Genomic DNA, 60948 nt, shown 5'->3' with positions numbered 1-60948 from the left:
GCAGCAGATCTCAAGCCAACTGCATCTAACTTTTTCTGGATGAAGTAAACTTAATATGTTTTTTTTTTTTGGCACATTTGGGGATTTTTTTTGTTTTCCAACCTTTCATATGCGCGCAATATTTTGTAATTCTGTCATTTTGACCAAATACTTTTTCCAATGAGTGAAGCAAAGAGCTGGCTGCCGCACCAGAGCAGGCAGCGAGTGAACCTTGCAGTTCCATGTGCGTCGAGTCCAAACAGTCGGGAATGTAGATGAATGCTGGGATTGACGTCAAGAGTGGCAAAAAAGAACTACTCAGAAACTTTGGATGGCCTGCTGGTGTTTCTGCAGCCAGAGCACAGAGTGTGATTTTTCTCTCAAACTTTTTTTTCTCCTCTCTTTTTCAGTTTTTATAATTGAACAATCATACTGTGGCCACATCCTTTGCCTTACTTCATTTGTTTCCTGAGGAGTAACTGTGCCTTCTGCCTAGTTTTTTGATTTATTTATTTTTGATAGATTAGAAGAAAACATGGCATCCCCCCAGCATCATCAACTGTTGCCTCACAACACAGAAGTGAGCTGTGACTCAAGTGGAGATGGAGGCGTCTCGGTGAGAATTGGCAGTAGTGTCAAACACAAGCACGGAGGCGGGCCGCTGGGTTCAATCGGGGGAGGCTTCATTGGCGGAGCCAAGCACTGCAAGTACAGTATTTCCTCTAGCTGTAGCTCTGGGGAGTCCGGAGTGAGGAGGCCGGTGGTCAGAGTTTTCGTGCTCACAAAAGATGCCTCAGCTTTTTGAGAGATCTGCAGGCCATTTCTGGGACCCAAAGTTTGATTCTTCTATCCTGGAGGAGGCCTGTAGAGAACGGTGTTTCCCTCAGACCCAGAGGCGCTTCCGCTATGTGCTTTTTACCTCCTAGCAGCTGGTTTGCTCTGGGGATTTTACTTTGCTGCCAACCCATCTCGCTGTGATAGGGCTGCTTTTCTCCTACCCACCGCTTCCTTCCTTCTTTTCTGCTTCATCCTCTTCCTCTTAACGTTTACCAAACTGTACTCTCGCTGCTACAACCAAGCATCTCTCCTGCTCATCTTTGTAACCTTCATACTGACCCTGGCCCCCCAGATCCAGACATCTGGATTCAAGGATCCTGAAAGTCCTGCACCAACGCTTGATGTGGAAGAATTCAGTGGAATAGGGCCCACCTACAACATGTCATATGAAGCACTAGTGGGAGATAGCAACTGGTCTCCCTGCCTTTCTCCTGTAGGCACCTTCTCCCTTTGTATTGAGGTTCTTCTGTTGCTATACAGCGTTCTCCATGTTCGCCTCTATGCCTCTGTCCTCCTTGGGTTTCTCTACTCTATCTTTTTTGAGAGTTTGGGCTGGCTGCACCTGACTCAGGTAGGCGAAAAGTGGAGCTTAGCTGCCCCATCAGATTGGGATACACTAAGGTGGTTGGGTCCAGCAAAAGCCTTGCTTCATCTTTGCGCTCATGCCATCGGTATCCACCTGTTCATCATGTCTGAGGTGCGGTCACGGAGCACCTTCCTTAAGGTTGGACAAGCGATCATGCATGGCAAAGACCTGGAGGTGGAAAAAGCTTTGAAGGAACGAATGATCCACTCTGTTATGCCCCGAATCGTGGCTGATGAGCTAATGAAGCAGGGCGATGAGGACTTAGGCGATCATTCTGTTAAGCGTTACTCCACCAGTGGTGGCAGCTGCTGCCATCTCCAGCCCTAAAAACAATAAACGCAAGAAAACCTCCATCCCCCGAGGCCAGATCATCTTCAGACCCTTCAACATGAAACGGATTGAGCCTGTCAGCATCCTCTTTGCAGATATCGTGGGCTTCACTAAAATGTCTGCCAACAAGTCTGCTCATGCCCTTGTTGGACTTCTAAACGACCTGTTCGGGGACGATTTGATAGACTCTGTGAGCTCACTGGTTGCGAAAAGATCAGCACTCTAGGAGACTGTTATTATTGTGTGGCTGGTTGTCCTGAGCCCAGACCAGATCATGCTTATTGCTGCGTGGAGATGGGCCTGGGCATGATTCAGGCTATTGAACAGTTCTGCCAGGAGAAGAGGGAGATGGTGAACATGAGGGTGGGTGTCCACACTGGCACCGTACTGTGCGGTATCCTGGGCATGAAACGCTTTAAGTTCGATGTTTGGTCAAACGACGTCAACCTGGCAAACCTAATGGAGCAACTTGGTGTTGCTGGGAAGGTCCACCTATCAGAGGCCACTGCTAACTTCCTGGATGATCGCTACCAGCACGAGGATGGACAAGTCATGGAGAGAATAGGACAGAGTGTGGTGGCTGACCAGCTGAAAGGTAAGTGCCCTGTGAGAACAGATGATCAAGCCGAGGAGAGATGTAGTGTTGCTTTTCCAATCTGTTTTATCGTAGGTTGGCCACAAATGACACTTCCTCCCCGATTAGGCCGCAGACTTTGCCGTGCATTAAAGTTTATGTCCTCTCTTCCATGACCCACACAGGAAATGCGTGCTTATTAGTACTTCACCCTCCAGGTGAATCAAAGCACTAGCCGGGGAGCATTTGTGCCGGTCAAGGTCAAAAAAAGAGTTTAAGCTTCACATATTGTACCTGATGGGATGGGAGGGGTTTGAGTGTGTTATCAGTGCCCTCTGTGGCATTGGTACTATGTGACTATATCACAGACAGACGCCATCTTCTTTCCCATCCTTCTCTCCACCCTGTCTCTGCCCTGCCCTGCTCTTTGTTCTCTTCTTCAATTACCTTGCCTTCCAGACGTCCTCAGTGTGCTGCGTTCCTGTTACCCCTTGCTCTGAACCTCTGGGATTGCTTTACAACTTAATGCAACTGTCACCTTTTCTAAAAGAGATTTGCCTGCAGCTTTGTCCTCACCTCTCTATCTTGTCTTTTTTTTTTTTTTTGGTCGCCTCTTAACTGCCTCTTTATATGATGCATTTATGCAAAACACCTCAGTGTGACTAAATGTTGGCTCTAAAGGCTCTTCTCATCATTTAAGGCTTGCTGATCCATTATCAGCCATTGTAAGTGAAGTGGCAGTGTCTGACTAAGGTATTGCAGATGGTGTTCATCTGCCCTTTTGAATTAGCATTTTGGGTTTATTTTTGCTTCACTGTGCTGCCTTGAAGGCTGCATGTCAGATTTTGTCCAGCGCATTTTAGGCAGGAATTAGTGTGAGCACAAATTAGCAATTCAGATGTACCCATTAATAATTTGGGTGCATAAATTATCAGTAAATTTATATACACATAAATTCGCCCCAAAGATCGGTGCTGGGATCAGTCAAGGAAAAAGAGCGACTGAAAGTGCCTCTTGTTTACCAGCTAGCAGGGCTGATTTATGGGCCTGCATTTTCCTCTCATCTCTTAGATTAATGAGTGACTACAACTCTTGCTCTCATGCCTCTTTTTTTTTTATTTTGAAGATAAATGTTTTACCCAGAGTGTGATCGACCCCGTCACCTCCTTTTTTTCTCCTTATTCATGACTCCTTTCTTGCCTCCATCATGTATTCACTTCCCCTCATAAGATTTATCCTCCTCCTGTAGGTTTGCTATGCCAGTGACAGAGCTGGCTGTCAGGAGAGAGTTGTTCTCCAGTGCTGCAAAATTCCCTCCACTGTCTGTCTCAGTCTGTGTAAATCTCTGGGGTAGCACTGTAGCCAGGCATGGATCCTGGCAGGGTCTGGTCCCCTGTTGTTTGACTCAGAAGTAAATTGCTCCAGCCTAGACGGTGAACGCTGCGGGGCTATCATTAATGTATTTTTGATTTAGTGTAATGTTTTAGTTTCTTGACAAATACTTTTCAGCTCCTGACTGTTTTACAGTTACACTATAACTTCAAGGTAAGTTCAAAGTTAATTTTCCGACCAAAGGTACCCATTTCCAAGTTTATACCCTCTTATTTATATCTAGCTGCTGTTAATATAAGCTATTTATGGTTCATTGTAAACAAAAAAAGAAGGTTCACATGGAGGGCAGCCACATGCAGTCAGTTGAGTTTTCCAGCTGCATCCTGTTGCCTCCTCAGCTCTGAACCATGGAGGTGAGGAGTTTTAGGAAAACACTGGGGCTACATTTGCGTCCTGTTGTGTAATGCGGTTTGATGATATTATTGTTTAATATGAGCCTCCAACTAATTCTTTTCATGACTCTTTAGACACAAGTGAAAAATGCACGTTACTGTGTTCCTAAGGTGAGGTCTAGACACCTGTTTTGTCTCGCATATAGTCAAAGACTTGAAGGTATGTTATTTCCAAGCAATTCAATGTTTAATTAGTCTGTAGAAATGCTGAAAAATGGCATGAAATTAATTTGGTCAAGGCTAAAAACTAAAAGCCAGTCACCACTGTCATGAAGCAACAAACAACAGCAATTAATCTCTCATCAGTTCATGGCATTTTTAGAGGATTTACTTCTAAATTTAAAAATAAGTAAATAATGGTGACAGTCATTGGTAGTTGGAGCCCTATGTTACCATAAATGATAGCATGTTTTGCTGTAAACGATATTATGTATACGATCCTTTTATAAAGAAGCATGCAGGGTTTGTATCACGGGGCTATCCATGAAGCCAGACCCTGTTGTTTGTTACTTTTTCTGACTGGAAATGGGAGCTATATTTGGCTCTGCTTCCCCGTACGTCTTCCTTTTGTGCTTAATGCAGAATGATGGCACCTGCAGAAGATTATCCCTTTGGAGAAGACTGTTAGTGTGGCATTATTATTTTTCTGCAGATGACAGAATCGCCACACAAATCCAAACATTCTGCTTCTCTTTTTCAGGAAGCCATTGTTTCCAGGGAAAATTACATTGTTTGTTGGCTGATATTGACTGAGGATTGTGTGTGCTACAGTAAGGATTAAATGATTACATTCAATGCCAGTTCATGGCTTAATCTCTAACATTACAATAATACTACATGTTAGCAACTGCTAGTCACAGCCGTCACAAGTAATACCCATAGTGCTTTGGATAGTTAGTGAATGCAGTTCTAACAGATATTTTTATAACGACAATGATGAGAAATTGATGATGACAAGAAAAGTGATTGTTAGTGACCAACCTGCAGGGATTTAGCATCTTAATTTGCAGGTTCCCTCATCCTTTTTGAGCTTCTGAGTACGTTTCGGAGCTGTCGCAGCTTTCTCAGAAGACAGGAAGAATTTTTCAGTGACAGCAGGCAGGTGTTTTCAGCCCAAAAGGTCTGAAAACTCACTGCGCGGTGCCTGCTCAGCACCAGAGAGCAGTCAGACACAGCAGAGACAGGTCTGATGACCCACATTCACGGGCTCATTTATATTGGTCAAACCCATGTTGTCGCCATTCCTAAAAGATGCAAGTCCAGTCCTGAGGGCACTACAGTGTTTCCACATACCACTGCCCAGTCGGACACACACTACTACTTGATTTTTTTTAAAAAAATGCAATGTTGGGAGTATATGAACTTTACCCTAACTCGCGTCTATGTCAGGGCAAGGCCCGTCTCTCAAACAAACCTGAACCAAACACATAACCTCCCTGGCAGAGACAATCATTGTGCTCTATAACTGCTGTATGCGTAGACCGTTTGATATCAAGCTCACCTTGGTGACTTAATGTCAGCTTTCTGTGCTCGTGACTACACAAGGGTTTGACCGAGTGTGTGTGACTCTGCAGGTGTCTGGGTACCCTCCAAGTTGCTGTTGTGACAACACAGACTCTACTTCGTAGCCACTAAACTACAAGAGCACCAACACTGCATGTGTCCTCTAATATAACTCCACTACATAGTTGTATGAAAAGAACAACTGCATGCAGTATGTCAAACATTTGCACGTCCAAAGGAACATAAATTAATGATTAAAAAACGAAAGAAAAAAATGAAAATGAGCAGCAGTATCTCCACTTTGGTGATGTAAAGAACACTGATCCTCATTTGAACGTCTTATAGCTCTTTTATATAATTGCATGGCCCCTTACCGAGAATACTCATTACAGAGTTCTCACTAACCAGCTGCCTCGAGATTTAGCGTGCTCATGACCTTTTAATAAGTCATATTGCTGAGCAAAGCTGTGCCGGGCAGCTACATACAGCATTACCTTCTCTCACCCTGCTTTCATCTTTGTGCCCTGGGGGAGATTTCTAATTAAGCAAGACTGGGTAATCTCCTTGGCTAAAGTGATTAATGTTAGTAATTCTCCATCATCATATCTTCCTTTGCTGGCCTGGTCCTGACCACAGAACGCATCAACCATCCCCCTGCCAGCCGTTTTTATCACAGCGAATGATATTGATTGCTTATAATGAGGCTGTCATAGCTTTGTTTATGATGAGGAAACAAGGGAGACAAGAAGAAGAAGAAGTGGTTTGATGTCATGTAGATCTCAAATGGAAACAACCAGGGGTTGTGTGCAGAATGACGCAACATGTCTCTTTATCTTTTTGATAATATACATGAATTTGTTTTCCACATTTACCCCTTGGAGGAATAATTGATTGGCTACTTTATGACTGATATGAGACCAAAGACCAAAACCTAGCTGGAAATAATCCCATTGGCAAAGTGTTTGTGTCTCTCTGTTTTTTGGCTCTATTAATATCCTGTAGCAGGTACTAGTTATTGACAAAATTATTTCTTTGTTTTTTTTTTTGTTGTTGGTTCCCGTGCACATGTACCCGTTCACTTTTTCACACGTCTCTCTCCCCCTGTACATGTGAATGCTGTTCTATGGGGAGCCGCTGTCACTCAGCAAAGTACACAATATTTCCCTCAAGCTCAGTGGAAAATTACTTACAATGGCTTCTACCTGTGACCTTGACTAGGATAAATGAGGCTGGTTTTGTGGTTATGCTTAGAGAAGCAGAGAAAGCGAAATGAAGGTGAGAGAGATGATGAAATGCATTTAGCTTTTGTGAAGTTCTGCTGGGAGAGATGTGGTTTTGGTCCACTGGATGTTAGTAGGCTACTAAGAAAGCAGAAATATTTCTCTGTTGCCCCACTACTTACATTCTGCATGCGTGAGCTTCAGTTTTGAACTCTGGAGTGAAGCACACATAAACAGAAAAATGTCTAAACACAAAGTGCTGTGTGTATGTTTGTGTGCGTGCTCTGCCTGCATACTGCTGTATTTGACAAAACGTTAAACGGTTTGACTTTTTCGCTCTAATATATATACACAGCTGTCTTCTCCCTTTGCCAACAATCAAATACCTGGCATGATTTCTGTCTAGACTCTTGAGACCAAATCAGTATGCACACACAGCATTCAGCCCTACAGTAGAAAGACAGGGGTGGGGTTGGGGGAAAGTGGAGTGGGCTGCATTGTGTGGCTTTCTGCGCGGTGGGGTTAGGAGAGGCAGACACCGCTGCAGAGTGCTAGACTGTAGTGGCAACTGTTAGGAAGGCAAATGAGTTAAGTTAGTGGTAGGTAAATCCTGGTATTAGTATTATCTATGCTACATTCAGTGGTGGGCTGAAATCTGGGAGTGGGACAAAACTGCCCAGTGGAAAGTTAAGCTGTTATATAGTTTGGCAGTGACCGAGCCCAGGCTAGAGCACCTTGGCCTTTCATGGCAGATTACAGGCTGGCCTAGAGAGTAATGGCATAATACATCACATTGTACAATATTGTACAGTGCGTATTATGGTTCAGCACAGCATGGCACTGTGGCCTGCAGCAATGCAATCTCACCATTTATCATCCTTGGCCTTATCATACTGAACAAGTCTGCAGAGGCTCAGGTTGTCAAGCTCTGCAAACACGGGGCCATTGTGGCAAGGTTATTAAAGGTATATGATGTGGTGATTAGCTGAATTTTTATTGCCGCAGTCATTTAGGTTATCTGCTGTGTCACGCTGTTACTCGGCAGGATTGAAAAAGCTCTACTCGTTAAGGAGAATTGTGTGAGCAAGGGTGCTGCTTGCTGCTTTGACCCAGCAAGCAGTAAACGATTGGTACTGAGAAGCTGAAACGAGTTTCTGGATCAAGCAGAAAACATATTAATGCAAAAAAGCTCAGCGAGCTTTCAGTTAAGCTGATACTGTGGGAGAGATTTATTGATGTTCTGAAGATCCATGCATCCCCGTTGTGATCCGCCTCTCCCCGACAAGTGTCAGAGGACCCTGCAGACCTCTCAGCCCCCCTATAGGGGACAGCTGTCCTACAGACTCAATGCTGAAGTGTCCTACCTCTATCTATTGTGACAGAGATGACCCAGGGCGAGTGTGGAGTGGAACATGCAACGTGTGCTTTGCTCAGTTATAACATCATTTAAAAATTTAAAGGAAAGATGCAAACTCAATACTTATTCTCTCATGATATTTTGACTTGATATAATTATTGCAGTAAATGTAGTGTTCTGGTGATACTAACATGACAAAGAAAAAAGGGTGAGGAGAAGTTGGATGTTGTATTAAATAATTGTTTGTGTGTCGGATTACTAGTAATTCCAGATTTAAATCACCAAAAATAATCGTAATTTAATCCTTTTTTCCCCCCTTGATCTCTGGGAGTGCGATGGGAAATTTTTAGTGTACTCTGACTTTGTTTAAACAACTTTATCTCAAAGTGCTTGATTTGTTTGACAGGGGTCAAAAATATAAAATGGAAGCCCATTGTCTGTGACAGACATTGTCATGTCTGATCATACTGATGACATTGTAGGATTTGTTTTGGCATAAGATGCTTTGGGTCCCTTTTTCAGCTGCTTCATTTGGCCACCACTAAACTTGTGGGTTAATGAAGTTAAGCTAATGTAGTGGAGCCTTGCATTGATCTGTTGTGTGGAGGTGTTCATGGACAGATTTGTCGATAATTAGTCCATAACTCAAGAGGTTTTGAGCAGCCGAGGATGGAGGGAGAGCTGATTTTCAGGACAGTAAACATAATTGTAGTGTGTGGTGCAACAGTGTTCTTTTCCCCAAAAATATACTGTATTGTAAGCCCACAAACAGTTCTCCTACTTTTTGCATTTAAAATATTTCTATTGGTCTCATAAAGTGAAAATGCATGCAGCCAGGATTATGAGTAGAATTGGACCCTTTTAACAACCTAAAAAAACATGAGATATCTTCACTATGCTGTCTACACTCACTGGCCACTTTGGTACACCTGTTCAACTGCTAGTTAATGTCATTATCAGCAACTTAGCCAAGAGGATATGCTGAAGTTCAAACCGAGCATCAGAATGGTGAAGAAAGGTGATTTAAGTGACTTTGGTTGTTGGTGCCACTCACATTGGTCTAAGGGGATTTTCCCACACAGCTGTCTGCAGGGTTTACATTGAATGGTCCAAAAAAGAAAATATCCAGTGAGCGGCAGTTCTCGGGGTGAAAATAGCTTGTTGATATCAGAGGTCAGAGGCGAATGGCCAGACTGCTTCAGTCTGATAGGAAGGCTACAGTAACTCAAATAACCACTTATTACTAAGGTATGCAGAAGAGCATCTCTGAATGCACAACACATCAAACCGTGGAGCAGCAGAAGAGCACACCAAGCACCATTCCTGTCAGCTAAAACAGGAAACTGTGGTTAAAATTTGCACAGGCTCACCAAAATTGGAAAATAGAAGATTGGAAAAACGCATGGTAGGGTCAGAATTTGGCATAAACACCATGAAAGCACAGATCCGTCCTTGTATCAGTAGTTAAGTGTGGTGCTGGTCTGCTGGGCCCCTTAGTGCCAAATAAGCATCATTTGAACACCACAGCCTACCATGCTGACCATATTCATTCCTTTATGACCACAGTCTAGCCATCTTCTGATGGCTGCTTCTGGCAGGATTGTGCACAAAGCTCAGATCATCTCAAACTGGTTTCTTCAAGATGACAGTGAGTTAACTGTACTCAAATGGCCTCCACTGCCACCAGATCTCAATCCAATAGAGGTACTTTGGGATGTGGTGGAACGTAAGAGTCACAGTATGGATGTTCAGTCGACAAATCTGCAGCAGCTGTGTGATGCTATCATGTCAACATGGACCAAAATCCCTGAGGAATGTTTCCAGCTCCTTTTTGAATCTATGCCAAAAAAGCATTAAGGCGTACTAGCAGGGTGTACATAAAGAAGTAACCAGTAACATATTACCTTGTGATAATGTCAACTTTCTTCAACAGAGGCAGAGTTTTTAAAGGAATCTTCTCATTGTTTTCTCCATGATTGCATGCAGCAAGCCGGTCTGTTACATAGTAGGTGTTTTCACATATGGAAACGTACTCAGAAGATCAGCTTGTATGTTTTCCTGTGACCAAAACTTTTCAGTCCTGCAGAGAATATAGAATAAAATAGAACAGAGCAGAATAGAAGCACGGGACAGAAATAGAAGCAGAAAACAGGAGAGGGCATGCAAGAAAGGTGTCAAAAAAGATCTGTGACATTGTTTTGTTAATGGCTTTTGTACATCTATATCTCAGTCATAAAACCAACCTGAACGCAACACATCCTATGAAGATTGCTTATGAAATATTTGTTGCCTGAAGCTAAAGCCTGAAGTATTATCTGTATGTGTCTAATATTGCCATGGCCTGGGTGTCAAGGCGCAGTCACCAAAATAGGTGCCTTGTACATAATTTGGCGAAGCAAGCCTGCAGCATCTCATAGAACATTGCTATTTGACGCCCTGGTATACCCACACACACGAACACACATGCACGCACACGTGCACTTACTCCAGCTGTGCACCCTGGGCCTGCAAAGGCTAATTGCCATGGCAACAGGCTATTGAAAGAGGTGAGGGTCAGCTGGCTCTCTTTAGATGGAAGGACAGGTGCATTGACAGGGAGAAAGGGTCCAGATTGACTTAATTCAACTGATTTCTGGCTTTCACATTCTGGTCAAAGCCATGCAAAGGCTTATTTTTGTGTGAGCCCAGCAAGAATAAGAGGAACACATGCAGATATTCTTTACCGCCAGAGCTCTAAAGGACACCTACGCAAATAAATTGTGCACTTTCAGGCTCTCAAAGATTTGCAAACCCTGGAAAAATGGAAGGAAAGTAAAAACATCTTCCTTTTTTTGTCTTTCTGCAGCTGTTGGTATCCCACTGTGTACTCTGTGTGGTTGTTTATTTAGATCTCTGCAGGTACACTGCGAGTTGTGAGCTGTGGATCAGCCTAGGCTAGCTCACCTCGTGGTTCTGCAGACGCTCTGGTGATAAATTGTTATCATGAGTCACTGATGCATCCTAAGCTTTTTATTTTTTTTCCCTTTGTGTTGTAGGGTACAGAAAATGCCAGCACTCCTCTTTAACAGATGCACACTAGCCTTTACTGACACTGACAGATGGCGTTCACTCTTAAGGTGACACACAGCAACCTCTCAGTCCACCCACTGCACACCACTCAGTCACAAAACACTTACTTTTGCACTTTTCTTGTTCAAGTATGCTAAATGCAATCACCCACGCGCAGCCACGCCCTTTCCCATGTTTGCAGCGCTGTAGTGACTTGTTAGTGTGCACAGCAGGAGTGAGTGTGTGATAAATGGCTATGTGAATTATGAATGATGAAAGATGATGGGGAGCCAGTGCCTGCTTAAGCTCTGCTACCACACTCAGCATGCACGGATTGATGGAGCGGGTTTGTGTGGGTGTGTAGCAAGAAGTACAAAAAAAAAAAAAAAAAAAGTGTTTTCCTCCATTTGTACTTGTGGGCATATTTGTGTTTGTTATGAATGCACAGCTATGAAGTTCCTTATTATTAACAGTTGAGGCTGGTAAATTCATTTTCAAGTATCTGAGGCCAGTTTTAGTTCTCGCCTTTCAGTGGATGCGGAAGTATTTTGAAATGCTTGTCTCTCACATCCTTCCTGTGTTACTGTTAAAGACATTTGGGTAATCTTCTTCACCTTCCTTTTGACCCCCCCCCCCCCCTTGAAGAATAATAAATTATCCTTCAAGAAGAAATGGGTGTGGGCTCTTATGGGTGTCTTTTAGTGTCTGGCACCAGATCCTGTGGATTGGCCCCTGCTATCAGGCATGTGCCTGATGTACGACAATTTTTAGGTCGTTCATGCGTGCCAAGTTAACATCCACATGACCCAGAGTTTCCCAGCAACATGGCATCTTTGTAACAGGATGATTATTGTGAGGTGGAAGGTATATATTTAATGGTTTTTGACAGTTTGCATGTTCTTTCCAGGTACTCCTACTTCCTCCCACACTCACAGACGTGCATGGAGTTAGGTTGAATTGGCCGTAGGTGTGAAGAGGCGTGTGAATGGTTGTTCGTCTTTCTGTGTTGGCCCTGCGACAGACTGGTGACCTGTCCAGGCTGTACCCTGGCTCTCGCTCTATTGCGGCCCTCCAGCCCTCCTGCAACCATGAATTTGATAAGCAGAAGAAAATGGATATTTTTTAAAAAATCATCACCAACTTTATCCTTAAACTGATAATAGAAATAGGATTTTGGCAGTCTTAGACAGTGTTCCTGGTTCTTCTATTGTGTGAACTGAGCTCCCAGCCTCAGGCTCAGCTTTTTCCATTGGCTTTAGTGCAGGACAGTCCTTCTGCATTTATCTGGCTGTCAGCTGCCCCAGGGATTCCCTGTGCTGTCACTTTTAAAAGCTGTTGCTGACTTACAACGCGTTTGTGTGCGTTCAGCGTACCTGATATGTTCCCAACAGAGGTCATTCCCCTTTGTTTGTGGCATCACTTTGAATTTGTCTCTAACTCCATGGTTGTGTTTTTTTTTTTTTTTTTGTTCCTCCATCTTGTTGCTGTCTCATTTTGTAATTGTTGAGTCAGAGCGCTGCAACTGCTGTTTTTCAAATGGCACCTTCATCAACACTGTGACATTGAAGCAGTGTTTATCTTTGCAGCCCCCGTATCAAACTGTTTCTCTTCACTGAGATATTAAATGTAGAAAAAGTGTCAATTATGACATTTCTTACGAGGATATGGATCATAGTGCATAAGCAAAAGCATACATACAACTTTTGTGTTTGTCTCAGGCCGTATGCAGTTCTGGGGTTTCTGGGTTAAGCAGAATTTGTAGTTAGAATCCTCATTTACTTTTGCCGTATCACTTGCCTGTTCTAGATAGAGTCTGCAGGGAGCAGCACAGTGCTCAGCAGATCCAGCAAATTTTCATCATCAACCCCCAGTGAAGATGCCATTAATCAAAATGTTGAGTTAGCAAAGTTTATGAGACAGCTGGTGCATGAAAGGGAGGGAGAGGTTGGCCTCTGTCAGCTCTTTGCTTTGATCATTTACCCGGCGCTACAAATGTGGTCGCTGTTTAATCAATAGGGGAGCGCTGCTCATAGCTGTGGGTCAATAGCGTCTCTGGCTGAGATAGTTCAGCATGTAATGAAATCGAATTTCAGTTATGAGACTGTCTCAGAGAAAAACTTGTGACAATTAATTAAATGTACAATTTTTCATGGTCATTGGCCTTTTATTTGTTTAATTTAAGAGAGAATGGATGAAGAGAACTGAGTTTCAGACAGCGTACTTTAGGATTATATTATGAAAAATAGGAGGAGCACCATTAGCTGCTAGGACTGTTTTAAAAGTTTCTTCAAACAGCACTTTCCACAACCAGGGTTCAGAATTCTTCCGAGATACATTTACACACACATATATATATATATATATATATATATATATATATATATATATATATATATATATATATATATATATATATATATATATATATATATGACTGACTGAGGACCTCTCATGCCTATGTGGCATATTGGGCGGCAAAAGATCGCCACAGGGCTCGGTCTTGTGCCCGTGTTTCGGCTTCTTCCAATGGAATATTCGATGTTCTAAGGTCTTGATAAAATGACCTTCGCCAGGTATTGCGGGGGCGTCCTCGGGGTCTTTTGGCACCCGGGGGCTGCCAGCGCACCGCTATCTTCGGGATCCTTGAGTCATCCATGCAAAGGACATGGCCGGCCAGTCGGATTCTTCGACGTGCGACGATGTTGTGGAGTTTGACCGAGCCGCTCCTTTGCAGGACCTCTTCATTGCTGATGTGTTCGGCGTAGTGGATCTTCAGAATCCGGCGAAGGCACCGTTGTTGGAAGACGTCCAGCTTGGTGTTGATGCTGGCCGAAGACTTCCAGGTCTCGCTGGCGTAGATGGCAGTTGGGATGACTATTGAATTCAGCAAGCAGAGCTTGATCTTGAGGGAGATGGTCGGGGAGGACCAGATCTTGTTCATCCTCCAAAATACCACGGCTGCCTTCCTGATGCGGCACTTGATGTCCACCTCCGCGTCACCATCATGGGAAATCACACTACTGAGGTAGGTGAACTTTTCCACTTCTTCCAGCCTCTGCATCCCAACATAAATCCCCCGTCGTGGATCCGTGGAGCTGACGAACATGACCTTCGACTTCTCAGCATTGATCCTCAGGCCAACTTTGCCGGCTTCCCTTCCCAGATCGGTACTTGCGTGCTGTAACTTCATCTCGTTTTCCTCGATCAGGGCGATATCATCGGCAAAATTCAGGTCACCGAGGCGATCGTGATCGGACCAACGGATGCCGGCTTCAATGCGGGCACCGGCTCGCCTCATGACGTAGTCGAGGACAACGAGGAAGAGCAGCGGCGACAGGACACAGCCCTGCCTAACGCCCGTGGTGATCTCGAAGAAGTTGGTGTGGCTGCTTCCGGTCTTAACGCAACAGCTCGATCGCAAGTACAGGTCCTTAAAGATCTTGATGAAGTTGACCGGGACACCATACAAGCACAGGATCTGCCAAAGAAAGTCGCGGTGGATGCTGTCGAATGCTTTCTTGAAGTCGACAAAGTTGATGACAAGTTGTTGCCGGTACTCGACGCACTGCTCAATGATGTTTCTTAAGACGAAGATCTGCTCCGTGCACGATCGGCCACTTCGGAACCCGGCTTGTTCCTCTCGCAGCCGTTGGTCAAGGACATTCTCCAATCGTCGAAGAAGGACGATGCAGAATGCCTTGCCAGGCACAGAGAGCAGGGTGATGCCTCTCCAGTTGGTGCACTCAGAGATATTGCCCTTCTTTGGTATCTTGACTATGGCGCCTTTACGCCAGTCCTCCGGCACCACGCCGCTTCGCCAGCACTTGTTGAACAGGATTGTCAGCTCTTCCTCCAAGGCTTGGCCCCCGTGTTTCAGAAGCTCCGATGGTATTTCATCCAGGCCGGCCGCCTTGTTGTTCTTAAGGCTCTTGATTGCGATCTTCACTTCCTCAATGTTGATTTCACCATTGTTGATTCCGAGCTCATCTTGGGTGTCCACCACTTCGAAGTTATACATCGTGGCAGGCTCTGGCTGGTTGAGGGTCTCCTGGAAGTGCTCGACCCACCTTCTGTTTTGCTCTTCTTGGGCAATCAAGAGTTTTCCGTTCTTGTCCTTGACCGGGATGTTTGCATTGGACCTCGCTCCAGTGAGCTCATTCACAATGCGGTACAAGGTCTTGGAGTCATTTCGATCGGCTGCTGCCTTTGCTTCGGAGCCTTTCCTTTACAGCCATTCTTTCTTGTCCTTCCGGCAGCTTTTCTTCACTAGCCGATCCAACTCGGCGTATCTTCGGCTCTCTTCTTCTCTGGCTTGTTCTGTTTTGGCCTGGTCTCGTTTGAGCTTGGTGATTTTTCTCTCGTCGATCAGCTCCCATGATCTTGTTTGGATCCACTGCTCGCTTTTCTTTCCTCGGTGTCTGCCGATGGTGTTTTGGGCGGACTCCGTGATGGCATCCCTGAAGTCATTCCAGAGGTCCTCCACATCCTCCATTTCTCCAAGGAGGGCAAAACGATTTTGCAGTTCCAAAGTGAAGGCGTTGACGGTGGTTGGATCTTTGAGCTTCTCGAGTGCGAACGGTCTCTTTGGTGTGGGCTGCCTTTGGTTTCGAAGCTTGAGCTTGACTTCCGCTCTGACTAAATAATAGTCAGATCTAATGTCCGCTTTTCGGTAGGCCCTCGAGTAGCGTAAAGCTGACCTCCACTTTTTGCTGATGCAAACAAAATCGATTTCGTTGAATGTCCGCCCGTCGGGTAATCGCCACGTCTTCTTATGGATCTCGCGGTGCTGGAAGTACGTATTCCCAATACACAGCCCGTTGTGCTCGCAGAACGACACCAAACGCTCGCCGTTGTTGCTGAGGTGTGTTGAGGATGCGTATGCTCCCATCACGGTCTCCATCCCCACTCGATCGCCGCCCAATTGGGCATTGAAGTCTCCAACGAGGATATATATATATATATATATATATATATATACCAGTGTGACCGTGAGCTCCTGGTAGGGTCACCCATGCTAGGCTATCAAATCTAGGAGTATGCTTAAAAACTTTAGAAAAAGGCTTGCAGTAGTGTGGCTTTTACTAAAATAAAATAAGAATCCAGGGCATTATCTGTTAAAACATTTTGCATTGTGTGTTAAAGGTTAAGTAGGTGACCTGATGTACCAATGCTGGTAGTTAGATTTCAAAAAGAAAACTGTAAGCGATTCAAGAAGAAAAGATTAAGCTTGCACATTTTAGATATTCCTGCAGTGTGGACAGATGTGCTGACTAGCTAAGAAGCCATATGGTCACCATTATGTGAGAGAGGATGAGGGAATTACCTTTCATTGTGTGTGGGCACAGTGTGAAATATGATGAGGTAAAAAGGAGAGGATGGAGAGTGAGGCTGAGCTTTTGGGATGATGTCAGTCGGAGCAGTTCTTTGTGGAGAAGAGGCCTTTATGCCAATGTGGTGATGAGGCAAACGGATATCGGCATGAACACAAAAGAACATGGAGGCTATTTGGATTTGTGACAGAGAGTGAGAGAGCAGAGAAATCAAAGACAGAGTGAGCTACGGCAAGACTGACAAAACAGGCAGATAATACAGGCCACTGAGCAAAAGAGAGCGGGTGTTAAAATTTTTGGAGGGATGTCAACTGTATCTGCCAGTAGACCAAGGCGGCATGGGATTGTCAGGGATGGAGGGATCGTAGGCACAGAATACAAAAAGAGTGCAGAGAGTGTACGAGGCAGACAGAGCCAAGCGGGGAGTTAAGACTTTGGAGAGATGTCAAGTGTTTCTATTGTTGTTTTGAGTGAGCTGTGGTAGGGCCTGACTGAATTCAGGGAAAAAGCCCAGACCAAATGTGGAATTTCTGTGTTAACACCACCCCTGTTTACAGCAGTGTGGAACAAAGAGAAAGGAAAAGGATATTAGCAGATTTAGTTGATTACAACAGGAAGAAAGACCTCAGAATGACTTGTTGTGCTGGGACAGCGTGTTTGTGTGTAAGCAGAGAAGCACTCTGACGTAAGGCTCAGTATAGTGACATATTTCTGTCCTAAACCTGGAAAACAAATGGCGAGAAGGCGTTCTTTTTTTTTTTTTTTTTGAGCTCAGGCTTATGTAATTTCTTCCTAGAGGTCACTCTGGGTTATCTAGGGTCTCTGAGCGTTTGAGAAGGTCTCTGTTGATTTAGCTGCGCTTCAGTGACTTTGACGTGTACAAGCAGGGGATAGGTTTATTTGTATCCCGCCTGAAAAATGAAATGCTTGGCACTGAACATGTGCGTTGTTGTTAGAAAGTACGGCCATGGGCGACACATGCAGATGAGGGTCATGATTTTGCTTAACATGCTCGCTTATGTGTGCAGCACATAAACCATTAAAACCACCGATGGTGACGTGATTAGCATTACATGTTATACAATGCATGTTCTGCTGGAAAAAGCATGAATCCAGGTATTCATTTGCTAATTAAAGGGGCACTGCCTGAAAGCAGCAGCCTCACCAGCAGGACAGTGTGCTCTGCCACACTGCAAAAACTCCAGCTCAAGGAACTCTAAGGAGAAAACTAGGTTTGCCTTATTGCATTTCCATGCATGTTTGCACCTATTTCCTGTTTCCCTAGCAAAGTATAAAGAAATGTATGCTACTGCATGGTACTGTATATTAAATCACCAACAAATTGAATTAAAATCACTTAAGAAGTTGCTGACTGTGCCTCAAAATAATGTTTTGAAAAAAATATTTTGCCCTGGAAGTTGTACTTGTGCCACCACCTTTGCTGTTGCAGAATTCTGTTGTAGAGTTCTATTCAGGAGATTTTGTTATGTCTCTCGCTTAGAAATTCTGTCTTACATTATGTCTGCAAAAAAGCCCACTGTGCCAATCCCAGTGAGACTGAGCAACCATGAGATGCGTCAAAACAAGCCAGGTCCATAGAGGACCAACTCCCAGTCCCAAAGACTGCACTGCCAGCATTCCAGTGGCAGACATCCCTCTGGAGGTCTAGCATCTGTGCTGCGATGCATCAGAGCTGTTCTGGTGGCACGAGGGGCCAGGCACAATTCTACGCAGGTGGCTTTAATGTTGTGGCTGATTGGTGTATGTAGTAAATGGAGCAACGTTTGAAACATCCTGTCCTATATATTATTCAGAAGAAGAGGATGTGTTATTGGCAAAGTCAGCATGTGAAACGGTCTGCTCTGTTTAAATGTCTCTGACATTCCCTGACAGAGGAGGAAGTCTTTCCCTTACTTGACACTGTAAATAATTCTGCCTACCTCTCTTTTAATATCCCGGAAGAAACATTAGCTCAGCACAAGTGGAAGGTCACCACTTACCCTCCCCCCCCCGTCTCCCACCAGTGCTTGGCATAGAGATGTATGCGACTTCACTGCTTCTCCTTTACTGACAGAAATGACAGCTGAGTCCCGCTGGGATTCCTCATAAAAAATGAATACATGTCATTCATGTTTTCTGACTGAATGGGTTCACTCACAGATGGCATTTTTTTTCCCACCACCACAAACAAACTCACAGACATATTCAATCCCTTTACTTTTTTCTCTTTTTAAAATTGGCCCTAAAACCTGTTCTGCTTATGGCTGTCCACTGTACCATAGTAATGAAGTAGTTCTAAGCAGCCTGTCATGCTGGACAGGTTTCCTGTTGTTCCTCCTGCCTTCACCAGGGACAGGATGTACACTATATCTCTGGACAGAGACACGGTGGAGGGAGCAAGAAGGGACACTTCTTGATGGCAGTGCCAAATGGCGTGGAGAGCTGCCCAGCCTAGCAGTGCTAGTTTCTCTGCACCACCTGTTCGACTGCCCTCCTGCTCAGATACCTGGCCCTGGAAAGTGAACCTGTCATTATGGGAAGATCAGCCACATGATATGTTTGTGTGTGTGTGTGTGTGTGTGTGTGTGTGTGTGTGTGTGTGTGTGTGTGTGTGTGTGTGTGTGTATGTGTGTGTGTGTGTGTGCTGTTCCAAGCAAATCTGCCAGCACTCCTTCCCTCTTTGTTACCCTCTGTGTTCGCTTGCTTTTAATAAACCTCCCTGGGACAGCAGCATTGGGTTTTGAGTCCCATATGGGTTACAAATGCAACTTGAAAGAAAAAGGTGTTGCTTTGTGATAAATGCCCAGACTGTTTCATATTTATGCATACTGTACTTGTTGCATTCATGGGCTATTTGTTTCCCCAACAAATGATCTGTTCTTCTTTTCTGCTTTCCCAGTAGGGAAACAAGAGTTGTTTTTTTTTTTTGAATAATGATTTGCCTTTCTTTGGTCCTATTCCCTCTGTTTTCTGTTTTGTTGCATATAGGATAGTCTAAGAGTGTGCGACATCTAGGCTTTTTGTTGCTTGTTATTCTCATTACACTTAGTTCCTTCTATTGGATGGATACATTAAGAGAGCCTAAAATGACCACAGCTGTGTATGCGTGTGTGTGTGTGTGTGTGTGTGTGTGTGTGTGTGTGTGTGTGTGTGTGTGTGTGTGTGCGCGCTCATTCACCACCCCACCCCCCACCCCCAAATGTGAGACACTCAGGGGTGGCTATTGTCCCATGAGAGCTTGGATGTGCTATGAAGAGGTGAGAGGAAGGGAGGAGTAGGGGTGATGATGTTATTTGTTTGCAAAATGTTTTCTCATTGCACTCTCCTCTGTCCTGAACAAAAGGGCTTGGAGAGGGAGATAATGTGACTAGGCTCTCATGGGGAAAGGTTATCTACTGTTCCCTGTCAGCTGATAGCACAAGACAGGACACTTCAAGTCCCATACCGCCCAGAGGCTGCCACCAATGATGCTCTTCAATTAACCCAAGGTCATGGGAGATGTAGAAGGGCCAACACATGCACATACCTGCTTAAAAGACCATCAAACAAATGCGCCCAGAGTGACAGATGCATCGAAAACCTACGCAGCAGGAAAGAAGTAAGAAGCATCATTTGTAATTCACAGTTTCCTCACCTTTTATCCTGCCACAAGGACTTTAGAGCACAGGTATAATCTGAAGATACTGGGCCCTGTTAAATGAAGTGGGCTGTGTATCCAGCTGCTTATCAGAGCCACAGTCTACTGCCTGACAGTGCAATTTCAGCTGCTCCAAGGTTAGATGACAGATTGTCCCCAAATGGTCAGGAACAGGCACGCAAATACACGTAGCTGCATAAAATCTCATGTAGCCACACTGATAACATACTTGGAAACTTTGCAAGCCTGGGCAGTTTGTTCATCTCACTCCTCTCCTCTCTTGACTGTTTGTGGTTTGTACAATTCTAATGAGCTTCAAAGTCAATATTTGGTGTGTCCACCTTTATTCTTCAACACAGCCTGAACTCTCTTTGGCAGCTTTCTTTTCCGGCTTCATTTTTTTTTTTCAAGTAGTCTTCAGGAATAGTTCTCCAGGCTTCTTAAAGGACATTCAAAGCTCTTCTTTGGGTGTTGGCTGCCTTTTGTTCTGTTCTCTGTCAAGATGATCCCACACTGCTTCAGTAATGTTGACAGAGGTCCGGCCAATCTATGACTGATGGTGTGTTCTGTGTTTTTCTATCCGGGTGCATTGGCAGTGTGTTCGGGATTATTGTCATGCTGAAAAATGAAGCTGTTGCCAATCAGATGCTTTTGTCAAATCTATTGTCAAATCAAGATCTGATTTGACAAGATTTTCAACACCACTGGCTGAGATGCAGCTCCAAACCATGACAGAGCCTCCGTCATGTCTATTGTCGTAGACTCTCACTGTTGTACCTCTCTCCTCCTCTGTATATTTTGAAGACCATTTGAACTAAACGTTTCAAATGTGGATTCGTCACTCCACTGATTTTCAGTCCAGTTCTTTTATAAGTTTTCATACCTCAGCCTTTTCTCCCTGTTTTGCTTCCTGAAGAATGGCTTCTTGACAGCCACCCTTCAACTGAGATCATTTCTGATGAGGCTTCAGTGAACAGTAGAGGGATCAGCTGAAGGGCCAAATGCATCTCTCAGGTCCTGTGTCAGGTCTTTGCTGGATTTTTTTCCCCTATTTCTTAAGGACATGACTTTCAGGTACTGTCGGTCTGCTGCAGATTCTTCTTTTGTCTTCCACTTGTTCAGTTTCCTCAGATTGTTAAGGGTGCACTCTACACGGTGCAGAGATAATAGCTTTTTTGGAATCACCATGTTGGTTTAAAAATACTAGTTTATGCCTGTCAAATTGTGTGATCTTTGTTATTTTTCATAGATTCAACTAAAGAGGGAAATTTGATTCGAGCACAGGAGCATGTTTGCTACTTTGTTGCATCACCTCTTTAAATAAAAATCTGTGAGCATTCATAAACTAACAGACCATCTGCTGTAGTATAGAAAGCAAAATATGTGTCACCATGACTTTTTCTGAAATGGAGTAATAATTGATCAATAGTAGTAATGTGCAAGCAAGTCTTGCTGGGAGACTTCAACGCTCACGTGGGCAATGACAGTGAGACCTGGAGGGGCGTGATTGGGAGGAACGGCCTGCCCGATCTGAACTCGAATGGTGTTTTGTTATTGGACTTCTGTGCAAACCACAGTTTGTCCATAACAAACACCGTGTTCGAACACAAGGATGTCCATAAGTGCACATGGCACCAGGACACCCTAGGTCGCAGGTCGATGATCGATTTTGTAATCGTATCATCAGATCTGCGGCCGTATGTTCTGGACACTCGGGTGAAGAGAGGAGCTGAGCTGTCAACTGATCACCACCTGGTGGTGAGTTGGATCAGGTGGCGGGGGAAGATGCTGGACAGACCTGGCACACCTAAACGTATTGTGAGGGTGCGCTGGGAACGCCTGGCAGAAGCCCCAGTCCGGGAGATCTTCAACTCCCACCTCCGGCAGAACTTCGACAGCATTCCGAGGGAGGCTGAGGACATTGAGTCCGAATGGACCATGTTCCGCACCTCCATTGTTGAGGCTGCTGCTCAGAGCTGTGGCTGCAAGGTGGTTGGTGCCTGTCGTGGTGGTAACCCCCGAACCAGATGGTGGTCACCGGAGGTGAAGGGAGCCATCAAGCTGAAGAAAGAGTCTTATCGGGCTTGGTTAGCCTGTGGGACTCCGGAGGCAGCTGACAGGTATCGACAGGCCAAGCAGAATGCAGCTCGGGTAGTGGCCAAAGCAAAAACTCGAGTGTGGGAGGAGTTCGGTGAGGCTATGGAAAAAGACTTTCGGACGGCATCGAAGCGATTCTGGCAAACCGTCAGGCGACTCAGGAGGGGAAAGCAGTGCTTCACTCACACTGTTTATAGTGCGGGGGGGGTGCTGCTGACTTCAACTGAGGCTATAGTCGGACGGTGGAAGGAATACTTCGAGGACCTTCTGAATCCCACTGACACGCCTTCTGTAGTGGAAGCAGAGTCTGGGGATGAGGGGGATGACTTGACCATCACTGGGGGTGAGGTCACTGAGGTAGTTAAACAACTCCTTGGTGGCAGAGCCCCTGGGGTGGACGAGATTCGCCCTGAGTTCCTGAAGGCTCTGGATGTTGTAGGACTGTCTTGGTTGACACGCCTCTGCAACATCGCGTGGAGATCTGGGGCAGTGCCATTGGATTGGCAGACCGGGGTGGTGGTCCCCATCTTTAAGAAGGGAGACCGGAGGGTGTGCTCCAACTTTCGGGGTATCACACTACTCAGCCTCCCCGGTAAGGTCTATGCCAGGGTGCTGGAAAGGAGGGTGCGTCCGTTAGTCGAACCTCGGATTCAGGAGGAACAATGCGGTTTTCGTCCTGGTCGTGGAACGCTGGACCAGCTCTTTATCCTCTCAAGGATATTCGAGTGTGCGTGGGAGTTTGCCCAACCAGTCTACATGTGCTTTGTGGACTTGGAGAAGGCATTCGACCGTGTTCCTCGGGGTGTTCTTTGGGAGGTTCTGCGGGAGTATGGGGTGTCTGGCCCATTGTTGCGGGCCATTCAGTCCTTGTACAACCACAGTGAGAGCTTGGTCCGTATAGCCGGTAATAAGTCGGATTTGTTTCCTGTGGGTGTTGGACTCCGTCAGGGCTGCCCTTTGTCACCGATTCTGTTCATAATTTTTATGGACAGAATTTCTAGGCGTAGCCAGGTGGCGGAAGGCTTCTTCCTTGGTGGCCTCAGAGTCTCATCTCTGCTTTTTGCAGATGATGCGGTTCTGTTGGCTTCATCAGGGGGGGGCCTCCAGCTCGCAGTGGAACGGTTCGCAGCCGAGTGTGAAGCGGCTGGCATGAGAATCAGCACCTCTAAGTCTGAGGCCATGGTCCTCAGCCGGAAAAGGGTGGAGTGCCATCTCCGGCTCAGGAACGAGTTCTTGCCTCAAGTGGAGGAGTTTAAGTATCTCGGGGTCTTGTTCACGAGTGATGGGAGAAGGGAACGGGAGATCGACAGGCGGATCGGGGCTGCTTCTGCAGTGATGCGGACGCTGCACCGGTCCGTCGTGGTGAAGAGGGAGCTTAGCGTAAAAGCGAAGCTCTCGATTTACCGGTCGATCTATGTTCCTACCCTCACCTATGGTCACGAGCTTTGGGTAGTGACCGAAAGAATAAGATCGCGAATACAAGCGGCAGAAATGAGTTTCCTTCGAAGGGTGGCTGGCCTTTCCCTTAGAGATAAGGTGAGGAGTGCGGCCATCCGGGAGGGGCTCAGAGTAGAGCCGCTGCTCCTCCACATCGAAAGGAGCCAGTTGAGGTGGCTCGGGCATCTGATTAGGATGCCTCCTGGCCGCCTCCTGGGTGAGGTGTTCCGGGCATGTCCCACCGGGAAGAGGCCCCGTGGTAGACCCAGGACACGCTGGAGAGATTATGTATCTCGGCTGGCCTGGGAACGCCTTGGGGTCCCTCCGGATGAGCTGGAGGAGGTGGCTGGGGAGAGGGAAGCCTGGGCTTCTCTGCTTAGGCTTCTGCCCCCGCGACCCGGCCCCGGATAAGCGGAAGAAAATGGATGGATGGATGGATAGTAGTAATGTGTTGCTGCACACATTTTCTATTTTGAAATACATCATTATCTTTAATAAGCTTTTACAGTATTAGGGAATAGAGGCTAAATGGTCCAGGGATTTCTGTTGAGATGGATTTGGCTTGGTCCCCATAATATACAGTTTTATTATTACTCAGCAGGCACCGTCGCTTTTCACTGCAGGATTTGCATTAATTGCGAGTATAAATATATTAATAAATAATAAAAATCTGGCACTCTCTCTGAATCAAAGGCTCACAATCTGGGTTGCAAAAATGTCAATGAAAAGGCAAGGCAACGATTACATCACAAAGCTCTACCTCTTTTTCTCCCTTAAGTACATCATTCCAAGATTATTTGAGAAAGTTGTGAGAAGACTTTATGTCACTGGAACTTATTTCTTCTTCAGAGATATTGAGGAGAAGACTAAAGGAGACAGGAGAAACAGAAAGAGAAGGGGGGGGGGGGTAACCTTGTTGACCCATGAGCACAAACAGAAGACGGTGTGTCATAATGGGAGGCAGGGTAGGATTTGATTAGCAAACTAATGAAATCAGTCATGCTGTGTGTGAGTGTTGTGTGTGTTTGTGTCTCTGAATCTGTCTTTGACACACAGTCACTCTCACACACTCACTCTCACACATTTTCATTTTCAGAGGCAGTCAAAAGCTCTCCTCAGTTTCCTGCTGCCTCTCCTCATCTGCTGTGCCATTCTGCATCACTGATGCAGGGAATTGGTTCATTGTAGCTGCTGTTTACCACCTTCATTTCCCATCCTTGAATCTCATCCACCTGTCTATCTACCCAGCTACAGTGAAGCCATTCATCTATACTCCTGCTTACTTTGTATATGTGTGTTTTACTAGCAGTGCTGTTTTTGTCAGTGTCTCGTAACTGTACGTCCGTCTCTTTGTGTGCTTTCTTATTTTCGCGTCTGCTTCTTAATGCGTGGCATTTGTCCCTTAAATTATGTTTCAGTGTTCATCTTAAACTGAGACTTTGTTCCCTTGTGCCATATGTGTGGTTTGTGTGTGTGTGTGTGTGTCTCAGAGAGTGGAGCCCCAGGGTGGCTTAGCAGAGCCAGTGGCAGGCCTGTCTGAAGTACTTAGCACAGACAATGCTCAGAGCCTGAGGCTGCAGCTTTGCTGACACTTGAATTATATGGCTAAGCACACAGTTGCAGGTACTTACCTATGCTACTGACAAACACACACAGATAACCTGTTAGTGTGGCTTTGGCATGTCGCAACAGAGAGGAGGGAAAAGGAAAAGTTCAGTCACACACACTTGGGCTGCTTGCTCTCAATGAATTGTTTTTGGGTAAATACTAAAGATGTGTTGACTGTATATTTGTGCATTTATCATGCAAACAATGTCATCCGCAAAAACGCAGGCATAAAGTGAGGCATGTGACTGCAGTCAATATTAAATACACCGTCCCATTATATCCTACATGTGGGATAAGCAACTGAAAAGCTGTCAGAAGTTAATTAAATCATCTTATCTCTGCATTGCCCGGTTTTGTCAATGTCTTGCTTAGTTCAGGTGGTTGGATTTTGGGAAAGGGTTGCACACAAATCTACGTAACTTGCAGCAGTAATGGAAATGGACATGTTGATAGAGGTGGGAGGAAGCAGGTGTTCAAATATTTGGCTGCTTCATGCTCAGCGGACAGGAATACATGAACCCCACACTTACGTGCACATGCACCTATATTATACATATATGAAAGATTAATTTTCTCATTATGGAGAAGGTCAAGCTCAAGAAGGATAGAAGGAAGGAATTCAGCACTTGCTATACAGAAATTCTTCCTCAGGCCATGGAGGAATAGGTGAGAAATAGGTATGAGGAAGACATGATTGCGGGCAGAAAATGTGACTGTTGAAAGAAGTCTTGGCTGTCTGTATCAGTCTTAGACTATAGAAGATGGATGTGACATTGTGACATTAACCATTAGTTTGCGGACTGCTGTTTTGAAGCCTTGAATTTTGCATTTTGGCCCAAGTACTGACCTTATTTGGATGAAACTGGCCTTGATTCGCCATTCAAGAAACTACAGTTTTTGGAATTTTACATTGGCTTCACTTTTTCACCCCCTGATGATGTCACTTGGTTTCAAAGTGTTAGTCTTTTCAGCACTGCGTCTTTCTTATTTAATTAATGACAGAAAAATGCAAAGACCTGCCCACATGCATCAAAAATGATATCTTTTGTGAATGTGTCTGGAAACAAAAGAGACTCATTCCTATGACCTTGAGTTTTCCATGTGGGAGCGATTGATATTTAGTGCTTCTCCCTCTTTAAAACCTCTTTACACAATTCACTGAGGGAATTCATCGTGGGAACTGATCCTCAGCTGAATCCTAAAACAACTCCACAACTGCCAGTACGTTTATGCACAAAGGAATGACTAAACCCAACTCAGGCCTGTTCCAATTGCATCTGGGAATAATAAAAAAATAACCTTTCTTTATTTGTTTCTGTTTCTCTCTGCAGGCTTAAAGACCTATCTGATTTCTGGCAGGAAGATGGAGGCACACGCCCTCTGTACCTGTTCCCAAATAGGATTTGCTGGGACGGAGCAAGCAGATCCTCATGGTCCCGCATCCAGAGTCCACACGCCTGATGGAGCCCCTTCGGCCTGCGCCCTTTCACAAGACAGAGCCAAGGTATGTGCTAGCTGTCTCTGAGGCAATCGGCTGTGTTGTTGAATATGTAAGTATTTTCCTGGGATAATCTATCATTGGACATCTACATTGCCTGAGGAAGAACACTGAGCTCCATGTTCTGCCTCAGCCTCTGTTTGATGTTCATCTTTGCTCCGTGTTTTCATGTGGGCGTATCAGGAGCTTTGATAAATATTTTCATTTTTTTTCTTTTTGCATGTATTGAGGCTTCTCTTGTCTTCTGTTAAAGGAGTGAAAAAACAGAATTACTTTGATCCGTGCCATGCAAAACATCCACATTTTTACACAAGTTTAACCTTGAGCATCTGTTAATTTACCTCTTCATATTTGGTGCACTTGTATCCAATATGTTTGCATTTGCACGGCACCTTATTGCGTATTAAATTCTAAAGAATATGAGTCATTACAAAGACAGAGAGATCATCTCATCACATCAGTTATGCAACAAAAACACTCTTCTCCCCATCAGGGAGCAAAATAATAATTGGCTTTTAGTGCTAATCACCACTGTGCTGTCCGTAAGTATTTGGTTAGTGAAACAAATTTTGTAATTTTGCCTCTGTACACGACCACAGTGGATTAAACTATTTAAACAACTGAGATGGGATGAAGTGCATGCTTCCAGCTTTAAGCAGACATATTACCTGAATTTGTGTTGAAATTGCATTTGGTAGCTGTTTACTGAAACTCTCAATATGAGCTCCAAAGAGATGTCGATGCAAGCGGAGGAGAACATCATTAGGCTGAAAAATGAAATGATCAGTGAGATAGTAAAAACTTTAGGAGATTTTACTATCTCTATTTATGAACTATTTAGGAATTTAAGAACTTTAGGCCAGCTCAGCAACACCAAAAGGCCTGAAAGACCACAGAAGACAAGTAATGACTTATTGCCATGGTTAAGAAAAATACCTGTACAATATCTGACCAAGGAAAGAACACTATTGAGGAGGCATGCGTATCACTGTCAAAGCCTACAATCAAAGATGTCCTCTTTGAAACCAAGATTTACTCGTGCCAGAGTGATGAAAGGAACAGCCATAACATCTGTCAAACATGTTGAGGTGGTGGACATGTATGACTGCCAGTGGAACTGGGTCAGCAGTGTTTATTGATGATGTGACTGCTGATAGAAGCATCAGAATCAATTGTGAAGTGTGCAAGGCGAGACCCTCTGCTCAGATTCATCCAAATGCTGCAAAACTGATTGGACAGAACTTCACAGTGCTAATTGATAATGACTCGAATTGATCCTCAAGGCAAAGAAATGGGATATTCTTTGATGCCCAAGGCAGTCACCTGATCCCAGCCCAGCTGAGCAAGATTTCCAGGTAATGAAAATAAAACTGAATGCAGATAGGCCCACAAATAAGCAGCAACTGGAGGTGGATGCAGTAAGAGCATTCAGTCATGTCCATGGGTCCGTCTAGGACATGACTGAATGCTCTATTCAAGTCTATTCAATGGATTTTCATTCAAGTATTAAAGCAATCCTTATATTTAAAATGATTTTAGTTTGTCCAGTTAATTTTGAGCCTCTGAAAATGGTGGATTCTGTATAAAAAAAGCAATACTGTGGTTAAACCTCTTGAATTAAAGGTGAAAGTCTGCACTTCATTCACATCTTGGTTCTTTGATTTAAAATCCTCTGTGGTGGTGCACTAAGGCAAAACTACAAAAACTGTGTCACTGTCCAAATATTTATGGACCTACTTGTGTGTCCATCCACCGTGTTCTCCTTATTTCTGCCTTCGGGGGAAGCTTCCAAAATTGTACCACCATAATATGCTAATCAAACCCCTGTAACAGATTATTTCTTTTTAATTAGCCTCAAAAACCTGTACTACTGTGGCATATATTCACCCAAATTAATCATCTTTTTGCGCCCCATGATCCTAGCTCAGGTCTCTTATCGCTATCTGGACAGGTGGAGAGTGAAGGTGTAGTAGATTAAAGAAGGAAAGGATGTGACTGGTAGAAGAGGTGGGGGTGAGGCGGTGGTGGGGACAAGGGGTGGGGATGGGGTTGGGTTTGGCTCCCACATCCTGGTATGGTAACAAGCTAGCTCAAGCAGAGTGTAGACTGGAAGTCCTTCCAAAGCCCGTTTGCCTACAACTGATCACTTCTTCATTTGCAGCTTTTCATCTTCTGCATGGCTCTCACACATGCTGAAGGGTCAGGCATCTTAGAAAGAAAGGCTAAATAACTGTGAGTTGGTGAAAGGATGAAACCTGAAAGGCTGGTGAAGTCATAAATGTTTCCATGTTTAATTTGATATGTGGGCGCCTGATATTTGCTATCGCTACGTCTTTACATTGTTTAGGCTGTGCAGTACTACTTCACAGTACCTTGTACTTCTCTGTGCCATGGTCAGTCTTACCACACAGATCTCTCATTCTCACAGACACACTCACATGAAAATAAAGACCTTGAGCCAGTGCAGGCCTCCTACACACCCCCTGTTAACTCTTTGAGTGCCGTCACTTTTTTACAAAACAAAGACATGCAACAAATTTGATAAGTTAGTCAGATTTTGTTAGATGAATCAAAGGCATGTAAGCATTCTTAGTTTGCGTCTAAATGACACATTTTATTTCTTCTGCTCTTGCAGCAGTGCTGTATCACACAGATGTATCTTATCGTGTTTTTGGCTGTTTATATGCGCTGCTCGGTCTGCATCACTCACTATGAATTCTCTTTCTTTATGCTCTGCTCCCATCCACTCCATTTCCTTACGTGCCCTCCCCATCCTATCACCCCGCAGTCCCCCTGTCTTTCCTGCAGTGTGGCCCTGATAGCAGGGGAGGATCAGGTCCTGGAAGAAGGCATGGTGCACAATGGCTGCCATGACGACCACAAGACAGAGAGTGGCAAGGTCAGCCTGTTGATAGCACCTTAACCAAACACAAAAAACAAACCAAACAAACAAACATTAAACTGTCTGCCCAAAATTTTAAATGTCTGACTTTTGTATTTGAAGAGAGTTAAGTCTGTCTACTTTGTGTCATTATCGTTCTAGCAAATATTGGCATGCTGTGATGTATCGTTTACACATACCGAGCAGCTAAAACAGGTCTGAAAAATAGTTCAAAGAAGTAGAACTCCATGAGTCCCAGATGAACTGTGCCGCAGAGACATATATTTAAATTGGTGCAGCTGAAACACAGCCTGTAACTTTCGTATTTCCTATTTTGACTCCTTCATACTATTTTTGACCCATTTCCAAAGCACTGTCATACCTTCTTCTTTGTAAAGTCGAGTACCTCTTTCACCTTTTCACCTTAGGATTCTTCAAACCTGAAGTCCTCCCCAGCAGTTTCTGCAGGGTGCAACCCCAAGGCTCTAAACGGGTTGCTTAGTCCTCGGTTAGAAGCCTTGACAAACAGCCAGACGTCACTCTGTGAGATGCTGCAGGAGAAGGAGAAGAAGACATGGAGTGGAGGAGCCATGGGCATGGATCACTCAGCACTCTTACCTCTGCGATCCAAGAACTTCAGGGAGAGGAGTGATGCTCACTTTGTTGATGTTATCAAGGAAGACAGGTAATCATGACTGACAGATAAATGAATTAGCCCAGTTTTACACGTTTTAATTATACTGCACAGGGGTCCATCTTAAAGTGTTTTCACTCATGAAAAAAAGTGATAGTCCTCATCTGACATTTACTGCTGAAAATGCTCTGTTTGGTTAGGTGAGTGCCTGGATAGAGTTTAAAGAAAGCAGGACACATGGCACCCATTTGCTTGCTGTTTATTCAATAGACAGTTATCTGCAATATTCTCATAAGTGGACATAAATCAAACTTTGTCCCTCAGCAGCCTGAGTCTGTACCGACATGACCAAGGGATGGTTCAGGGTCACCTGATCCAGTCCGACCTAGAAGTTTAATGAAAAAGGAAAGTTTTAAGGCTAATCTTAAAAACAGAGAGAGAGTGTCTGTCTCCTGAATTCAAACTGGGAGCTGGTTCTGTGGGAGAGGGTCCTGATAGCTGCAGTCTAAGAGTGAGGTCTTTAAGATATGATGTGGCCTGAATATTTCAAAACCTTGTATTTGAGGAGTTGGATTTTAAATTAAATCCTGGATTTGATAGGAAGCCAGTGAAAGTAATCTGGATATTTGTGAGAATATGATTTTGTGGAAAAACTGAAGACTCTTCAGGAAGCTTTTAGAACAGCATGATAATAAGTAATTACAATAGTACAATCTGACAATATGCGTGGAACAGCAACAAATGCTTAGACTAGTCTTTCATTCTAGGACAAATTGAGCAATATTGCACAGATGAAAGGAAGCAGTCCTATATACAGTATTTGTTTAGTGTGCATTCAAGGACATATCCTGGTCACAAATGACAATTTCTCACAGTGCTGCTGGAGGTCAAGGTAGTGCCAGAGCAAGTATCTGGTAGGATACTGGGTTAGGGCCAAATACAATAACTTCAGTTTTGTCTGTATTAACAAGAAGAAAAATGCAGGAAATCATTCCTTTATGTCTTTAAGACATGTCTGTAGTTTAATATATTTGTGTCATCTGATTTCATAGATAAATTGAACTGAGTATCATCTGCATAGCAATTTAAATCCATGCAGTGTTTTCTATTAATATTGCCTAAGGGATTCATGTTAACATAAAAAGTGTTGGTCCCAGCACAGAACGCTGTGGAACTCTCCCTGACTATATTTTGTGTGTGAAGAAGATTCCTATCAGATAAATACAATTCAAACCAGTGCAGAGCCTTTCCTTTAATACCAATGATGTGTTCTAGTCTAAGTAGTAAAATATTGTGATCAACAGTATCTAATGCAACACTGAGCTCTTAACAGGACAAGCACAGAGAGAAGTCTGCAGTCAGAGGCCATAAGAAGGTCATTTAATAACCTTCACTAGTGCTGTTAAATCCTGACTGAATCTGTTCAAATAAACCATTCCTCTGCAGATGATCACAGAACTGATTTACAACAACTTTTTTTGAGAATTGTTTTAAATAATAGGAATATTGGAAATCTAGCTTGTTCAGGTTTTTAGCAACTGATTAATTACAACAACCTTAAAAGCCTGTGGTAGGTAGCCAGTTACTAAAAATGATCATATTTAATATAAAAGCATTAATCACTGGTAAGACATATTTCAACACTTTTGTATGAATGGGGGCTAATAAACAAGTTGATGGTTTGGAGGAATTAATTATTAAAGTTAGTTTTGGAGAGACTGACAGGTGAAAAACAGTCTAAGAAAATATCAGCAGTTATTAAAGTCGCTTTACTTAACGATACATCTGTGGGGAAGGCTGTGAACATTTCTATCTCTAACATTAAAATTTTATGAATCTCACATGCATCTCCTTTGGGTAATATCTACAAAATGTTGCGGGCTGCAGTGAATGTGTGAAAATGGCTTAATAGGATATTGCAGTAAGATTTGTAGGTAATTAAAATACTTCCCGTGTCTGTTACAGTCTGATGAAGGACTATTTTTACAAACCTCCAATAAACAAACTGAGCCTCACTTTCCTGGAGAAGAGCCTGGAGTCTGCTTACCGGAAAAGCTACCAGGAGGAGGTATGTGTTTGTGTGTGATGAAATGGTGCCCAAATGCCTGCATGTGCAATATGTTTGAGTCTTTCTGAGTTTGCCTACGTGTGCTGTGAGCTAACATAGTTACCTTTGGTCTGACTGAGATCTGACAGGTATTTATATGAGCGTGCACAGTATGCTGACTTGAATTTCTGCGTATTTATATTTCAGCTTATTCATGTTTTCTGCTTTGTCTGTGTCTGTGTATCCTAGTAGTGCTGCGTTATGACCAGACCGGTCAAGACTGCGGCAAAGAGGAATCACTGCAGGACCTTAAAAGCAGTTTTGTTTTAGGTTGTGATGTCCTCTGCTGGTGTATCAGCAGAAGTGCATCTTAAGGACATGGCTGCTGTACCTGCTGAAGTCTAATTGACAAATAAATTGTGATTGATCACAGTTGAGGTTTATTGAGGCCTTTTAAAGTTCTTTAATTACTATTTATTTTAATTTTCCACTCATTATAGTCAGACACATCTTTTAAAAATTTATTTTTGTAGTTGCTCTTTGGTTAGATTCCCCAAAATATTATCACTATAAAGACAGATTTCCTCTAGTACCTTATTCTTATTTATGAACCCTAAACACGCTTATTTTTTATCATTATATTCTTTTTCTGTTTCCTGTCTTTCTTCCTCCCAGGTGCAGACTCAAGCAGCAGTGCAGACATTTGCCAGCCCGACATTCAGTTCTTTCCTGGACATGCTCTTGTGCTGTTTAGTATTTCTGGCTCTTTCACTGGCCTGTTTCCTTCAGCCACTTGTTACCCAGCAGCACCTATCCACACCAGCGCTCAGTCTGACAGCTGTAGCCACAGTTCTGGAGGCTCTGGCTCTGCTGATATCCATACGGTGAGATACCAAATGCAGGGTAGGGTCTTAAACTATCAAGCCAGTGAGACATTGACAGAAAATCTCTGTATGGAGGAAAGACTGTCCTCAACAGATTTTATCTATTAAAATTAGATGTGCAATACAAGGAGTAGAATTGAATAGCTCTTTATATTCATTGTTTAAAATAAACAACTAAAAACTCTTTAGCAGCTTGAGGCTAATATAGAGCGCACAATGAAGAATGAGAGGAATGGAGGGGGTTAATTCCCTTCCAGTTCTTGGGGTAGGGGTTTATCACACCTCAGTCATAGGTAGGGGACTGCCTGAGGGAAGTATCTCTCCCCAGAATCCAGCAGGTGGGGAGAGAACAGGTGATGTCCAGGTGGGTGGGGTCCTTTAACATGCAGCTGAGTTTCTTTCTGAGATGTTCAGCGTGAATCTCGCTGAGGGAGGGTAGTAGCATGCTCTGCTGCCCTCACCACACCATGCAGCAGTGGGTCAAGAGGGTCTCTACTGATAGAAGTTGGTCAGCAGGAGGGAGGTGAGCGTGCTGTAAGATCCTAACAGAGTAAAGCCTTGTTTTTTTCATGGGAGGGGGAGAAAAGAAGGGAGTTAGTGGAGACAGAGGTTCTCTTAGCATCAAGCTGTGTCCCAAGCTGAGGAACTGTGTGATAGAAATATTGAGTGGGATGTTCGCTCACCTCTAAGTATATTTAAAAGATGATCAGAGGGAGAAACAGAAGAGAAAATGTTGGCATGGTTAATATTTGACTTCTATGTAAAACTCATGCGGAAAGTAGAAATGAAGACCCTTTAACAAAAAGGCCCACATAACTTTTTAATTGAAATATATATTACATATGAATTCATTTATGAAACAAATTTGATTATTATGCTTGGAGTCAGTTTATTATTCAAGGTGGGATCACATGGGGTCAGAAAATCTCTGACATATCATCTGTATCAGTCGCTGCTCTCTGTTTTCTTCCTCTCCAGTATGGCTTTCTATCTGGATAGTGTTCTGAGGTGCACTCGGATGCTGATGACAGCCGTCTCAGGCTGGATAGCACGCCACTTTATAGGAGCCGTCCTGGTGTCCCTGCCTGCTGTGGCAGTATACTCCCATGTCACTTGTGACATGCATCTCTCCATTCAGGTGAGTTTCATGTTTATTTTATGCTTTTTAAAAACAGGATCTTAAGTGTATTAAATGCTACTGTTGTTGTTTGATCGAGTGCTGCTTCTAACCAGGAAAGCGCCTTACCTGTATGGCTAGAGTGCTAGAAATGCTTACATCTCTGTATTAGTTGTGTCTTTTAGTTGCCTGGTAGTTGTGCAGTATTTAAAATATAATTCAGTGAGTATTGTTTTTGGTATGCACTACAATTTTTTGACTAGTATTTCTTTCTTTCCCAGTTTACTATGTTCATCTGCTGTGCTGTCATCATAGCTATTATTCAGTATTGTAACTTCTGCCAGCTCAGCTACTGGATGCGTTCAACACTAGCAACACTGGTGGGACTGGCATTGCTTGCTTTGCTCTTCAGCACCCCCTGCAGGTATGATATACTGGTTTACCGTGGCAACATTAATAAAAGGAAGTAATGCTGATTTTTTTTTTTTACACCTCAGCCTAAAAAGGCTGATGAAGTATTGTCCCCGTGACCTTTGAATTGGATAAAATGGATGGATGGATGGGGTATTGTCTACTTGTGTTAAATTTCAAACAATAAAATACAGAAATATAAATAGCAAGTGTGCAAATTAGACTATAGACTAAGAATTAAACATTTTAAACAGCTATATAAACAAAAGCGGTGACCCAGTTCAGCTGGATCACCTGAGTCAGCATGTTTGCGGTGAGTCCGTCAGTCACCTGGTTTAGCCAAATAACCTGAGTCAGCAGTGTTTTCGATAAGTCTGCTACTCCGCTGTCCGCTCTCACTCACTCGCCTTTTGTAGTTAGCAGCAGCTAGTCAGAGGACTCGTATGATCCGGCATACCGGAGACCTCAGATTTATGATTCAGTGGGAAAATTTGACTCATTAACACGAGTGATTCAAGAACCAGCTGGCACTAGTACTGTTTTGACTCCACCGGGCGCGCAGGTGGCCAACTTTCAACTTTATGAACGCAATAACTCGAAAACGATGTCTCCAAGGATGTTCAAATTCACATTATAGATGCTTCTGCAAAAATCTTGGATGAGTTAGCTCTTACCATATTATTGGCAATCACAGAAAGTGACGGTCTTCTCAGTGGTTTATATTTATTATGATTTTAGCATTTCTTAATCCTGGTTTTTACTTAGCTGTTTGCAAGTGACTCAAATACACCTCATTAAGATCTACTGAGACCTGAATATCTTTCTTTCTTTCTTTCTTTCTTCTTTCTTTCTTTCTTTCTTCTTTCTTTCTTTCTTTCTTCTTTCTTTCTTTCTTTCTTTCTTTCTTCTTTCTTTCTTTCTTCTTCTGTCTTTCTTCTTTCTTTCTGTCTTTCTTTCTTTCTTTCTGTCTTTCTTTCTGTCTTTCTTTCTTTCGACATGGTCATTTGGTGAGTTCATATAATGTAAGGGATAACGTTCAAGAAAGGAGCCCCATTATGCTTGTTCATGGATTGCCTTTGAAATCTTGACGGACTTGATCCATAAATTAGTCTTGCTTCTGTTTCTTGTCTTTCAGTGTTGCTAAGAATCTGTTTTTCTGGTAAGTATGATTATTGTTGATATAGTGAAGGCCATTATTTCTCGCTTCCCAGTTCACATTAAAACAGGACAAAGAGGGCCCCCCTGTAGCTCACTTTGCAGAGCATGCATCCCATATACCAGGGCTAAGTCTCAACTGAAGGGGGCCAGATATGAATCCAAGCTGGCCCTTTAACCCCTGTCAGTCTCCTGCTTTCTCCCCACATTGGCCTCTCACTATCAAATAAAGGTAAAACTAAATTGTATTAGACAAAATAAGACAAAACACACTCTGCCTTCAATAGACAGTTATAGTGATATGAGATTAAATGGGTGAAATGAAGACACAACAAAGGACACCAGCCAGACTTCAAGCTCCTGTGCCACTGAGCTGCTCTGAGTTTGTGTTCTGACTGATGCCAGAATTAGATTTTGGTGAGGTGCACTGAGTTTATAACAAATGCTTATGCAGCTGCATTTTGTTATTTGTAACTACAGTAGCAGCACATTTCTTAAGAAGCAAATATATTTATTCGGATCTTTCTTTTTTCACTTGCTTCTGTTTTTCTCTTTCTCAATCAGGTCTGATGGCCAGAACAACAGCAACAGCAACACCTCCTTTGTCGTTGACAGCACACTAGACCTTGACCCACAGTCCCACCCACAGGATCTTCTGGGCCGTGAGGCCTGTGTGGCCTTTTTCCTGCTCCTTCTCTTGGTCTGGTTTCTTAATCGTGAGTTTGAGGTCAGCTACCGCCTGCATTACCACGGCAATGTGGAAGCTGATCAGCACCGCATCAAGATTCAGAACATGAGGGACCAGGCCGACTGGCTGCTACGCAATATCATTCCCATCCATGTGGCTGAGCAGCTCAAGGTTACCCAGAGCTACTCCAAGAACCATGACAACGTGGGTGTAATATTTGCCAGCATTGTTAACTTCAGTGAATTTTATGAAGAAAGCTATGAGGGAGGTAAGGAGTGCTATCGTGTTCTCAATGAGCTAATTGGAGACTTTGATGAGCTCCTACGGAAGCCCGCCTTTGCAAATATCGAAAAGATCAAGACCATCGGTGCCACTTACATGGCAGCAGCAGGGCTCAATGCTCAGCAGTGCGCAGATGCAGCACATCCTCACGCTCACCTCCGAGCTCTTTTTGAATTTGCCCTTGAAATGATGCATGTGGTGGATGACTTTAACAAGAACATGTTAGGGTTTGGCTTCAAGCTTCGTATTGGATTCAATCACGGACCTCTAACAGCAGGTGTGATTGGCACCACTAAGCTTCTCTACGATATCTGGGGCGACACAGTCAACATTGCCAGCCGCATGGATACGACAGGTGTGGAGTGTCGTGTCCAGGTCAGTGAAGAGAGCTATTGCGTGCTCAGTGGCATGGATTATGAGTTTGATTATCGTGGAACAGTTAATGTCAAGGGCAAAGGTCAGATGAAGACTTTCCTTTATCCTAAAAGCAGTGACAGTGGACCTGTGCCTCAGTACCAGCTCTCGGTCTCACCAGAGATTCGAGCACAGGTGGACGGTAGCATTGGGCGCTCACCCACTGACGAAATCGCTAGCATGGTCCCTGCAACCAGCACAACTGCAAGTAGTACTAATACTATAGTACCCAGCGCCAGCACTGGTTCCCCTAGTACAACAGGGCTTACTCATGTGAAAGAGGTAGACAGCCGTGAAAGACGTCCCAAAACAGAAGCTTCTGCTGCAAGGCGATCGAAGTCTCACACTGGCCTGACATCTATACATATAACCAATCTAGAAGGACCCCCTCTTTTGTCAGATAACAAACAAGTTATCATTTCAGCCCAGCAAGACACACCCCAAAGGCCAACGAATCCCCTGAAAGGTATCAAGAAGGACAACTATGAGAAGGACTCTGGTGATAATGTTGGCGAGTTAACCAGACTCTAGAAATTTGCAACAGTGGCGCCTTCATCATCGACCCTCTACCCTTTAAGCTCACGTTCCTGCCAGCTGGCAGGTGTAGAATCACTGTACGTTTGGTCCTACTTAAGTTGGAGATTGAGGATGTGAAAAGACCCTGAGGTCTCTTCTCACCAGCTAAGAAGCAGGTGTTTGTGTGTGTGTGTGTAAATATAGCCGTTTTCACACATGCACCGCAGTACAGAATTTTTACTAGACTTTATCCGATGGAGCTGCATGTAGGAGCACAAACGTCTGGTCAGACATCAGATTGGTTTTCCTCTGTTAGCTCCTGAGCGCAAAATGTACGTAATGTCCAAATGAGCCTGTGTAAAAGCAGAAAAAAACAGTTATGAGAATTCACAGCAAAGAATGGACATTGTGCGCCCTGCTTCCTGCACACTCGTAAACAAAGCAGCACCTCCATCTAAACCAGACGGAGTATCTCCAGTAGCGTGAAGTGGACTGTCACCTGCTGCATGTGAGAAAGGACAATTGCAGATGTCCTGATGGGATTCATGTGTGAAAACGGCTCACGATTGGCTGATGTTATCAAGAGTGCAGGGTGGACCGCAAAGATGGTCTCAGGCAGGAACGCACAAGAAAAGGGAAAACGTGACAGCTGACTGAACCGTCGCTTGCCTGTCACAGATCCCATTGTCTGCCATTAACTTATTTGATTATCTTTAAACCTTTAATCTTGATTATTTCTTTCCTATGTCTTTTTAAGTGCCTTTAGAATAGAATAATATGTAGACTAAGCCTTTATAAATAAGGGAATAACAACACAAAGGGAAAATTGTAAATTAGAACATTTTTTTGGGGAAAAAAAAAAGCTTTGCTTTTGTTACAGGTTTACTTTTTAAACTATGCTTTGCTATGATATTTTTGCCTTTTATTAAAGAGAAAAGCAACAATGTGTGAAACATCACAGTATGTGACAAGCGAAGGGCAACGCTGTGTACGAGTAAAATGCACTGCACTAAAACCCTGCAGAGCCTGTGCCCATATTCTTCTTGAAAACCAGAAAAACCTTCATAAAAGGCACAACAGGAACTAATCAGTACGGGCTAAAGGCAGACGAGGCTGAGCTGTGAGTTGCCGTGTGAGTGTATTGCTCTTATGCAGTGTGTGTCTGTGTCAATGTGTCTGTATAGTGAGCTCACGTAGACTTTAATAAGGGGAGGTGCCTATGAGTTACTCAAATGACTGAAACTGCAGGTTTACAAATAGGAATGGCCTTGGGGGGGGGGGTTGTTTGCTGACGTGGCAGCTTTTTCCTCTGGCCTCAGTTAAGATCGTTGTATTGTCTCAGTCCTGAGGCGTGATGGTTTTAACTACAATTAATCAGCATGCTTGCAGCATCATAGGCTAACTGCTACTAGTGTTTGTGCCCTCTGCACGTGATCCAGATTCGTGTAGGAGCTCAAACTGTATTTAGTGAGTATTTTAATGGATCCTACAAAACACTGGCGCACCTATAGAGTGTCTTAAATCGTGTTTTTTTTTTCTTTTTTTAAGATGGATAAGGGAATAATACTGCCTAGGTTTGCTATGGATTATACTGTGTGTTAGTTGATTGCGTTTTTAGGACATGGCTGATCAAAGTGGAATGTCACAAATAAAATGTGTTTAATAGTGTTAATTGTTACACAAAAACTTGAACTTTTTATCTGAGGCGTCTTCTCTACTTTCTGTTGTTTAAAGGACATTACTGGATGCAAACAGCTGGACGCTTTTACCGCTTCATACTTTCAGTGGCATGAAAGCTAACCTAACGGCACTGTAAATGCAAACGGCAGTGCACCAAAAGTATTTCATAAAAGTGTTTCTGCGCTTTTTACATTCCCTGAAATGTTTTTTCCTATAATGCCACAACATTTTTCATCTCTCTTGCTGTTACATATTCTCTCTGTTGCTTTTTTTTTTTTTTTTTTTTTAAGGATTGTGTGCTCAGATGCTAAAATGGTTTCACCAATCACCATTTCTTAACCTGAACTTTTAAATAAATATTGCAAAAAAACCCACAAAAAAAACATCAATACCTTAATAGATAAATTGTTTGCTTGTGTTGTTTTCTAAGTGTGGTAGCTTGTGCCTTTTAACCTTAAATGTATCACATTTTAAAATTAGTTCTAAATTGCTTTCCATTTGTCAAGACACTTAATATTTCTCAAAATCATATGCTCTTAAAATATCAACATTTCTGCTTGATCCATTTAATTTGATTAAATCTTCAAAGATGATGAGATTTCAGCAGTGCCTTTTCTTGACACTTACAAGTAAATGTAAATATACCAAATATGTGACATTATTTGAACTGTATTTACTTATGCTGTTGGTTTAAATGTAACCTTCCTTTGCTTATGAGCACACAACCCTGATATCATTCCAATTTGTTTGTTTTTTTATACTATCATAAATGGACTCTTAGAATAACCATCACTATCTGTGGTTGAGCACTTAATAGTGGTTATGAGTCTTGAGTGGTGAGCTACCTTTTTAAATTGAATTTTCCTTAATAATTTTGATAAGCCCTATTGAACACGGTGTTTTTCATTCTGAACATTTTTTGGGGCAGAAAGGAGCAGTGAGAAAGGTGCGCTGAGTCACAGATTTGACACGCCTACTTTTTCCTGCTTCCCCCACTCTTTGTTTCACTACAAACACGAGTGCATCTGTTGATTTGTTGGGATTTGCTGAGATGTGAGTGACATTCTGAGCCAGCAGAATGACACGGTGGGGAAATTTTAATGCCAAAGAGTGTCATTGCCATCTCTTGGATTTTGTCTTTAGTTTGTTTTCTTAATTTGCAGATTTGTGGTGCACACTCAAAGGTCATTATATAGCCACTGCTAAAATACAGTTGCTCAAAGCACTCATTTTTTTATGTGCACTATGCCTTTATATTGTATAGCATCTGAGCATTTTCTAGAATTTATATAAGTGCATGTACTAGAGTATTACTAGTCTTACGACCTGGGTAATTTTAACAATGTTGGAATAATACTTGCATGTGTGTAAAAAATGTGTGCATTTGTAAAATTGTGTGGTTGTGTGTATTTTTGAAGAGATGCTCCAGTCCTAGCAGGAAATGTGATCTGGAAGGTTTAGTGACCAGCGAGGCTTCATTTGGAGAGATTTCACTTCCTTTTAAATCTAAATTAGCCAAATAAAATTGTAGAGACACTACAAGTCATCTCTGGTAAGTCGGGTCAAAGAGTAGCCTGCTGCTGCTCCCTCCAGTTTTAGAGGGGACCTATTATGCGTTTTTATGGGTCATTATTTAGATTTTTGCACTCTTTAATAAGCTTTACTGTACACTATATGGACAAATTACTGGGCTGCCTACACATTATACCTAAAATAACTGCTCGTCCATGGAAACCCATACCGTGAAGCTCCCAGTTCACAGTTTTTGTGCTGATGTTAATGCCGGAGGAATTTTGGGACTCTGCAGTTACTTTTACACACTCTGTGACCCCGCTCTGCAACTTTACATGGTCTACCACTTCATGGATGAGTTGCTTTGGTTCCTACGCACTTTTATTTTGCAGTAATTCTGCTTACAGTTGCTTGTGGAATATCTAGAAGGGAAGAAATTTCACAAACTGACTTGTTGCAACGGTGGCATCCCCTTGCAGTACCACGCTCAAATTAATGAGCTCTTTAGAATGACCCATTGTCTCACAAATGCTTGTAGAGGCAGACTGCATGGCTAGGTGCTTGATTTTATACACCTGTGGCAATGGGACTGAAAACACCTGAATTAAAAGAATAAAAGGTGTGGCCTAATACTTTGGTTCATACAGTGTATACTGATCCTTGGTGCAGCCGCTCAACTCAACTTTTTTGTGGAACAAGAATATTTTACAACACTTCACCCTGCCTTTAAGCCAGTTTTCTTCTGATTGGCTGCCACTCTCTAACAGAATAGTTGAACAGCAAATGTCAGAAATATCCACTTTGACTAAAATCACACAAATTCAAGAGTAGGCAAGTGTATGAAACTTAGTGCTTAGAGTAGCCTAGAGCCTGAGCTTTTGGCTCACAGCAACCTCATTATTTGAAAGTTTGGCCACGTTTATTATGAGCGTCTGTCATTGTAACATAATACAAATATATATATGAGAGAAAATAAGGAACGCATAATGGGTCCACTTCTATGAACTGTTGCTTTATTTGGGTATGTTTTTGTATATAGCATGCTAATAGATGAAGTTAAATTGAACAATGAATAAAGTTGCTGGGAAATGTCCTAATGAATTTATAACCTGTACACTACTGATTCAGTTTTATTTATATAGCACCAAATCACAACAACAGTCACCTCAAGAGACTTAATATTGTAAAGACCCTACAGTAATAGAGAGAAAACTCCATCAATCAGACCAGTGATAGATTAAAACTATAGAAGTACATAAGTTTTTTTTTTTTTTTTACTTTACACTTACCCTCAATTATATTTCATAAGGAAACGGTGTACTTTCCAGTCCACTGCATTCATTTCTCTCTCTCTCTCTTTTTTTTAACACAGAGTCTTGATTGTGTATTTGGATGATGAAGTGTAATAAAATAACGGGACTGCTCAAGAATATTTATTCTCGGATGGATTTATACATTGAACTGTGCTTATTTTTAAACCTTTCCTGTAAGCAGCAATAATGAACTACTGCCTAACAAATACTAGTTGTCTTAGATATACCAAACATATTGTCAACTATATTTAAATTGTGATAACTTTTTTTTTGTAAGTGTAAACGCTGTTTCATCTGCTTTACATAATACTAAGCAGTCTATGGCAGTGACTCACGTTTTTAGCCTCCGAAATTAAAATAATAATGTTCAATTTCAGGTAGCGACTGTTCGGTGTTTGAAAAGTTTGAGACAGGTAGCTCGTTTTTCTGTGTAATCCACCCCTAGAGGCAATTTCTCGTACGTCCACATGACGCACGGTGGGATACAGGTTTACGTCACGGCGTCAGCACTCCTCCCCCCTCCCCCCACAGTCTCGCTGGGAAGAAAAAAAAAACTTTTTTTGTATCGGAGGAATCAACAGCCGCCATCTTGACGCGGCTCAGACTCTGGGTTTCGGGGGGAGCATTAAATTAAAAAACGGATCGGAGCTACACGGAGCGGGCTCAAACGGCTTTTTTCGTGCAGAAAATCGAAGCGTGAGCTCTTCCGATTAGAAATAATGCAAACATGTGAGGGCTACGTGGGTTTTTGTCGTCTCGAAAGCCCTCTGTATATTTGATTTCCCTTTTAGAGAGCGCCGCTTCTCGCCGTATCGCCGTCCTGAGACGCTTTATTTATCGGGAGACAGCGGCTAGAAAAATAATCCACCTCATAGAAAATATTTTTCGAATTTTGATCTTTTTATTTAAGCCAAAAACGGATTTTATGGCTGCTCCTTTCGACTGCGAAAAAAATGATTCTGTACAGACGTGAAATCGGCGATCTGCGGAGAAAGGGATTCGCTTATGCTTTGTGTCATATTTTATGATTGATTTTTATTTATTTTTCTCGGACTGAAATAATTTTTGGACGTGATTATTGAGGACAATTATGTGGGTGTTGGGTGTTGGATTATCATGGGGTGATCTTAGGCGGCGAAGCGTGGCGCTGTTGCCTATCTTTTGAAATCCTTTTTCTCCAGGCAGTGTTTAAGCCAGTCTGCCAGTCAAAGAAAAAAAAACTGTTAAATTGCTCCTTTGCTTCTAACATTAAAAGTTACCAGCGATTGCAAGCCAGAAGCTGAAGATTTGGACTGATTCTGTTTTTTTCTTTATCCGCTCGTAATATTTGCCGACGAGGATGGCTGACAACCTTATGGATGTGGGACCCCCCACTGCAAAGCGACCCAAGATCCATTCACCTCCCTCAGGATCAGATGGCCCAGGTAAGGACAGGACATGGTCTTATATCCATTCCTTTCTGACGAGGATGTAGTAACTTTTAGTAACGGTCACGTTTGTGCCCGTCAATGAATGTACAGGAAAGCGCTACGGTCACTTACGCGGACTGTGCAACTTTTCACAGGAAAGCTGCACATTGAGTTCTTACAGGACTTGTTTCATTTAATCTGAAGATCACAAAATAATGTCTGTAAAAGGGGCGCAAACTCACTACCATTTTCATTGCATGAGGTTTTCAGCTGCTCAACAGACAGACTTTCCTCCCAACTTTTAAAACCTTTCAGGGGTTAAATGTCATGTATAAATGCCTTAATTTAGTTTTACTATTATATCATCTCTGAGAGACCGATGTATATAAAAGCTTGAAGGGCTAACTGTAGGGCTCCGACAGCAGTAGCTTGTTTGAGATCAGCGTTTTCTTGGGTCAGTTCCAGTCACCTGTACATGAATAAATCTGGCGTAATAAAAGAAATATTGCGATCCTCTTTTATCCCTTCAGACGATCACTTCCAGCCCACTAGCACCGATGACCATGTTGCCTCTGTAGAGTTAAATGGCAGGCAGTGTCGTGCTCCTTGACGCTTGAGCCGTGCGGATTCGTGACAACACACGCTGCTGATAAACCTGTTGTCTGATTGAATGATAGTCAGTCTGCCCGTGAAAGATCAGGTCTTCCTCATATGCTTAAATAACTTAGTTATTTTAGAAGATAAACTAGGAAGAAAACTTTTCTGCTGGGGGAAGCAAATTTTAATATCCTTCCCTGCTGTGGAAAAACTACCATGGGGAAGTCTGAGGAGGTTTAGAGGGTAGCCCGATGGTCTACCTGTTAAGCGGTCAAACCTGCAGAGCAACTTTGCTGATCCAACTCGAGAAAGGACTTTTGAATAAGAAGGGAAAACGCAGCAATTCGTTGCCACCTCCTTACAAGTTGTGGCTCTGATTTGTGTTTGTGGTTAGTAAAAGAAAACAGCTGTTTATTGGCTTGTTTGATATGATGAGATAATTAGGGCCCGAGCACGAACTGTGCGAAGGCCCTATTGTAATTGCTTCGTTTATTATTATTATTATTATTATTATTATTATTATTATTATTATTATTCAGGCAAATGAATTGGCTTTTTGGGGGCTTTATCATATTCAAAAACTCATGAAACTTTGCACATGCGTCACACCTGGTGAAAATTTAAGTATTTTAATGGGCTCGGGCAAGGGCGCGCCCAAATGGCTCGCTAGCGCCCCCTAAACTGGAGCCCCACCGCTGTGTTTCACGTACATGAATGAAACTTCATACACATGTATATCATGTCCAGGCGCACAAAAAATCCTCTTGGAGCCATGCCCTAAACCCAACAGGAAGTCCGCCATTTTGAATTAATTATGCAAATTTGGCGATTTGCAGCCCTCACACTTTTTCTAATAACTCAGAGGTTTTAGACGTTATCATCTTCATATTTGGTTTGTCTAACCTACACCCCCAGGGGAATCTAAATCTCGAAAATGGTGAGTTTTTGCCAAGGGGGAGGGGTCCTTATGCCCCTTTGAACTTTGATCATTCGCCATGAAATTTTGATTGCCTCTCATTCATACCTACATGATCCAATGTGCATCAAACTTCTCCAGTAGGATGAGGGTGCCCCCCTGAACACATACATATGACAATATTTAATATCAGTCGCAGCGCCACCTAGTGGGAACAGGAAATGTCATATTTTACACTTGGAGGTCCAGCTCCAAGGTGGTTTAGCAGAACCATCTCAAATTTCACCTGGAAAGCCTTAAGAAGTTGGACTTACTGTGTTTTCAAAACTGTGAGTTTTTGACAAAAGGGCGTGACCCTTATGGGACGGCAAAGTTCAATGATTCGCCATGAACACAAAAATGGCTGTAACTCAAAGCCAACTTGCCCAATCTGGCTCAAACTGCAGTGGTGTGATAAGCATGCTGCCCTGAACACACTGATATGCATAAAGTCCATAAACGTTAGAGCGCCGCCTAGTGGCAGCTCGGAATATCTTAAAATAGCAAGTTTTTTGAGTAGCCCCGGAGCTACGTTTTATCTACATCTATGAAAATGTACATGCTCATGTAACATACTAAGACGTACAAAAAAGTCTCTTGGACCCAAACCCTAAACCCTACAGGAAGTCGGCCATCTTCAATTGAAGGTGTCAATTTTTGCGATTTCCACGCCTGCTATTTGAACGAACTTGTCCTAGGGCATTTCACCCAGTGACACCAAATTGGCTCCATATCATCTACACAAGTAGCCCATCAAAAGTTATTCATGGTTTTGTAGAATATTGAACGGTGTTGCCATGGCAACCCTCTGAATTTGGACTTTTTTCAATTTCAAATTCACAGAGATTCTAAACATCAGCCCCTGGGCTGTGCTTTCTCTATGTACCTGAAAATGTGCATGCTGATGTAAGATGCTAACGTCTACAAAAAAGTCTCTTGGACCGATAGCCGAAACCCAACAGGAAGTCAGCCACGTTCACTTTAAAGTGTCATTTTTGCAGCATTTTTCGCCTTTTTCAGGCCTTTTTGCCTCAACTCCTCCTAGGGCATTTGACCCAGTGAGACCAAAATGGCTCCAGATCATCCACACAAGTAGCCCATCAACACATATTCATGGTTTTGTAGAATATTGAACGGTGTTGCCGTAGCAACCCTCTGAATTTGGACTTTTTTTCCATTTCAGGCCCACATAGGTTCTAAACATCAGCCCCAGGGCAGTGCTTGGTCTGTGTACCTGAAATCGTGCATGCTGAAGTAACATCCTAAGACGTACAAAAAAGTCTCTTGGACCGATAGCCGAAATCCAACAGGAAGCCTCACATGTTCTAATTAAGGTGTCATTTTTGCAGCATTTTTCACATTTTTCAGGCCTGCTATTTGAATCATCTTCTACTACAGCTTTTCATCCAGTCACACCAAAATGGCTCCAGATCATCTACACAAGTAGCCCATCAAAAGATATTCATGGTTTTGTAGAATATTGAACAGTGTTGCCGTAGCAACCCTCTAAATGTGGGATTTTACTCATATACCACAGTGCACCAAATTGTTACATCTCTGACATACATTGTCCGATGTGCCTCAAACTTCACAGGCTTAATGGGAGGGTAAGGGAGACCGGACACACCACTCTATCAGCTTTGTTTCACACTCATAACGCCACCTAGTGGCAACAGGAAATCAGTAGGACACTGATACTCATCATCCTATGGTCATTACAGTTTCATTGATGGCTGCAGGCATTACATAGAGCATTGTGACATATTAATTAGTGGGCACTCACCGACGCCACCTAGTGGAAGCGGGAGACGATCGACGCGAAGTACGGCTAGCCTGCTGAGCCGTCAGCAGCCGGGTGAGCCAGCTACTCTCTCGGCTGCGAGAACCTCCGAGCGCGGTTCGGCTGGAGCGTGCCACGGGTCGACGCGCGGCTTGGCTGGAGCGCGCCAGGGGTCGACGCGCGCCGGGTGCGAGGGCCCGCTCATCGCCGCTTGCGGCTTTAATTTTATTTTTATCTGATTTAAAAAAAAAATGAATAAAATAAAATTACATGGAGACATTTTAAAACTTGAACACAACTTTTTTTTTTTTTTTTTTTTTTTCCTCGGTTCAGATGATATACTTAAAAGAGGGAAAACCATAGGATGTGTCTGAAAAGTCCTAGTGCAGTTGCATTAAAAAGTACACTTTTAAATCATTTTTCAAATATTTGTTATAAAGTTGAATCGCAGCTCTGTCAGACAATTATGAACTGTTTTCACTTTGCATAAATGCTGTTGCTGAAGTACTCCATTCTAGAGTCCATTTAGAAACATGACTTTTAGCATATCAATGCTTTGCATGTGTATACAGTATATATTCTTTAGTTTTAGTTTTGATGAGATTTATGGTATACATGTAGTGGCTTGCAGAAAGCATTGAAAAGGCGTGGACCATCCTCATTTCAGCAAAGGGTTGAATTTCATGGCAGGGTTGTGCATAGTTTAATCGATTTCTGCAAATCTGACACTTATGATAAGAGAAATTTGCTCACACAATTATTGCCTTCTAATAGCATTCAGCCCAGCTTTTGCACCAGTGCAGAATGACTGGGAGAAGCGCTTCAGAAGCAGACCCACATCTGACCTGGACAACACCTGGCGTTCTCCGCGAGGCTGCAAACTCTGGTTTCAGAGATCTTGCTTTGAGAAATGTAACTCTAATGAGTAACCTGCATGGGGGGAAAGAAGAGCAAAAAAGGCAGACAGTGAAGTTAATACTAACAATGTTATTGCTCGGGTGACTTATTAAGGTGAACCAACAATTCAAAGACAAGTTTCAGGTTAACTGCCTCAGAATAAGTGTCTTGAACTTATGATGGTGGAATGAGCTGCTCGTTTATTAAAATGCAGGGTGCTGAGGTGCTAGCAAAGAGGTGAAGGGGAAAGAGCACACTATGTCGACATTTGATCGTTCCCAAAAATACAGTGTAAGTTATCTACCCAGAAAACTGACAGGAACATTCAGTGGGCAATAAAGCAGACCTACCTGGGGCCTTATTCTCTTCCACTGCAGCTGGATCAGTTGTAGTTGATGTTCACACAAATGTATGTATTCAGTAAGCCAGTGCAGAAGGATGTCTAGCGTTTCCCACAGGATGCGTGAAGGGCTGCGCACCTATGTTTTCTTAAAAGAATTATTAAATATTATCTTACAAGAGGTGCCCGTATGCAAGTATAAGTAAGGCCCAAGGTTAAAAATTAACAGGCCCATAATGAGCTGCATCTCCAGTACATTTCTGTTCCGCTGGTTGGATGCAACATCATTGAAAGGAAGGTTTTGCTCTGCAGCCATGGGGAGTTTGTTGCAGCAGCGCATGAAGCAGTTTTCCAGCCTCTGCAGGTTCTGATTAGAGTGGACCTCCAGAGCAGAACAAGGACTTCTGTCGCCAGATGCAGTTATAGATGGTGGAGTTAGTCTGACTGGGAGGAGCGCTGCAGCAGTGCCATTATGGACCCGCTTGTAGGGAAACACGAGGGTTAGCTGTGTGGCAGATGGAGAACTTTCAAGTTACATAAATTAAAAGCAAGGGAATTGTCCATTAGTAAATTGATTGTGGCATGCATTGTTTTTGTGTATGGTAGAAATTTCATAAAGACGAAATAAGTCTCCAAACATACCTGGGTGAGTGTTAATATAATTAGGCAGCACACACACACATGTAAAAGCAGTGCATGGGGCAACACTGTTTTCTCTTATAGACCTGCTCTCCTTGAAATCCTGGCGCATTTGATGGATGAAGACAATTGGTGAATCTGTGTGTTGAACAAAAGTGATTGTCTGCTGGTCTGAAGTGTGGAAGTGCACTTCATCCAGCATTGATTGTTCATCTGTAAAACTAAATTCATATCTGGGTTCCAAAGTAAATTGTGTAAATGAAGTACAGTCAGTTTTCAACACTAATTACTGACTAATGATTTATTTAAATGCTCAGGTGCTTCTGAGTGATTGTCCAAATCTTGACAGTCTTATGCAATGTATTGCTGACTGAGTCTCACTGGTAACTATTATCGGTAGTCAGATTGATAGGAAATACAACACCTTATGCCACATCAAGCCAACTGTGCCCAGAGCTAATGCTCACAGGCACAGATTAGCAGTCTTTGTTTCTGTTAATGTGTCACAATTTTTTAAGGTGCTCTAGTCTCGTGTCAGAATGTGGCTACAGGCCAGTGTCAGGGTTGTTTTCATTTGTGTGGCTGAGTGGGCGTGTCAACACCACAGGCAGTAGCAGCCATCTTCAGCCCTACTGCTCACCTAACGGGTTTCCCTCTTCCTCTTTCTGGCCTCTGTGTGTGACTACCAACTCCTGGTAGTCACATACAGTGTTCAAAATTGCTTAAATTTGCTTTTCAACATCCTGGTGAACAATGGCAGACGATACTCTGGATCTGCTGGTGTAATTGCTGGAGATGAGAAGCATGTGTGGCACTGGATACCAACCAGCCACCCAGATTTATATTGAACAAATCAACAGAGTGCTCAAATCCTCTTAGAAAACATTTTGAGCAGTTTAATTCATTCTGATCATTGCCAAAAAAAAAAAATTCATACAAAAGAAATTTATATTTTGTCCTCTTAGATCATGTAGCCCATAAATTTTCTTGTCCATTTCTCTAAGTGGTTGTGGTTTTCATAAACACGGGGCCAGAAATGATTGCAGCTCCAGCTTTACATGTTTTGTGGACAGCTAATTTTGTACATCTTGAAGTCATCATGGTTCTTATAAAACACCATATTAAAAGTTTTACAACTGTGGTGCCACTCAAATGTGTGGAAAACAGCCCAGTCACACGTTTCCTCTGACCTCAGTACAGCATTATGTTTCCTATATTTCTTTCAACCTAAACAGTCTGCAAAGGTTTTCTTTAATGATCTTTCCTAGTTTGCATATTGTTCTTTTAAACTTGGTTTAAATGTAAAATTAACACAATGAAAAAAAAAATTGTTACAGAGTACATTAACAAGACAAACACATTCTTAGTGTTTTGTCAGAGGTCATACAAAATGTCAGTAACATGGTTTCATAATGTAACCATAACTTGTTCATGAAAAGCATTCAACTGAGCGTAAATAGAATGCTTCTAGGAGCAAGTTTTGTCACTGCCGCCATCTTGGTAACACCTCATGGCAGTTATTTAGGACTAATAAGAATAAGCCTCAAGGTGTGTGTTTTTGTCCATCATGGGTTTTACAATAACAACAAAGTTGCAAAGGAGACAACAAGACTAAGCAGCCTAACAAACCCAGTGTGCTCATACTGACAACATACACTATATTGCCAAATGTACTCGCTCACCCATCCAAATCATTGAATTCAGGTGTTCAGTCTCTTTCATGGCCACAGGTGTATAAAATCAAGCACCTAGGCATGCAACCTGCTTCTACAATATTTGTGAAAAAATGGGTCGCTCTCAGGAGTTCACTGAATTCCAGTGTGGGACCGCAATAGGATGCTACCTGTGCAACAAGTCCAGTCATGGAATTTCCTTGCTTCTAAATATTCCACAGTCAACTGTCAGTGGCATTATAAAAAAGTGGAAGTGATTGGGAACAACAACAATGAAGTGGTTGGCCACGTAAAATGGGGTAAGTGGGGTCAGCGGATGCTGAGGCGCATAAGTGCACAGAGGTCGCCAATAGGAATGTGCGTGACTAGACAAATAATCGTCACTATTGTTACGAGTCTGTACCAAACATACTAGATGGTTATCTTAATTTTTGAGATTTAAGCATTTTATGTTTCTGTTGGCCGGCACCACATGTAAAACACCAGGACACGACTGCACGGTAATTAACACACGCAATGCACCTGCTCAAGCAGAAACGCTGGCAACCATATCAGCCACTTACGTAGGTTACGTAATAGCTCTAAGAAGGCATAAATTGGAGGAAGTGTCTGGGGAAGAGGGAGGTTTGGGCTTCACTGCTCATGCTGTGGCCCTGCGACTCGGCCCTGGATAAGTGGAAGAAAATGGATGGATGGCTCAATGTTTGTATTGAATTGGTATCATTTTAGATTTTAACCTTTATTGAGATGCGTATCAGGAATTGTTTGCAGTGTTTTTCTGTCACTGTTGGTAAATTTTGTGCATTGTCTGCTTCCCTGCCCTGTGGTGTGCCCCACGGATCTGTCCTCGGACCCCTTCTTTTTAGTATTTACTTCCCCTCAGCTGTTTGAGCAAAAACACAATGTCTCAATTCATTTCTATTCAGATGACTGTCAGATTTACTTACAACTTAAACACAATTACTCTAACTTCCTCAGACCTTTGTTAGAATATCTTGAGGACATCAAAGCATGGCTGAATCTGAATGTTTTAGATTTTAATGAAAATAAAAACAGGTTATTGTAATTGGGCCAAGTGGCCCAGGTGAGGCTGAGGCAGCTCTCCAAAGTTAAGCCTTTTATATCTTTTAGAGAGTCTTACATGCATTTGTGGCCTCTTGCCTTGATTATTGTAATGCACTTTATGTTGGTATTGCCCAGACATGGTCCAGAATGCTGCTGCTCGTCTGCTGACAGGGACACGTAAATGTGAGCACATTACCTTTGTTCTTGCTTCTTTACACTGATTGTCTGTCCATTTAAGAATTAAAAAAATGTATTGCTTTATTTTGCTTATAAAGTTTTGAGCAGCCTGGCTCCCGTGTACCTGGCAAACCTTTTACACATATACACTCCTCAAAGGTGTCTCAGATTGCTCGACCAGTTATTTCTTGCTGTCCCCTTATCGAGACTGAAACACCGGGGCGACCGAGATTTTGCTGCTGTGGTCACCAGTCTATGGAATGTGTTGCCCCTCCATGTTTGGCTGCCCCCAACACTAGAGGTTTTTAAGTCACACGCCTTTTTTTCTGAGGCATTTCAAGATTAATACTAGTTTCTAGTCAGTTTGTCATTTTGGTCACGTTTTAGTCTTAGTCTTTTTAGTTTCATTTATTAATTTATAATGTTTATTTTTATTTTTTGTCTGTTGTATTTTTTTGCTGTCTTTTATCAGGAAAGCACTTTGTTGAACTATGTTGTCCTCTTTAAAGTGCTCTGTAAATAAAGTTGGATTGGATGAATTGTAGAATGAACATCGTTCATAATGCGCAGGACAGCAGGCCATACTGAACTTACAATTTGTTTTTCGGATGTTAAAATTTCATATTTCAATGATGTGTAAACATTGTTTGCAGTACCGTATTTTCCGGAGTATAAGTCGCACTTTTTTTCATAGTTTGGCTGGGGGTGCGACCTATACTCCGGAGCGACGTATATGTGACATTTATAACACATGAACCAAAATACTCCAGCCACTTGACATCTCCGTGAACTGCAGCTTTAAGGCAGTCTTGCGTAACCTGTGGGCGCAGTGGATGATGGATGGAGAGCACAGCTTAACGGCAACTGGGAGAATGCGCCACCCAACTTTCCTGGAAGTCATTGGATGGATCAAGAAAACATGGGCTTCAGTGACAAACCATCCTGTTGGGATTCAGAAAGGCTGGAATAATTGGAACTGCAGCTGACGACGAGTCTGACTAACGCGACACAGAAGAGGAAGCGGCGCTTCGTCTACGGAGTGTACGGAATTGTTTAGAAGTGACACCGAGGATGAAGAATTCAATGGATTGATGGTTTGGTTAACTTGTTAGTATGTTCTTTATGCTATGGTTATCTGAATAACTTAATGTTACGTTAACATACCGAACACGTGTTCGTTGTGCGTCATGTAGCTGAATGTGCTACGTTAGCATAACGTAGGCGTAGCCGTGTTCGTCCTGTTCTTTAATCCATTATTATTTTAAATTGCCGTTCAAGATGGAATTTCTGCTCTGGGTCTCGGATTATATCCCCCCCCCCCCAAAAAAAGTGCGACTTATAGTCCAGTGCGACCTATATATGTTTTTTTCTTCTTTATTATGCATTTTTTGGCTGGTGCGACCTATACTCCGGAGCGACGTATAGTCCGAAAATACGGTAATTGGTTTTCATTTAATTAACACCAATTGATTTTAAGCTTTTTTCTTCGTTTGGAGTATTAAGTGCAGTTTTCATATGCACGATGCTCAGTGCCACATAGTTAAGCAGCATTTAAAGTGCATTTCATTATTGAAGAATGCGATTAATGGTTTCAAATGCCTTTGTTTAGACAGTTTTTGACATTGTCGATTAAACAGTCCTAAAATGTAACTTGATATCTGAGTGTTGCTTAGTTTTAGACTAGTTGATTAGTGTTTTTTTGTTTTTTTACCCTTGTTTAGTCGACTAAGAAATTAGTCGCCAACTTTCTGCAGAGTCAATCATTACAGATCTTCAAACTTCATGTGGCCTTCAGATTAGCTCAAGAACAGTGTGTAGAGAGCTTCATGGAATGGGGTTCCATGGCTGAATAGCTGCATCCAAGCCTTACATCAGCCTTACAAAGCATGCAGCCACTGGACTCTAGAGCAGTGGAGATGTTCTCTGGAGTTTTTCAGGAGTTGGGCTTGGTCCCTTAGTTCCACTGAAAGGAATTCTTAAGGCTTCAGCATGCCAAGACATTTTGGAGAATTTCATGCTCATAACTTTGTAGGAACAGTTTAGGGATGATCCCTTCCTGTTCCAACATGACTGTGCACCAGTGCACAAAGCAAGGTCCATAAAGACATGGATGAGTGAGTTTGGTGTGGAAGAACTTTACTGGCCTGCCCAGAGTCCTGAGCTCAACCCAACAGAACATGAATTAGAGTGGAGACGGTGAGCCAGGCTTTCTTGTCCATCATTGTCTGACCTCACAAATGCGCTTCTGGAAGAATGGTCATAAATTCCCATAAACACACTCGTAGACCTTGTGGAAAACCTGTTAAACCCTGTGGATTAAGAATGGGGATGTCACTTGAGTTCATATGGTTGTGAGGGCAGATGTGAGAATACTTTTCACAATATAGGTAATATCAACCTTTGGTGGTGGATTGTGTCCAGTACCCATCCGCTGTTATTGATGTCTTCTCTCTGCATTGCTCACACACTGTGTGAGATGCCCAAGGCAGTCTGCTCACATGAACACTGTTGCCAACTCCTCAGCAAGGAAAGTAGCTATTGGCTGTCCTAAAAGTCGCTAGAAGTCGCCATATGACATCATCACCTAATTTGCATAATTGGTTATTTGCATGCAGTTGCAATCGAGGATGTAGGAGAAACATCTTTAGAGAGACACAAAGTGAAGAAAAACACCCTAAATATGTTTAGAACTACTAGGGCTGGGCAATATGGACCAAAATAATATCTCAATATTTTTTACCTGAATGGTGATATACGAAATATATCTTGATATTTTTTTTCTTCACAAAGGTATAAACAAAAAGGCACTTCTGAGTCAAAGCTACATGTCCCAAATGTCACACAGACACTTTCATTAACATTCAGCTGTAGCTGTAGATGTACATGAGAAATTGCTCAAAAATTAGCCACTGGCATTTAAATAATAATGCTCCTTAAATAAATTAATGCTTTTTTCCTCCATAACAAAAGACTCGCAGCCGTGCTATTAAAATGTAAACAGAAAAGATCCAGAGCAAAAATAGCAAAAGACTGACTGATTCTTTAAAAAGACAGTCAGCAGTGAAGTAGACTTCACCAAAGTGCTTCCTCCTGTGTAAGATAACAAACTTGTAAACAGACTGAATAAACAAACTTCCATTCTTCAGTCAGCAGGATTTGTGAATCCATAGACATATACGCTGAGTGTCACAGCAACAGCCCCACACGCTCAATGCGGCGTCGTATCCGCCGCCTGCATCACGAGAACAGGAACAGACCCACTTCCGCTATTAAGGTCACATAACTTAGGGTACATACCGACAGCCAGGTACTCTTGGGGTGTCCGGGCGATGCCAAAGTGTCTGAACGGACGCAGTACGAAGGTTCTATGCACACAAAACCCGGCGATAGCGGAGGATTTCAGGTTAACAAAAAAAACTCTCCAAAAAGTCGCAGACGTCACCGGGAAAACTCGCTAAATTTGTCGCTAGTTGCTTTTTGGAAAAAAAACTCACTAACGGGGTCTGAAAATCCACAAAATCTAGCGAAAAAGTCGCCAAGTTGGCAACAGTGCACATGAAGTGCTGTTTTTATGTTTTGTTTTGTTTTTGTTTTTTTTTAATGTGAGAGTCAAAATTTGATTGTATTTAATTTGACACACATGCTTTATAATCCATGCTTTATTTTTATTTATTTTTTTATATTTAACCCTGTAGTGAGTCCATAGTTTAGTGGTTCACACATTTGCAACACAAGTTAATGATCCCGGCAGGATAGACAGATTCCTTTGGGAAGGGCATCAGTTTTTTTTTGTGAATAAGGGAGCAGCTGAAACTAAAGTTTGTTTTTGGTTTTTTTGTAGCTTTTAGTGATAACTGCCATTTTTAAGTGAATATTTGCATTGGTTTATTAATATAGCGGCAGCCAGTGCTGCAGCAAACACTACACTTGCACACTTGGGTCACTCAAAGTTTCTTCTGTTGCTGACAGATACCTACCTTGATGTAGGAACTAAAGGGGGGTCTACAAATTTTTATCTGAGTTAAGGTTACCTCAGGAAACTTCAGTGAGCTTGGCTGCTAATGCTTGTCCAGGTTGCCTGCATGCATGTAGCTGATGTCGTTCTGCTGGTTATCCAGCTTTAGAAAGACGACCTGTGTCCACATCATCGTGTTGTTGTTTGACTGCTTTTTTGCAACAGTTTTTTCTTCTCGTGCTAATGAACTCATTCTTTTCACTGCCTTTTTTCAACATCATCGTCTTTTCTTGTTTTGGCCTTACATGTCAGCCACATAACCGTGTTGCGTTATCCTTATAATCCTGATTGTGCTGATAACAACTGAGCTTATTTTACAAAAGCCTTCATTTCACACACCTTATGACTCTACTCATTTCTGAGATTTTTGCACTGAAATTAAAAAATTAAATATAATTGCACTGTAAATTATCACTGTTCTCTCCGTTCTTTGTTTGGTTTTGTCATATTATGAAGGTGGGAGGATGCAGGTATGTTGCAGCACATATACCTTGGTGTTTATATATTTGCATATATTTTAGTATAGCTTGACACATAGTTTAGTTTTTCTTTTTGATATGTTTCTGTTGTGTTCTACCTGGAAGACATACAAGCCCAAAGCATAATAAATTGATATAAAAAGCTAATATTGGCAGCATATAAAATAATTTTAATCCAGTTATTGTGCAGAAATTATGACAACAGACTCAAAGCCCAACAGCGTGAACCTGCCCCTAGTCACCTTTTTTCCAGAAATGGAGCTATATTCACTGGTGATCCCATTGCAAGAACTACTGAGAAATGACACTGACTTCATGTGCTGAGTTCTAATAAGCATTTGCAATTGTGACATATTCCCATCATTGTGACATATTCTCATTTTGATGAGAGGAGAAGCCTCATATCCAGTTTGATTTCTGCTGCAGGTGTGGAGCCATTTAAAGCTTGGCTGGATGCAGCTGCCAATATAAAGCCATTATATGACCAAACACATTCATATATGTTAAATTTGATAACCCTCTGGATTCAACAGATGTGCCGGCGCATCCAAATGACATCACTTATTTAAGGTGACGTAGTAGCAGGCTGCTGCATCACTGAGTCTCCGTTTCAACTAGTTTCGAAAGTGTGGACTTTAAACTCTATACCAGCTTTTAAATTGTGTTGATAGGCCAAGTAAAAACAGACTTATTATAAATAATTTACACCATGACATCCCCTTTCCTATTGATGGAAAAATGCACCACATCAAACAATCAGAATATTAGGCTACGTTCACACTGCAGCCCGAAGTGACCCAAATCCGATTTTTTTCGCCCTCATGCAACCTGTATCCGATCTTTTCATGCCAGTCTAAACAACACAGATCGGATTTTTTCAGCTGCGACCCAGGCCACTTGGATATGTGGTCCTAAATCCGACACGTATCCGATCTTTTCAAATACGACCTGAGTGTGTACGGCCAGGTCGCATTTAGCCGAACTGCATGTCATTGATACTCGACAAACGTCACTATTCTGCGTCCCATTACGCGGACGCGGGAAGGAAAACGTGTGACTTCCGCAAACATTGAGCGCGCTCGCTACATGTGACGTTATCGCACCCTCTACTGCGCATGCCGGACACTTTCAGGTTCGTCTGCTGTTCACACACAGATCACATCCAAGTCGCATATATTTCGAAATGTGAATGACCACGCAAAAAAAAAAAATCAGAATTGGGTCACTTCAGGTTGCAGTGTGAACGTAGCCTTAGATGGCATTTGGTGGGATTTGGTTGATGAGGAAGAGGTGAAAGTTGTCAGGTCTGCAATGTGCCCTCTGTCTTGTGGTGGACAGGAACTGTTTTTTGGAGTGGCACAAATAAATTGTGTTGCATCTTAATGTGACATCTGAATGTTCTGTAAATAATGCCTGAGGCGTTGCCTCCATTTTAATGTAAATTGTTGTATGTGACTTTGTTTGCTTATGAATACAGAATTTGTGATTAAAATGACAGGATATAAGGCATGTCAGGTATGCTGATTCCTAATCTTTAATTCTTGAGTTATGCACATGTCAGTAAGAGTGTGGGAATCATTTGTTCAGGTGGTACAGAATTTCTTGGACAACCACAAAGCCACAAACTATAAAGAACTAGTTGACAACATGCTCATATCATTCAAGAATGTCACTTAAGATTCACTTCTTTCACTCTCATCTTGACTTCTTTCCACCCAATTTGGGTGATGTGAGCGATGAGCATGCTGAAAGGTTCCATCCAGATATCTCTGAAATGAAGACCAGGTACCAGTGGCGCTATAACGCAAACACAATGGGTGACTACTGCTGGTTTCTACAGCGTGAAACAAGCACAAGAGCAAGTGTTTGTCACACTTTTAAACTGTTTAGGCAGACTAATTGTGAACTGTATTAGTTTGAGATTCCTCATATGATTGATTTGGGTATCTGTGTCTTTTTTCACTAGTTGTATGTTCATCGTGTACTTTCTTTTTTGGCCTTTTTTGGGTTTATTCGACAGTTCTTCAGTGGAGATAGACAGGAAAGCGGGGAGGAGAAACGGGGGAAGACACGTGGCAAATGGCGACAGGCTGGGACTTGAAACCTGTGCCGGCCGCACAGCCAAGTGGCATACATGGTGACCGCCCTGAGCTATCCTGGTGTCCCATGGTGTACTTTTCTAATAAAATCATTGACGTCGAGTTTGGCGATTGGCATTTATTGGCATAGTTACATAACGGAAGATCCTGACTTGCTAGAGAAATTCTGTTTGCATATTTGGACTCAGCATACCCAAATCAGTAAAAATCAGTTGGTTTTTTTTTGTTGTTGACCAGGGTTATTAACAGTTGCGCTTGTCCCCAGGCTGCTCGTGGTCTCTTAATTGGTCCACATTCAGCGGCATGCAACACTTTGCTGTTAGCTTAGGTTCTCTGTCGCTCACCTTGTGGCTGCTGTGCAAGTCTTCAGAGGCATGCAAGTCCATTCATCCAACCCATCCATCCATTTTCTTAACTGCTTTAGGGTTGCAGAGGGGGCTGAAACCTATCCCAGCTGTCAGGGACCAGATTATATTAATTTAATTTGGGTATTTTCCAAACACCTGTCATACGTAAAGCCTGTCTAATGGTAGTGTTTTCATTTTGATTTGCATTGCTCATTGGTAGCGGCACACTTAATTACTTTAATTTTTTTCCAAATACATTTAGCCTGGTTCTTTATAAATCTAATGTTGCTTTAGCACTGCTGTAATTGCTTGGTGATATTCGTCCTTTGTTGCTGGACGAGATAAAGAGGGAACCGTTTTACTGTTTTCATTTCCATCCCTTCTCTGTGTAACCATAGTAAGGCAGCAACTGCCTGCTACCAGATGAAGAGTCAAATATGACTGCTGAAAACCTTTCAGGTAAATGATGGCATATAGTAGTAATGTTGTCTGTGGGGAGAACCATGTAACTCAGATGGTTGGATTCTCTGGCTAGTGGATGCTACTTGGTATGCAGTTACCTGTGCTCATGCCCAGACCATACTTTTAACCTTTGGAAAAGGGTCGCCATACTGAAGACCTCAAGCTAAACCTGGGTTCTTGCTCTTAGGTGTACGTAATCCATGTCTCTTGCTCCTCCAAGTCTTGTTGCTCTAATCTTTGCTCTAATAGTTCAGGCATTTCATCTAATGCCTGTGGCTGTAATATTTAATATATGATTGAGGAACAGGCTCTTAATAGCCTAGTGACTCTAGTCTAGACATTGAGCCAGGTGTATGTGTAGGTGTGGCTGAGGTGTTGGTAAAATGTTTATTGGGTGGCATACACAAGCATGCCCCTGTGTGAAGGACCTTGGCATAAACATGCGACTTGGACTATAACCTTCATTAATGTTATCTGTGTGAGTATTACTTACTTATTGTTTGCAGCCACGCGCATGCTCTGAGTTTCAGGACAAAAGCTTCCCTCTGTATGGTACCTGGTGCTACTGTAAAGTTACTGCAGGGGCTATGACGCTTTATAATTTTACTTTTAAGTTTGCTGTGTGTGAATGCACACGTACAACAGTTCACCTAATTCAGTTATTTTGTCTATTCAGCCTGAAGGTAAGTTACAAACTTACTTAAATTGTCATACTGATGAGAGCCATTGTGCCCCCATAGCACAACCAGTGGGCTCTGCAGAAAGATGAGTTGATTTACTTGCTTTGTGATTGTAGACTGGGAGCTAGAGCCTGAAACATCACACAATAAGGACATGTTGCAATAGCGTGAAAACTTTCCAAAAAGACTAAAAAAAGTAAAAAACAGGTTATTGCTCAGGAGCATGCGTGCAAATAAAAAGCATAACATTAAGCCTGTTTTTCAACAAAAGGACTGATAACACTATGGGGCAGTGAAGATGATGATGTCACAGTTTCACATGGAGCTGGAGTCTGTCTATGCAAACATGACGGAGCTGTTGGCGAGATGGTGAGCTCAGGTGCAGCTTTGTAGCTGCTCCCATCCGCTGCCATTTACAGCGAAGATCTACAGTAAAGTTACAGAAGATAAGTTAAAGTATGCAGATAAACTGTTCACTTAGTCTGATATGATGTTTAAATTAGGCAGCTTGCTGAAGGCTGACGGCAGCCGTCCTACTTTATATGGCAGCAATACCTGCAACAAGCAGTGGTGAGTCTAAAGGGTGACATGGGGTGCACTAGACCATATTTATTTATTTAGAAGCATTATTTTGGAGGAGGTCTCTGGGCAGACCCAGGACAGGCTGGTGAGATGATGTCGCTCAGCTGGCCAGGGAACTCCTTGGTGTTTCGCACAGATAAGCTCTAGGAGGTGGCTGGGGGAGAGTGAGATCTGGGTTTCTCTGCTTAGGCTTCTCCCCTGTGACCTGGCCCCAGATAAGTGAAAGAGGAGGGATAGATGGATGCTGGGATGGATTAATTATTAACATTAATTTTTAACGTGTACACCATCGGAGCGTCTGTTTTCTGCAGCAGGAAACATTGCATCAGAGCACAGGGGAAAAACTCATCTCTGCGAATGTTGATATGCTCGCTTTTCTTCATGCTCCTTTAA

General features: G+C 42.8%; 2 protein-coding genes across 5 annotated transcripts in view; both read left to right on the top strand.

Annotated features, from left to right (window-relative positions):
- Positions 1-307: 307 nt before the first annotated feature.
- adcy9 (adenylate cyclase 9) lies at positions 308-39795 on the top strand. The gene is given in 14 exon segments (XM_030736458.1): positions 308-741; positions 743-888; positions 891-1717; positions 1719-1901; positions 1904-2327; positions 26659-26831; positions 29614-29724; positions 30135-30391; positions 32306-32408; positions 33063-33271; positions 34250-34409; positions 34670-34812; positions 35935-35958; positions 36519-39795. Coding segments are annotated over 14 exon segments (4338 nt in total). The 5' UTR covers positions 308-514; the 3' UTR covers positions 37870-39795.
- Positions 39796-42939: 3144 nt separating this feature from the next.
- crebbpb (CREB binding lysine acetyltransferase b) overlaps positions 42940-60948 on the top strand; it is a 43501-nt gene continuing 25492 nt past the window's right edge. For all 4 annotated transcript variants that reach the window (XM_030735064.1, XM_030735062.1, XM_030735063.1 and 1 more), the window contains exon 1: positions 42940-43783. In XM_030735064.1, the coding sequence (XP_030590924.1) occupies positions 43699-43783 (85 nt within the window). In that variant the 5' untranslated portion in view covers positions 42940-43698. The remainder of the gene's footprint in view (positions 43784-60948) is intronic.

The sequence above is a fragment of the Archocentrus centrarchus genome, chromosome 8 (assembly GCF_007364275.1).
Source record: "Archocentrus centrarchus isolate MPI-CPG fArcCen1 chromosome 8, fArcCen1, whole genome shotgun sequence".
NCBI lineage: Eukaryota > Metazoa > Chordata > Actinopteri > Cichliformes > Cichlidae > Archocentrus > Archocentrus centrarchus.
Note: the sequence above shows the minus strand (reverse complement) of the source record. Positions and strands in the feature narration are given on the sequence as shown.